General features: G+C 26.5%; 1 long non-coding RNA gene across 3 annotated transcripts; it reads right to left on the bottom strand.

Moving 5' to 3' along the window:
* Positions 1–42,488: 42,488 nt before the first annotated feature.
* Positions 42,489–58,392, bottom strand: LOC127112949 (uncharacterized). 3 transcript variants are annotated; one of them, XR_007799129.1, is made up of 3 exons: positions 57,420–58,392; positions 43,296–43,995; positions 42,489–42,591 (listed from the first exon to the last, which is right to left on the bottom strand). It is a non-coding gene; the product is annotated as an uncharacterized LOC127112949 (long non-coding RNA). The 3 variants fall into 3 exon arrangements; XR_007799130.1 differs by lacking the exon at positions 57,420–58,392 and adding an exon at positions 56,718–56,837; XR_007799128.1 differs by lacking the exon at positions 57,420–58,392 and adding an exon at positions 54,611–54,777.
* Between the last annotated feature and the right edge of the window lie 13,697 nt (positions 58,393–72,089).

The following is a 72,089-nucleotide window of genomic DNA, read 5'->3' as shown; positions in this document are numbered from 1 at the left end:
TTATAATTATTCTGTTTTCTTTTTTTCTTTTTCATTTTCTACTTATAATTAGTATTTTAGCATATTTTTTAATCTGTATAACTTATGTTAATTGTTTAATTATCAGAATATAGAAGATGACATTGTATGTTCTTTAGGATATAAGTATATATTTAATTAATTTTGATGTTCAATACATATCTTTCTAAACTATTTAATGTCAAGGTTTGTTAATCATTACATGTTCGATTGATTTATATAAGTGAGGATGTACTTAATAGAAATATTTAGCTTACACTATTTAATAGAAATCTCTTGTTCATGATCACTTTATGATTGTATAAACAAAATACAAAGGGTAAAAAAATACGTACACTTGATAAATTGTCATATTTTCCTTTTTTTTCTTTCTTTTATGAGTCATTTTCTTTCTTATCTATCAAATGTACAGATCAAGTGATTTCTGATATAGGTTGATCTTTTGAAGGTTACACATCTCTAACTTGTTTATTTTGTCACTCTATTCATCTGTGTTTCCTCTTATTTTCAATTTTATTCTTGCCTCACCAATGATTATGATCGGGTTTTTTGTATTGTTTTGATGAGATTGAGATGTTTGTTAGGATTATGAGGATCTCACAATAATAAAGGTGATGCTAATGTAACACTGGAAAAATGATTGAGTTGGTTTCCTTTATACCACACGATCTCATTTTCATTTTCTTATAATTATTCTGTTTTCTTTTTTTCTTTTTCATTTTCTACTTATAATTAGTATTTTAGCATATTTTTTAATCTGTATAACTTATGTTAATTGTTTAATTATCAGAATATAGAAGATGACATTGTATGTTCTTTAGGATATAAGTATATATTTAATTAATTTTGATGTTCAATACATATCTTTCTAAACTATTTAATGTCAAGGTTTGTTAATCATTACATGTTCGATTGATTTATATAAGTGAGGATGTACTTAATAGAAATATTTAGCTTACACTATTTAATAGAAATCTCTTGTTCATGATCACTTTATGATTGTATAAACAAAATACAAAGGGTAAAAAAATACGTACACTTGATAAATTGTCATATTTTCCTTTTTTTTTTCTTTTATGAGTCATTTTCTTTCTTATCTATCAAATGTACAGATCAAGTGATTTCTGATATAGGTTGATCTTTTGAAGGTTACACATCTCTAACTTGTTTATTTTGTCACTCTATTCATCTGTGTTTCCTCTTATTTTCAATTTTATTCTTGCCTCACCAATGATTATGATCGGGTTTTTTGTATTGTTTTGATGAGATTGAGATGTTTGTTAGGATTATGAGGATCTCACAATAATAAAGGTGATGCTAATGTAACACTGGAAAAATGATTGAGTTGGTTTCCTTTATACCACACGATCTCATTTTCATTTTCTTATAATTATTCTGTTTTCTTTTTTTCTTTTTCATTTTCTACTTATAATTAGTATTTTAGCATATTTTTTAATCTGTATAACTTATGTTAATTGTTTAATTATCAGAATATAGAAGATGACATTGTATGTTCTTTAGGATATAAGTATATATTTAATTAATTTTGATGTTCAATACATATCTTTCTAAACTATTTAATGTCAAGGTTTGTTAATCATTACATGTTCGATTGATTTATATAAGTGAGGATGTACTTAATAGAAATATTTAGCTTACACTATTTAATAGAAATCTCTTGTTCATGATCACTTTATGATTGTATAAACAAAATACAAAGGGTAAAAAAATACGTACACTTGATAAATTGTCATATTTTCCTTTTTTTTCTTTCTTTTATGAGTCATTTTCTTTCTTATCTATCAAATGTACAGATCAAGTGATTTCTGATATAGGTTGATCTTTTGAAGGTTACACATCTCTAACTTGTTTATTTTGTCACTCTATTCATCTGTGTTTCCTCTTATTTTCAATTTTATTCTTGCCTCACCAATGATTATGATCGGGTTTTTTGTATTGTTTTGATGAGATTGAGATGTTTGTTAGGATTATGAGGATCTCACAATAATAAAGGTGATGCTAATGTAACACTGGAAAAATGATTGAGTTGGTTTCCTTTATACCACACGATCTCATTTTCATTTTCTTATAATTATTCTGTTTTCTTTTTTTCTTTTTCATTTTCTACTTATAATTAGTATTTTAGCATATTTTTTAATCTGTATAACTTATGTTAATTGTTTAATTATCAGAATATAGAAGATGACATTGTATGTTCTTTAGGATATAAGTATATATTTAATTAATTTTGATGTTCAATACATATCTTTCTAAACTATTTAATGTCAAGGTTTGTTAATCATTACATGTTCGATTGATTTATATAAGTGAGGATGTACTTAATAGAAATATTTAGCTTACACTATTTAATAGAAATCTCTTGTTCATGATCACTTTATGATTGTATAAACAAAATACAAAGGGTAAAAAAATACGTACACTTGATAAATTGTCATATTTTCCTTTTTTTTTTTCTTTTATGAGTCATTTTCTTTCTTATCTATCAAATGTACAGATCAAGTGATTTCTGATATAGGTTGATCTTTTGAAGGTTACACATCTCTAACTTGTTTATTTTGTCACTCTATTCATCTGTGTTTCCTCTTATTTTCAATTTTATTCTTGCCTCACCAATGATTATGATCGGGTTTTTTGTATTGTTTTGATGAGATTGAGATGTTTGTTAGGATTATGAGGATCTCACAATAATAAAGGTGATGCTAATGTAACACTGGAAAAATGATTGAGTTGGTTTCCTTTATACCACACGATCTCATTTTCATTTTCTTATAATTATTCTGTTTTCTTTTTTTCTTTTTCATTTTCTACTTATAATTAGTATTTTAGCATATTTTTTAATCTGTATAACTTATGTTAATTGTTTAATTATCAGAATATAGAAGATGACATTGTATGTTCTTTAGGATATAAGTATATATTTAATTAATTTTGATGTTCAATACATATCTTTCTAAACTATTTAATGTCAAGGTTTGTTAATCATTACATGTTCGATTGATTTATATAAGTGAGGATGTACTTAATAGAAATATTTAGCTTACACTATTTAATAGAAATCTCTTGTTCATGATCACTTTATGATTGTATAAACAAAATACAAAGGGTAAAAAAATACGTACACTTGATAAATTGTCATATTTTCCTTTTTTTCTTTCTTTTATGAGTCATTTTCTTTCTTATCTATCAAATGTACAGATCAAGTGATTTCTGATATAGGTTGATCTTTTGAAGGTTACACATCTCTAACTTGTTTATTTTGTCACTCTATTCATCTGTGTTTCCTCTTATTTTCAATTTTATTCTTGCCTCACCAATGATTATGATCGGGTTTTTTGTATTGTTTTGATGAGATTGAGATGTTTGTTAGGATTATGAGGATCTCACAATAATAAAGGTGATGCTAATGTAACACTGGAAAAATGATTGAGTTGGTTTCCTTTATACCACACGATCTCATTTTCATTTTCTTATAATTATTCTGTTTTCTTTTTTTCTTTTTCATTTTCTACTTATAATTAGTATTTTAGCATATTTTTTAATCTGTATAACTTATGTTAATTGTTTAATTATCAGAATATAGAAGATGACATTGTATGTTCTTTAGGATATAAGTATATATTTAATTAATTTTGATGTTCAATACATATCTTTCTAAACTATTTAATGTCAAGGTTTGTTAATCATTACATGTTCGATTGATTTATATAAGTGAGGATGTACTTAATAGAAATATTTAGCTTACACTATTTAATAGAAATCTCTTGTTCATGATCACTTTATGATTGTATAAACAAAATACAAAGGGTAAAAAAATACGTACACTTGATAAATTGTCATATTTTCCTTTTTTTTTTTCTTTTATGAGTCATTTTCTTTCTTATCTATCAAATGTACAGATCAAGTGATTTCTGATATAGGTTGATCTTTTGAAGGTTACACATCTCTAACTTGTTTATTTTGTCACTCTATTCATCTGTGTTTCCTCTTATTTTCAATTTTATTCTTGCCTCACCAATGATTATGATCGGGTTTTTTGTATTGTTTTGATGAGATTGAGATGTTTGTTAGGATTATGAGGATCTCACAATAATAAAGGTGATGCTAATGTAACACTGGAAAAATGATTGAGTTGGTTTCCTTTATACCACACGATCTCATTTTCATTTTCTTATAATTATTCTGTTTTCTTTTTTTCTTTTTCATTTTCTACTTATAATTAGTATTTTAGCATATTTTTTAATCTGTATAACTTATGTTAATTGTTTAATTATCAGAATATAGAAGATGACATTGTATGTTCTTTAGGATATAAGTATATATTTAATTAATTTTGATGTTCAATACATATCTTTCTAAACTATTTAATGTCAAGGTTTGTTAATCATTACATGTTCGATTGATTTATATAAGTGAGGATGTACTTAATAGAAATATTTAACTTACACTATTTAATAGAAATCTCTTGTTCATGATCACTTTATGATTGTATAAACAAAATACAAAGGGTAAAAAAATACGTACACTTGATAAATTTTCATATTTTCCTTTTTTTCTTTCTTTTATGAGTAATTTTCTTTCTTATCTATCAAATGTACAGATCAAGTGATTTCTGATTTAGGTTGATCTTTTGAAGGTTACACATCTCTAAATTTTTTATTTTGTCAATCTATTCATCTTTGTTTCCTCTTATTTTCAATTTTATTCTTGCCTCACCAATGATTATGATCGGGTTTTTTGTATTGTTTTGATGAGATTGAGATGTTTGTTAGGATTATGAGGATCTCACAATAATAAAGGTGATGCTAATGTAACCCTGGAAAAATGATTGAGTTGGTTTCCTTTATACCACATGATCTCATTTTCATTTTCTTATAATTATTCTTTTTTCTTTTTTCTTTTTCATTTTCTACTTATAATTAGTATTTTAGCATATTTTTTAATCTGTATAACTTATGTTAATTGTTTAATTATCAGAATATAGAAGATGACATTGTATGTTCTTTAGGATATAAGTATATATTTAATTAATTTTGATGTTCAATACATATCTTTCTAAACTATTTAATGTCAAGGTTTGTTAATCATTACATGTTCGATTGATTTATATAAGTGAGGATGTACTTAATAGAAATATTTAGCTTACACTATTTAATAGAAATCTCTTGTTCATGATCACTTTATGATTGTATAAACAAAATACAAAGGGTAAAAAAATACGTACACTTGATAAATTGTCATATTTTCCTTTTTTTCTTTCTTTTATGAGTCATTTTCTTTCTTATCTATCAAATGTACAGATCAAGTGATTTCTGATATAGGTTGATCTTTTGAAGGTTACACATCTCTAACTTGTTTATTTTGTCACTCTATTCATCTGTGTTTCCTCTTATTTTCAATTTTATTCTTGCCTCACCAATGATTATGATCGGGTTTTTTGTATTGTTTTGATGAGATTGAGATGTTTGTTAGGATTATGAGGATCTCACAATAATAAAGGTGATGCTAATGTAACACTGGAAAAATGATTGAGTTGGTTTCCTTTATACCACACGATCTCATTTTCATTTTCTTATAATTATTCTGTTTTCTTTTTTTCTTTTTCATTTTCTACTTATAATTAGTATTTTAGCATATTTTTTAATCTGTATAACTTATGTTAATTGTTTAATTATCAGAATATAGAAGATGACATTGTATGTTCTTTAGGATATAAGTATATATTTAATTAATTTTGATGTTCAATACATATCTTTCTAAACTATTTAATGTCAAGGTTTGTTAATCATTACATGTTCGATTGATTGATATAATTGAGGATGTACTTAATAGAAATATTTAGCTTACACTATTTAATAGAAATCTCTTGTTCATGATCACTTTATGATTGTATAAACAAAATACAAAGGGTAAAAAATACGTACACTGAAAATTGTCATATTTTCCTTTTTTTTTTTCTTTTATGAGTCATTTTCTTTCTTATCTATCAAATGTACAGATCAAGTGATTTCTGATATAGGTTGATCTTTTGAAGGTTACACATCTCTAACTTGTTTATTTTGTCACTCTATTCATCTGTGTTTCCTCTTATTTTCAATTTTATTCTTGCCTCACCAATGATTATGATCGGGTTTTTTGTATTGTTTTGATGAGATTGAGATGTTTGTTAGGATTATGAGGATCTCACAATAATAAAGGTGATGCTAATGTAACACTGGAAAAATGATTGAGTTGGTTTCCTTTATACCACACGATCTCATTTTCATTTTCTTATAATTATTCTGTTTTCTTTTTTTCTTTTTCATTTTCTACTTATAATTAGTATTTTAGCATATTTTTTAATCTGTATAACTTATGTTAATTGTTTAATTATCAGAATATAGAAGATGACATTGTATGTTCTTTAGGATATAAGTATATATTTAATTAATTTTGATGTTCAATACATATCTTTCTAAACTATTTAATGTCAAGGTTTGTTAATCATTACATGTTCGATTGATTTATATAAGTGAGGATGTACTTAATAGAAATATTTAGCTTACACTATTTAATAGAAATCTCTTGTTCATGATCACTTTATGATTGTATAAACAAAATACAAAGGGTAAAAAAATACGTACACTTGATAAATTGTCATATTTTCCTTTTTTTTCTTTCTTTTATGAGTCATTTTCTTTCTTATCTATCAAATGTACAGATCAAGTGATTTCTGATATAGGTTGATCTTTTGAAGGTTACACATCTCTAACTTGTTTATTTTGTCACTCTATTCATCTGTGTTTCCTCTTATTTTCAATTTTATTCTTGCCTCACCAATGATTATGATCGGGTTTTTTGTATTGTTTTGATGAGATTGAGATGTTTGTTAGGATTATGAGGATCTCACAATAATAAAGGTGATGCTAATGTAACACTGGAAAAATGATTGAGTTGGTTTCCTTTATACCACACGATCTCATTTTCATTTTCTTATAATTATTCTGTTTTCTTTTTTTCTTTTTCATTTTCTACTTATAATTAGTATTTTAGCATATTTTTTAATCTGTATAACTTATGTTAATTGTTTAATTATCAGAATATAGAAGATGACATTGTATGTTCTTTAGGATATAAGTATATATTTAATTAATTTTGATGTTCAATACATATCTTTCTAAACTATTTAATGTCAAGGTTTGTTAATCATTACATGTTCGATTGATTTATATAAGTGAGGATGTACTTAATAGAAATATTTAGCTTACACTATTTAATAGAAATCTCTTGTTCATGATCACTTTATGATTGTATAAACAAAATACAAAGGGTAAAAAAATACGTACACTTGATAAATTGTCATATTTTCCTTTTTTTTCTTTCTTTTATGAGTCATTTTCTTTCTTATCTATCAAATGTACAGATCAAGTGATTTCTGATATAGGTTGATCTTTTGAAGGTTACACATCTCTAACTTGTTTATTTTGTCACTCTATTCATCTGTGTTTCCTCTTATTTTCAATTTTATTCTTGCCTCACCAATGATTATGATCGGGTTTTTTGTATTGTTTTGATGAGATTGAGATGTTTGTTAGGATTATGAGGATCTCACAATAATAAAGGTGATGCTAATGTAACACTGGAAAAATGATTGAGTTGGTTTCCTTTATTTTCTTTTTCTTTTTTTCTTTTTCATTTTATACTTATAATTAGTATTTTAGCATATTTTTTAATCTGTATAACTTATGTTAATTGTTTAATTATCAGAATATAGAAGATGACATTGTATGTTCTTTAGGATATAAGTATATATTTAATTAATTTTGATGTTCAATACATATCTTTCTAAACTATTTAATGTCAAGGTTTGTTAATCATTACATGTTCGATTGATTTATATAAGTGAGGATGTACTTAATAGAAATATTTAGCTTACACTATTTAATAGAAATCTCTTGTTCATGATCACTTTATGATTGTATAAACAAAATACAAAGGGTAAAAAAATACGTACACTTGATAAATTGTCATATTTTCCTTTTTTTTTTCTTTTATGAGTCATTTTCTTTCTTATCTATCAAATGTACAGATCAAGTGATTTCTGATATAGGTTGATCTTTTGACGGTTACACATCTCTAACTTGTTTATTTTGTCACTCTATTCATCTGTGTTTCCTCTTATTTTCAATTTATTCTTGCCTCACCAATGATTATGATCGGGTTTTTTGTATTGTTTTGATGAGATTGAGATGTTTGTTAGGATTATGAGGATCTCACAATAATAAAGGTGATGCTAATGTAACACTGGAAAAATGATTGAGTTGGTTTCCTTTATACCACACGATCTCATTTTCATTTTCTTATAATTATTCTGTTTTCTTTTTTTCTTTTTCATTTTCTACTTATAATTAGTATTTTAGCATATTTTTTAATCTGTATAACTTATGTTAATTGTTTAATTATCAGAATATAGAAGATGACATTGTATGTTCTTTAGGATATAAGTATATATTTAATTAATTTTGATGTTCAATACATATCTTTCTAAACTATTTAATGTCAAGGTTTGTTAATCATTACATGTTCGATTGATTGATATAATTGAGGATGTACTTAATAGAAATATTTAGCTTACACTATTTAATAGAAATCTCTTGTTCATGATCACTTTATGATTGTATAAACAAAATACAAAGGGTAAAAAACACGTACTGCTGAAATATTGTCATATTTTCCTTTTTTTTTCTTTTATGAGTCATTTTCTTTCTTATCTATCAAATGTACAGATCAAGTGATTTCTGATATAGGTTGATCTTTTGAAGGTTACACATCTCTAACTTGTTTATTTTGTCACTCTATTCATCTGTGTTTCCTCTTATTTTCAATTTTATTCTTGCCTCACCAATGATTATGATCGGGTTTTTTGTATTGTTTTGATGAGATTGAGATGTTTGTTAGGATTATGAGGATCTCACAATAATAAAGGTGATGCTAATGTAACACTGGAAAAATGATTGAGTTGGTTTCCTTTATACCACACGATCTCATTTTCATTTTCTTATAATTATTCTGTTTTCTTTTTTTCTTTTTCATTTTCTACTTATAATTAGTATTTTAGCATATTTTTTAATCTGTATAACTTATGTTAATTGTTTAATTATCAGAATATAGAAGATGACATTGTATGTTCTTTAGGATATAAGTATATATTTAATTAATTTTGATGTTCAATACATATCTTTCTAAACTATTTAATGTCAAGGTTTGTTAATCATTACATGTTCGATTGATTTATATAAGTGAGGATGTACTTAATAGAAATATTTAGCTTACACTATTTAATAGAAATCTCTTGTTCATGATCACTTTATGATTGTATAAACAAAATACAAAGGGTAAAAAAATACGTACACTTGATAAATTGTCATATTTTCCTTTTTTTTCTTTCTTTTATGAGTCATTTTCTTTCTTATCTATCAAATGTACAGATCAAGTGATTTCTGATATAGGTTGATCTTTTGAAGGTTACACATCTCTAACTTGTTTATTTTGTCACTCTATTCATCTGTGTTTCCTCTTATTTTCAATTTTATTCTTGCCTCACCAATGATTATGATCGGGTTTTTTGTATTGTTTTGATGAGATTGAGATGTTTGTTAGGATTATGAGGATCTCACAATAATAAAGGTGATGCTAATGTAACACTGGAAAAATGATTGAGTTGGTTTCCTTTATACCACACGATCTCATTTTCATTTTCTTATAATTATTCTGTTTTCTTTTTTTCTTTTTCATTTTCTACTTATAATTAGTATTTTAGCATATTTTTTAATCTGTATAACTTATGTTAATTGTTTAATTATCAGAATATAGAAGATGACATTGTATGTTCTTTAGGATATAAGTATATATTTAATTAATTTTGATGTTCAATACATATCTTTCTAAACTATTTAATGTCAAGGTTTGTTAATCATTACATGTTCGATTGATTTATATAAGTGAGGATGTACTTAATAGAAATATTTAGCTTACACTATTTAATAGAAATCTCTTGTTCATGATCACTTTATGATTGTATAAACAAAATACAAAGGGTAAAAAATACGTACACTTGATAAATTGTCATATTTTCCTTTTTTTTCTTTCTTTTATGAGTCAGTTTCTTTCTTATCTATCAAATGTACAGATCAAGTGATTTCTGATATAGGTTGATCTTTTGAATGTTACACATCTCTAACTTGTTTATTTTGTCACTCTATTCATCTGTGTTTCCTCTTATTTTCAATTTTATTCTTGCCTCACCAATGATTATGATCGGGTTTTTTGTATTGTTTTGATGAGATTGAGATGTTTGTTAGGATTATGAGGATCTCACAATAATAAAGGTGATGCTAATGTAACACTGGAAAAATGATTGAGTTGGTTTCCTTTATTCTGTTTTCTTTTTTTCTTTTTCATTTTATACTTATAATTAGTATTTTAGCATATTTTTTAATCTGTATAACTTATGTTAATTGTTTAATTATCAGAATATAGAAGATGACATTGTATGTTCTTTAGGATATAAGTATATATTTAATTAATTTTGATGTTCAATACATATCTTTCTAAACTATTTAATGTCAAGGTTTGTTAATCATTACATGTTCGATTGATTTATATAAGTGAGGATGTACTTAATAGAAATATTTAGCTTACACTATTTAATAGAAATCTCTTGTTCATGATCACTTTATGATTGTATAAACAAAATACAAAGGGTAAAAAAATACGTACACTTGATAAATTGTCATATTTTCCTTTTTTTTTCTTTTATGAGTCATTTTCTTTCTTATCTATCAAATGTACAGATCAAGTGATTTCTGATATAGGTTGATCTTTTGACGGTTACACATCTCTAACTTGTTTATTTTGTCACTCTATTCATCTGTGTTTCCTCTTATTTTCAATATTTTTCTTGCCTCACCAATGATTATGATCGGGTTTTTTGTATTGTTTTGATGAGATTGAGATGTTTGTTAGGATTATGAGGATCTCACAATAATAAAGGTGATGCTAATGTAACACTGGAAAAATGATTGAGTTGGTTTCCTTTATACCACACGATCTCATTTTCATTTTCTTATAATTATTCTGTTTTCTTTTTTTCTTTTTCATTTTATACTTATAATTAGTATTTTAGCATATTTTTTAATCTGTATAACTTATGTTAATTGTTTAATTATCAGAATATAGAAGATGACATTGTATGTTCTTTAGGATATAAGTATATATTTAATTAATTTTGATGTTCAATACATATTTCTAAACTATTTAATGTTAAGGTTTGTTAATCATTACATATTTGATTGATTGATATAATTGAGGATGTACTTAATAGAAATATTTAGTTTACATTATTTAATAGAAATCTCTTGTTCATAATCACTTTATGATTGTATAAACAAAATACAAAGGGTAAAAAACACGTACTGCTGAAATATTGTCATATTTTCCTTTTTTTTTTTCTTTTATGAGTCATTTTCTTTCTTATCTATCAAATGTACAGATCAAGTGATTTCTGATATAGGTTGATCTTTTGAAGGTTACACATCTCTAACTTTTTTATTTTGTCCCTCTATTCATCTGTGTCTCCTCTTATTTTCAATTTTATTCTTGCCTCACCAATGATTATGATCGGGTTTTTTGTATTGTTTTGATGAGATTGAGATGTTTGTTAGGATTATGAGGATCTCACAATAATAAAGGTGATGCTAATGTAACACTGGAAAAATGATTGAGTTGGTTTCCTTTATACCACACGATCTCATTTTCATTTTCTTATAATTATTCTGTTTTCTTTTTTTCTTTTTCATTTTCTACTTATAATTAGTATTTTAGCATATTTTTTAATCTGTATAACTTATGTTAATTATTTAATTATCAGAATATAGAAGATGACATTGTATGTTCTTTAGGATATAAGTATATATTTAATTAATTTTGATGTTCAATACATATCTTTCTAAACTATTTAATGTCAAGGTTTGTTAATCATTACATGTTCGATTGATTTATATAAGTGAGGATGTACTTAATAGAAATATTTAGCTTACACTATTTAATAGAAATCTCTTGTTCATAATCACTTTATGATTGTATAAACAAAATACAAAGGGTAAAAAAATACGTACACTTGATACATTGTCATATTTTCCTTTTTTTTCTTTCTTTTATGAGTCAGTTTCTTTCTTATCTATCAAATGTACAGATCAAGTGATTTCTGATATAGGTTGATCTTTTGAATGTTACACATCTCTAACTTGTTTATTTTGTCACTCTATTCATCTGTGTTTCCTCTTATTTTCAATTTTATTCTTGCCTCACCAATGATTATGATCGGGTTTTTTGTATTGTTTTGATGAGATTGAGATGTTTGTTAGGATTATGAGGATCTCACAATAATAAAGGTGATGCTAATGTAACACTGGAAAAATGATTGAGTTGGTTTCCTTTATACCACACGATCTCATTTTCATTTTCTTATAATTATTCTGTTTTCTTTTTTCTTTTTCATTTTCTACTTATAATTAGTATTTTAGCATATTTTTTAATCTGTATAACTTATGTTAATTGTTTAATTATCAGAATATAGAAGATGACATTGTATGTTCTTTAGGATATAAGTATATATTTAATTAATTTTGATGTTCAATACATATCTTTCTAAACTATTTAATGTCAAGGTTTGTTAATCATTACATGTTTGATTGATTTATATAAGTGAGGATGTACTTAATAGAAATATTTAGCTTACACTATTTAATAGAAATCTCTTGTTCATATCACTTTATGATTGTATAAACAAAATACAAAGGGTAAAAAAATACGTACTGCTGAAAAATTGTCATATTTTCCTTTTTTTCTATCTTTTATGAGTCATTTTCTTTCTTATCTATCAAATGTACAGATTAAGTGATTTCTGATATAGGTTGATCTTTTGAAGGTTACACATCTCTAACTTTTTTATTTTGTCACTCTATTCATCTGTGTTTCCTCTTATTTTCAATTTTATTCTTGCCTCACCAATGATTATGATCGGGTTTTTTGTATTTTTTTGATGAGATTGAGATGTTTGTTAGGATTATGAGGATCTCACAATAATAAAGGTGATGCTAATGTAACACTGGAAAAATGATTGAGTTGGTTTCCTTTATACCACACGATCTCATTTTCATTTTCTTATAATTATTCTTTTTTCTTTTTTCTTTTTCATTTTCTTGTAATTATTCTTTTTCTTTTTTTCCTTTTCATTTTCTACTTATAATTAGTATTTTAGCACATTTTTTAATCTATATGACTTATGTTAATTGTTTAATTATCAGAATATAAAAGACGACATTTTATGTTCTTCAGGATATAACTATATATTTAATTAATTTTGATGTTCAATACATATCTTTCTAAACTAATTAATGTCAAGGTTTGTTACTCATTACATGTTTGATTGATTTTTATAATTCAGGATGTACTTAATTGAAAAATTTAGCTTACATTATTTAATAGAAATCTATGGTTCATAATCACTTTATGATTGTATAAACAAAATACAAAGGGTAAAAAAATACGTACTGCTGGAAAATTGTCATATTTTCCTTTTTTTTCTATCTTTTATAAGTAATTTTCTTTCTTATCTATCAAATGTACAGATCAAGTGATTTCTGATATAGGTTGATCTTTTGAAGGTTACACATCTCTAACAATGGAAAAATGATTGAGTTGGTTTCCTTTATGCAACACGATCTCATTTTCATTTTCTTATAATTATTCTATTTTCTTTTTTTCTTTTTCATTTTCTACTTATAATTAGTATTTTAGCATATTTTTTAATCTATATAACTTATGTTAATTGTTTAATTATAAAAATATAGAAGATGACATTTTATGTTCTTTAGGATTTAAGTATATATTTAATTAATTTTGATGTTCAATATATATCTTCCTAAACTATTTAATGTCAAGGTTTGTTAATCATTACATGTTCGATTGATTTATATAATTGAGGATGTACTTAATAGAAATATTTAGCTTACATAATTTAATAGAAATCTCTTGTTCATGATCACTTTATGATTGTATAAACAAAATACAAAGGGTAAAAAAATACGTACACTTGATAAATTGTCATATTTTCCTTTTTTTTCTTTCTTTTATGAGTCATTTTCTTTCTTATCTATCAAATGTACAGATCAAGTGATTTCTGATATAGGTTGATCTTTTGAAGGTTACACATCTCTAACTTGTTTATTTTGTCACTCTATTCATCTGTGTTTCCTCTTATTTTCAATATTATTCTTGCCTCACCAATGATTATGATCGGGTTTTTTGTATTGTTTTGATGAGATTGAGATGTTTGTTAGGATTATGAGGATCTCACAATAATAAAGGTGATGCTAATGTAACACTGGAAAAATGATTGAGTTGGTTTCCTTTATACCACACGATCTCATTTTCATTTTCTTATAATTATTCTTTTTTTTTTTTTTTTTTTTCATTTTCTACTTATAATTAGTATTTTAGCATATTTTTTAATCTGTATAACTTATGTTAATTGTTTAATTATCAGAATATAGAAGATGACATTGTATGTTCTTTAGGATATAAGTATATATTTAATTAATTTTGATGTTCAATACATATCTTTCTAAACTATTTAATGTCAAGGTTTGTTAATCATTACATGTTCGATTGATTTATATAATTGAGGATGTACTTAATAGAAATATTTAGCTTACATTATTTAATAGAAATCTCTTGTTCATGATCACTTTATGATTGTATAAACAAAATACAAAGGGTAAAAAAATACGTACACTTGATAAATTGTCATATTTTCCTTTTTTTTCTTTCTTTTATGAGTCATTTTCTTTCTTATCTATCAAATGTACAGATCAAGTGATTTCTGATATAGGTTGATCTTTTGAAGGTTACACATCTCTAACTTGTTTATTTTGTCACTCTATTCATCTGTGTTTCCTCTTATTTTCAATTTTATTCTTGCCTCACCAATGATTATGATCGGGTTTTTTGTATTGTTTTGATGAGATTGAGATGTTTGTTAGGATTATGAGGATCTCACAATAATAAAGGTGATGCTAATGTAACACTGGAAAAATGATTGAGTTGGTTTCCTTTATACCACACGATCTCATTTTCATTTTCTTATAATTATTCTGTTTTCTTTTTTTCTTTTTCATTTTCTACTTATAATTAGTATTTTAGCATATTTTTTAATCTGTATAACTTATGTTAATTGTTTAATTATCAGAATATAGAAGATGACATTTTATGTTCTTTAGGATATAAGTATATATTTAATTAATTTTGATGTTCAATACATATCTTTCTAAACTATTTAATGTCAAGGTTTGTTAATCATTACATGTTTGATTGATTTTATAATTGAGGATGTACTTAATAGAAAAATTTAGCTTACATTATTTAATAGAAATCTCTGGTTCATAATCACTTTATGATTGTATAAACAAAATACAAAGGGTGAAAAATTCGTACTGCTGGAAAATTGTCATATTTTCCTTTTTTTTCTATCTTTTATGAGTAATTTTCTTTCTTATCTATCAAATGTACAGATCAAGTGATTTCTGATATAGGTTGATCTTTTGAAGGTTACACATCTCTAACTTTTTTATTTTGTCACTCTATTCATTTGTGATTCCTCTTATTTTTTATTTTATTCTTGCCTCACCAATGATTATGATCGGGTTTTTGGTATTGTTTTGATTAGATTGTGATTTTTGTTAGGATTATGAGGATCTCACAATAATAAAGGAGATGCTAAGGTAACAATGGAAAAATGATTGAGTTGGTTTACTTTATACCACACGATCTCATTTTCATTTTCTTATAATTATTCTATTTTCTTTTTTTCTTTTTCATTTTCTACTTATAATTAGTATTTTAGCATTTTTTTTAATCTATATAACTTATGTTAATTGTTTAATTATCAGAATATAGAAGATGACATTTTATGTTCTTTAGGATATAAGTATATATTTAATTAATTTTGATGTTCAATACATATCTTCCTAAACTATTTAATGTCAAGGTTTGTTAATCATTGCATGTTGGATTGATTTATATAATTGAGGATGTACTTAATAGAAATATTTAGCTTACATTATTTAATAGAAATCTCTTGCTCATGATCACTTTATGATTGTATAAAAAAAATACAAAGGATAAAAAAATACGTACTGCTGAAAAATTGTCATATTTTCCTTTTTTTTCTAGCTTTTATGAGTCATTTTCTATTTTATCTATCAAATGTACAGATCAAGTGATTTCTGATATAGGTTGATCTTTTGAAGGTTACACATCTCTAACTTGTTTATTTTGTCACTCTATTCATCTGTGTTTCCTCTTATTTTCAATTTTATTCTTGCGTCACCAATGATTATGATAGGGTTTTTCGTATTGTTTTGATGAGATTGAGATGTTTGTTAGGATTATGAGGATCTCACAATAATAAAGGTGATGCTAATGTAACACTGGATAAATGATTGAGTTGGTTTCCTTTATAGCATACGGTCTCATTTTCATTTTCTTGTAATTATTCTTTTTTCTTTTTTTCTTTTTCATTTACTTGTAATTATTCTTTTTCTTTTTTTCTTTTTCATTTTCTACTTATAATTAGTATTTTAGCATATTTTTTAATCTATATAACTTATGTTAATATTTATTTATCAGAATATAGAAGATGAATTTATGTTCTTTAGGATATAAGTATATATTTAATTAATTTTGATGTTCAATACATATCTTTCTAAACTAATTAATGTCAAGGTTTGTTACTCATTACATGTTTGATTGATTTTTATAATTGAGGATGTACTTAATAGAAATATTTAGTTTACATTATTTAATAGAGATCTCTGGTTCATCATCACTTTATGATTGTATAAACAAAATACAAAGTGTAAAAAAATACGAACTGCTGAAAAATTGTCATATTTTCCTTTTATTACTATCTTTTATGAGTAATTTTTTTATCTATCAAATTTACAAATCAAGTGATTTCTGATATAGGGTGATCTTTTGAAGGTTACACATCTCTAACTTTTTTATTTTGTCACTCTATTCATATGTGTTTACTCTTATTTTCAATTTTATTCTTGCGTCCCCAATGATTATGATAGGGTTTTTCGTATTGTTTTGATGAGATTGAGATGTTTGTTAGGATTATGAGGATCTCACAATAATAAAGGTGATGCTAATGTAACACTGGAAAAATGATTGAGTTGGTTTCCATTATACCACACGGTCTCATTTTCATTTTCTTATAATTATTCTGTTTTCTTTTTTTCTTTTTCATTTTCTACTTATAATTAGTATTTTAGCATATTTTTTAATCTGTATAAATTATGTTAATTGTTTAATTATCAGAATATAGAAGATGACATTGTATTTTTTTAGGATATAAGTATATATTTAATTAATTTTGATGTTCAATACATATCTTCCTAAACAATTTAATGTCAAGGTTTGTTAATCATTACATGTTCGATTGATTTATATAAGGGAGGATGTACTTAATAGAAATATTTAGCTTACACTATTTAATAGAAATCTCTTGTTCATAATCACTTTATGATTGTATAAACAAAATACAAAGGGTAAAAAAATACGTACACTTGATAAATTGTCATATTTTCCTTTTTTTTCTTTCTTTTATGAGTCAGTTTTTTTCTTATCTATCAAAAGTACAATCAAGTGATTTCTGATATAGGTTGATCTTTTGAAGGTTACACATCTCTAACTTGTTTATTTTGTCACTCTATTCATCTGTGTTTCCTCTTATTTTCAATTTTATTCTTGCCTCACCAATGATTATGATCGGGTTTTTTGTATTGTTTTGATGAGATTGAGATGTTTGTTAGGATTATGAGGATCTCACAATAATAAAGGTGATGCTAATGTAACACTGGAAAAATGATTAAGTTGGTTTCCTTTATAGCATACGGTCTCATTTTCATTTTCTTGTAATTATTCTTTTTTCTTTTTTTCTTTTTCATTTTCTACTTATAATTAGTATTTGAGCATATTTTTTAATCTGTCAAACTTATGTTAATTGTTTAATTAACAGAATATAAAAGATGACATTTTATGTTCTTAAGGATATAAGTATATATTTAGTTAATTTTGATGTTCAATACATATCTTTCTAAACTATTTAATGTCTAGGTTTGTTAATCATTACATGTTTGATTGATTTATATAAGTGAGGATGTACTTAATAGAAATATTTAGCTTACACTATTTAATAGAAATTTTTGGTTCATAATCACTTTATGATTGTAAAAACAAAATACAAAGGGTAAAAAAATACGTACTGCTGAAAAATTGTCATATTTTCCTTTTTTTTCTATCTTTTGATGAGTCATTTTCTTTCTTATCTATCAAATGTACAGATCAAGTGATTTCTGATATAGGTTGATCTTTTGGAGGTTACACATCTCTAACTTGTTTATTTTGTCACTCTATTCATCTGTGTTTCCTCTTATTTTCAATTTTATTCTTGCGTCACCAATGATTATGATAGGGTTTTTCGTATTGTTTTGATGAGATTGAGATGTTTGTTAGGATTATGAGGATCTCACAATAATAAAGGTGATGCTAATGTAACACTGGATAAATGATTGAGTTGGTTTCCTTTATAGCATACGGTCTCATTTTCATTTTCTTGTAATTATTCTTTTTTCTTTTTTTCTTTTTCATTTACTTGTAATTATTCTTTATCTTTTTTTCTTTTTCATTTTCTACTTATAATTAGTATTTTAGCATATTTTTTAATCTATATAACTTATGTTAATATTTTATTTATCAGAATATAGAAATTGAATTTATGTTCTTCAGGATATAAGTATATATTTAATTAATTTTGATGTTCAATACATATCTTTCTAAACTAATTAATGTCAAGGTTTGTTACTCATTACATGTTTGATTGATTTTATAATTGAGGATGTACTTAATAGAAATATTTAGTTTACATTATTTAATAGAAATCTCTGGTTCATCATCACTTTATGATTGTATAAACAAAATACAAAGGGTAAAAAAATACGAACTGCTGAAAAATTGTCATATTTTCCTTTTTTTCTATCTTTTATGAGTAATTTTTTTTCTTATCTATCAAATGTACAGATCAAGTGATTTCTGATATAGGTTGATCTTTTGAAGGTTACACATCTCTAACTTTTTTATTTTGTCACTCTATTCATCTGTGTTTCCTCTTATTTTCAATTTTATTCTTGCGTCACCAATGATTATGATAGGGTTTTTCGTATAGTTTTGATGAGATTGAGATGTTTGTTAGGATTATGAGGATCTCAAAATAATAAAGGTGATGCTAATGTAACACTGGAAAAATGATTGAGTTGGTTTCCTTTATACCTTATGATCTCTTTTCATTTTCTTGTAATTATTCTATTTTATTTTTTTTTATTTTTCATTTTCTACTTATATTTAGTATTTTAGCATATTTTTTAATCTGTATAACGTATGTTAATTGTTTAATTATCAGAATATAGAAGATGACATTTTATGTTCTTAAGGATATAAGTATGTATTTAATTAATTTTGATGTTCAATACATATCTTTCTAAACTAATTAATGTCAAGGTTTTTAACTCATTACATGTTTGATTGATTTATATAATTGAGGATGTACTTAATAAAATATTTAGCTTACATTATTTAATAGAAATCTCTGGTTCATAATCACTTTATGATTGTTTAAAAAAAATACAAAGGGTAAAAAAATACGTACTGCTGAAAATTGTCATATTTTCCTTTTTTTCTATCTTTTATGAGTAATTTTCTTTCTTATCTATCAAAAGTACAGATCAAGTGATTTTGATATAGGTTGATCTTATGGAGGTTACCCATCTCTAACTTGTTTATTTTGTCACTCTATTCATCTGTGTTTCCTCTTATTTTCAATATTATTCTTGCCTCACCAATGATTATGATCGGGTTTTTTGTATTGTTTTGATGAGATTGAGATGTTTGTTAGGATTATGAGGATCTCACAATAATAAAAGTTATGCTAATGTAACACTGAAAAATGATTGAGTTGGTTTCCTTTATACCACACGGTCTCATTTTCATTTTCTTATAATTATTCTGTTTTCTTTTTTTCTTTTTCATTTTCTACTTATAATTAGTATTTTAGCATATTTTTTAATCTGTATAAATTATGTTAATTGTTTAATTATCAGAATATAGAAGATGACATTGTATTTTTTTAGGATATAAGTATATATTTAATTAATTTTGATGTTCAATACATATCTTCCTAAACAATTTAATGTCAAGGTTTGTTAATCATTACATGTTCGATTGATTTATATAAGGGAGGATGTACTTAATAGAAATATTTAGCTTACACTATTTAATAGAAATCTCTTGTTCATAATCACTTTATGATTGTATAAACAAAATACAAAGGGTAAAAAAATACGTACACTTGATAAATTGTCATATTTTCCTTTTTTTTCTTTCTTTTATGAGTCAGTTTTTTTCTTATCTATCAAAAGTACAGATCAAGTGATTTCTGATATAGGTTGATCTTTTGAAGGTTACACATCTCTAACTTGTTTATTTTGTCACTCTATTCATCTGTGTTTCCTCTAATTTTCAATTTTATTCTTGCCTCGCCAATGATTATGATCGGGTTTTTTGTATTGTTTTGATGAGATTGAGATGTTTGTTAGGATTATGAGGATCTCACAATAATAAAGGTGATGCTAATGTAACACTGGAAAAATGATTTAGTTGGTTTCCTTTATACCACACGATATCATTTTCATTTTCTTATAATTATTCTGTTTTCTTTTTTCTTTTTCATTTTCTATTTATAATTAGTATTTTAGCGTATATTTTAATCTGTATAACTTATGTTAATTGTTTAATTAATAGAATATAGAAGATGACATTGTATGTTCTTTAGGATATAAGTATATATTTAATTAATTTTGATGTTCAATAAATATCTTTCTAAACTATTTAATGTCAAGGTATGTTAATCATTACATGTTTGATTGATTGATATAATTGAGGATGTACTTAATATAAATATTTAGTTATCATTATTTAATAGAAATCTCTGGTTCATAATCACTTTATGATTGTATAAACAAAATAGTAAGGGTAAAAAATACGTACTGCTGAAAAATTGTCATATTTTCCTTTTTTTCTATCTTTTATGAGTCATTTTCTTTCTTATCTATCTAATGTACAGATCAAGTGATTTCTGATATAGGTTGATCTTTTGAAGGTTACACATCTCTAACTTGTTTATTTTGTCACTCTATTCATCTGTGTTTCCTCTTATTTTCAATTTTATTCTTGCCTCACCAATGATTATGATCGGGTTTTTTGTATTGTTTTGATGAGATTGAGATGTTTGTTAGGATTATGAGGATCTCACAATAATAAAGGTGATGCTAATGTAACACTGAAAAATGCTTGAGTTGGTTTCCTTTATACGACACGGTCTCATTTTCATTTTCTTATAATTATTCTGTTTTCTTTTTTTCTTTTTCATTTTCTACTTATAATAAGTATTTTAGCATATTTTTTAATCTGTATAAATTATGTTAATTGTTTAATTATCAGAATATAGAAGATGACATTGTATGTTCTTTAGGATATAAGTATATATTTAATTAATTTTGATGTTCAATACATATCTTTCTAAACTATTTAATGTCAAGGTTTATTAATCATTACATGTTTTATTGATTTATATAAGTGAGGATGTACTTAATAGAAATATTTAGCTTACATTATTTAATAGAAATCTCTTGTTCATGATCACTTTATGATTGTATAAAAAAAATACAAAGGATAAAAAATTCGTACTGCTGAAAAATTGTCATATTTTACTTTTTTTCTATCTTTTATGAGTCATTTTCTATTTTATCTATCAAATGTACAGATCAAGTGATTTCTGATATAGGTTGATCTTTTGAAGGTTACACATCTCTAACTTGTTTATTTTGTCACTCTATTCATCTGTGTTTCGTCTTATTTTCAATTTTATTCTTGCGTCACCAATGATTATGATAGGGTTTTTCGTATTGTTTTGATAAGATTGAGATGTTTGTTAGGATTATGAGGATCTCACAATAATAAAGGTGATGCTAATGTAACACTCGATAAATGATTGAGTTGGTTTCCTTTATAGCATACGGTCTCATTTTCATTTTCTTGTAATTATTCTTTTTTCTTTTTTTCTTTTTCATTTTCTTGTAATTATTCTTTATCTTTTTTTCTTTTTCATTTTCTACTTATAATTAGTATTTTAGCATATTTTTTAATCTATATAACTTATGTTAATATTTTATTTATCAGAACATAGAAATTGAATTTATGTTCTTCAGGATATAAGTATATATTTAATTAATTTTGATGTTCAATACATATCTTTCTAAACTAATTAATGTCAAGGTTTGTTACTCATTACATGTTTGATTGATTTTTATATTTGAGAATGTACTTAATAGAAATATTTAGTTTAAATTATTTAATAGAGATCTCTGGTTCATCATCACTTTATGATTGTATAAAGAAAATACAAAGTGTAAAAAAATACGAACTGCTGAAAAATTGTCATATTTTCCTTTTTTTACTATCTTTTATGAGTAATTTTTTTATTCATCTATCAAATGTACAGATCAAGTGATTTATGATATAGGTTGATCTTTTGAAGGTTACACATCTCTAACTTTTTTATTTTGTCACTCTATTCATATGTGTTTACTCTTATTTTCAATTTTATTCTTGCGTCACCAATGATTATGATAGGGTTTTTCGTATAGTTTTGATGATATTGAGATGTTTGTTAGGATTATGAGGATCTCAAAATAATAAAGGTGATGCTAATGTAACACTGGAAAAATGATTGAGTTGGTTTCCTTTTTACCTTATGATCTCTTATTCATTTTCTTGTAATTATTCTATTTTATTTTTTTTTATTTTTCATTTTCTACTTTTATTTAGTATTTTAGCATATTTTTTAATCTGTATAACGTATGTTAATTGTTTAATTATCAGAATATAGAAGATGACATTTTATGTTCTTAAGGATATAAGTATGTATTTAATTAATTTTGATGTTCAATACATATCTTTCTAAACTAATTAATGTCAAGGTTTTTAACTCATTATATGTTTGATTGATTTATATAATTGAGGATGTACTTAATAAAAATATTTAGCTTACATTATTTAGTAGAAATCTCTGGTTCATAATCACTTTATGATTGTTTAAAAAAAATGGAAAGGGTAAAAAAATACGTACTACTGAAAAATTGTCATATTTTCCTTTTTTTCTATCTTTTATGAGTAATTTTCTTTCTTATCTATCAAAAGTACAGATCAAGTGATTTTTGATATAGGTTGATCTTATGGAGATTACCCATCTCTAACTTGTTTATTTTGTCACTCTATTCATCTGTGTTTACTCTTATTTTCAATTTAATTCTTGCGTCAACAATGATTCTGATAGGGTTTTTCGTATTGTTTTGATGAGATTGAGATGTTTGTTAGGATTATGAGGATCTCACAATAATAAAGTTATGCTAATGTAACACTGGAAAAATGATTGAGTTGGTTTCCTTTATACCACACGGTCTCATTTTCATTTTCTTATAATTATTCTGTTTTCTTTTTTTCTTTTTCATTTTCTACTTATAATTAGTATTTTAGCATATTTTTTAATCTGTATAAATTATGTTAATTGTTTAATTATCAGAATATAGAAGATGACATTGTATTTTTTTTAGGATATAAGTATATATTTAATTAATTTTGATGTTCAATACATATCTTCCTAAACTATTTAATGTCAACGTTTGTTAATCATTACATGTTTTATTGATTTATATAATTGAGGATGTCCTTAATAGAAATATTTAGCTTACATTATTTCATAGAAATCCCTTGTTCATGATCACTTTATGATTGTTTAAAAAAATACAAAGGGTAAAAAAATACGTACTGCTGAAAAATTGTCATATTTCCCTTTTTTTTCTATCTTTTATGAGTCATTTTCTTTTTTATCTATCAAATGTACAGATCAAGTGATTTTGTATATAGGTTGATCTTTTGAAGGTTACACATCTCTAACTTATTTATTTTGTCACTCTATTCATCTGTGTTTCCTCTTATTTTCAATTTTATTCTTGCGTCACCAATGATTATGATAGGGTTTTTCGTATTGTTTTGATCAGATTGAGATATTTGTTAAGATTATGAGGATCTCACAATAATAAAGGAGATGCTAATGTAACACTGGATAAATGATTGAGTTTGTTTCCTTTATAGCATACGGTCTCATTTTCATTTTCTTGTATTTATTTTTTTTTCTTTTTTTCCTTTTAATTTTCTTGTAATTATTCTTTTTCTTTTTTTATTTTTCATTTTCTACTTATAATTAGTATTTTAGCATATTTTTTAGTCTATATAACTTATGTTAATATTTTATTTATCAGAATATAGAAGATGATTTTATGTTCTTCAGGATATAAGTATATATTTAATTAATTTTGATGTTCAATACATATCTTTCTAAACTAATTAATGTCAAGGTTTGTTACTCATTACATGTTTGATTGATTTTTATAATTGAGGATGTACTTAATAGAAATATTTAGTTTAAATTTTTAATAGAGATCTCTGGTTCATCATCACTTTATGATTGTATAAACAAAATACAAAGTGTAAAAAAATACGAACTGCTGAAAAATTGTCATATTTTCCTTTTTTTACTATCTTTTATGAGTAATTTTTTTTCTTATCTATCAAATGTACAGATCAAGTGATTTCTGATATAGGTTGATCTTTTGAAGGTTACACATCTCTAACTTTTTTATTTTGTCACTCTATTCATATGTGTTTACTCTTATATTCAATTTTATTCTTGCGTCACCAATGATTATGATAGGGTTTTTTCGTATAGTTTTGATGATATTGAGATGTTTGTTAGGATTATGAGGATCTCAAAATAATAAAGGTGATGCTAATGTAACACTTGAAAAATGATTGAGTTGGTTTCCTTTATACCTTATGATCTCTTATTCATTTTCTTGTAATTATTCTATTTTCTTTTTTTTATTTTTCATTTTCTACTTATATTTAGTATTTTAGCATATTTTTAAACTGTATAACGTATGTTAATTGTTTAATAATCAGAATATAGAAGATGACATTTTATGTTCTTAAGGATATAAGTATATATTTAATTAATTTTGATGTTCAATACATATCTTTCTAAAGTATTTAATGTGAATGTTTGTTATTGATTACATGTTTGATTGATTTATATAATTGAGAATGTAATTAATAAAAATATTTAGCTTACATTATTTAGTAGAAATCTCTGGTTCATAATCACTTTATGATTGTTCAAAAAAAATGGAAAGGGTAAAAAAATACGTACTGCTGAAACATTGTCATATTTTCCTTTTTCTCTATCTTTTATGAGTAATTTTCTTTCTTATCTATCAAAAGTACAGATCAAGTGATTTTTGATATAGGTTGATCTTATGGAGATTACCCATCTCTAACTTGTTTATTTTGTCACTCTATTCATCTGTGTTTACTCTTATTTTCAATTTAATTCTTGCGTCAACAATGATTCTGATAGGGTTTTTCGTATTGTTTTGATGAGATTGAGATGTTTGTTAGGATTATGAGGATCTCACAATAATAAAAGTTATGCTAATGTAACACTGGAAAAATGATTGAGTTGGTTTCCTTTATACCACACGGTCTCATTTTCATTTTCTTATAATTATTCTGTTTTCTTTTTTTCTTTTTCATTTTCTACTTATAATTAGTATTTTAGCATATTTTTTAATCTGTATAAATTATGTTAATTGTTTAATTATCAGAATATAGAAGATGACATTGTATTTTCTTTAGGATATAAGTATATATTTAATTAATTTTGATGTTCAATACATATCTTCCTAAACTATTTAATGTCAACGTTTGTTAATCATTACATGTTTTATTGATTTATATAATTGAGGATGTACTTAATAGAAATATTTAGCTTACATTATTTCATAGAAATCCCTTGTTCATGATCACTTTATGATTGTATAAAAAAATACAAAGGGTAAAAAAATACGTACTGCTGAAAAATTGTCATATTTCCCTTTTTTTTTCTATCTTTTATGAGTCATTTTCTTTTTTATCTATCAAATGTACAGATCAAGTGATTTCGTATATAGGTTGATATTTTGAAGGTTACACATCTCTAACTTATTTATTTTGTCACCCTATTCATCTGTGTTTCCTCTTATTTTCAATTTTATTCTTGCGTCACGAATGATTATGATAGGGTTTTTCGTATTGTTTTGATCAGATTGAGATATTTTTTAAGATTATGAGGATCTCACAATAATAAAGGTGATGCTAATGTAACACTGGATAAATGATTGAGTTGGTTTCCTTTATAGCATACGGTCTCATTTTCATTTTCTTGTATTTATTTATTTTTCTTTTTTTCCTTTTCATTTTCTTGTAATTATTCTTTTTCTTTTTTTATTTTTCATTTTCTACTTATAATTCGTATTTTAGCATATTTTTTAGTCTATATAACTTATGTTAATATTTTATTTATCAGAATATAGAAGATGATTTTATGTTCTTCAGGATATAAGTATATATTTAATTAATTTTGATGTTCAATACATATCTTTCTAAACTAATTAATGTCAAGGTTTGTTACTCATTACATGTTTGATTGATTTTTATAATTGAGGATGTACTTAATAGAAATATTTAGTTTAAATTATTTAATAGAGATCTCTGGTTCATCATCACTTTATGATTGTATAAACAAAATACAAAGTGTAAAAAAATACGAACTGCTGAAAAATTGTCATATTTTCCTTTTTTTACTATCTTTTATGAGTAATTTTTTTTCTTATCTATCAAATGTACAGATCAAGTGATTTCTGATATAGGTTGATCTTTTGAAGGTTACACATCTCTAACTTTTTTATTTTGTCACTCTATTCATATGTGTTTACTCTTATATTCAATTTTATTCTTGCGTCACCAATGATTATGATAGGGTTTTTCTTATAGTTTTGATGATATTGAGATGTTTGTTAGGATTATGAGGATCTCAAAATAATAAAGGTGATGCTAATGTAACACTGGAAAAATGATTGAGTTGGTTTCCTTTATACCTTATGATCTCTTATTCATTTTCTTGTAATTATTCTATTTTCTTTTTTTTATTTTTCATTTTCTACTTATATTTAGTATTTTAGCATATTTTTTAATCTGTATAACGTATGTTAATTGTTTAATTATCAGAATATAGAAGATGACATTTTATGTTCTTAAGGATATAAGTATATATTTAATTAATTTTGATGTTCAATACATATCTTTCTAAAGTATTTAATGTGAATGTTTGTTATTGATTACATGTTTGATTGATTTATATAATTGAGAATGTAATTAATAAAAATATTTAGCTTACATTATTTAGTAGAAATCTCTGGTTCATAATCACTTTATGATTGTTTAAAAAAAATGGAAAGGGTAAAAAATACGTACTGCTGAAAAATTGTCATATTTTCCTTTTTTTCTATCTTTTATGAGTAATTTTCTTTCTTATCTATCAAAAGTACAGATCAAGTGATTTTTGATATAGGTTGATCTTATGGAGATTACCCATCTCTAACTTGTTTATTTTGTCACTCTATTCATCTGTGTTTACTCTTATTTTCAATTTAATTCTTGCGTCAACAATGATTCTTATAGGGTTTTTCGTATTGTTTTTTATGAGATTGAGATGTTTGTTAGGATTATGAGGATCTCACAATAATAAAAGTTATGCTAATGTAACACTGGAAAAATGATTGAGTTGGTTTCCTTTATACCACACAGTCTCATTTTCATTTTCTTATAATTATTCTGTTTTCTTTTTTTCTTTTTCATTTTCTACTTATAATTAGTATTTTAGCATATTTTTTAATCTGTATAAATTATGTTAATTGTTTAATTATCAGAATATAGAAGATGACATTGTATTTTCTTTAGGATATAAGTATATATTTAATTAATTTTGATGTTCAATACATATCTTCCTAAACTATTTAATGTCAACGTTTGTTAATCATTACATGTTTTATTGATTTATATAATTGAGGATGTACTTAATAGAAATATTTAGCTTACATTATTTCATAGAAATCCCTTGTTCATGATCACTTTATGATTGTATAAAAAAATACAAAGGGTAAAAAAATACGTACTGCTGAAAAATTGTCATATTTCCCTTTTTTTTCTATCTTTTATGAGTCATTTTCTTTTTTATCTATCAAATGTATAGATCAAGTGATTTTGTATATAGGTTGATCTTTTGAAGGTTACACATCTCTAACTTATTTATTTTGTCACTCTATTCATCTGTGTTTCCACTTATTTTCAATTTTATTCTTGCGTCACCAATGATTATGATAGGGTTTTTCGTATTGTTTTGATCAGATTGAGATATTTGTTAAGATTATGAGGATCTCACAATAATAAAGGTGATGCTAATGTAACACTGGATAAATGATTGAGTTGGTTTCCTTTATAGCATACCGTCTCATTTTCATTTTCTTGTATTTCTTTTTTTTTCTTTTTTTCCTTTTCATTTTCTTGTAATTATTCTTTTTCTTTTTTTAATTTTCATTTTCTACTTATAATTAGTATTTTAGCATATTTTTTAGTCTATATAACTTATGTTAATATTTATTTATCAGAATATAGAAGATGATTTTATGTTCTTCAGGATATAAGTATATATTTAATTAATTTTGATGTTCAATACATATCTTTCTAAACTAATTAATGTCAAGGTTTGTTACTCATTACATGTTTGATTGATTTTTATAATTGAGGATGTACTTAATAGAAATATTTAGTTTAAATTATTTAATAGAGATCTCTGGTTCATCATCACTTTATGATTGTATAAACAAAATACAAAGTGTAAAAAAATACGAACTGCTGAAAAATTGTCATATTTTCCTTTTTTTACTATCTTTTATGAGTAATTTTTTTTCTTATCTATCAAATGTACAGATCAAGTGATTTCTGATATAGGTTGATCTTTTGAAGGTTACACATCTCTAACTTTTTTATTTTGTCACTCTATTCATATGTGTTTACTCTTATATTCAATTTTATTCTTGCGTCACCAATGATTATGATAGGGTTTTTCTTATAGTTTTGATGATATTGAGATGTTTGTTAGGACTATGAGGATCTCAAAATAATAAAGGTGATGCTAATGTAACACTGGAAAAATGATTGAGTTGGTTTCCTTTATACCTTATGATCTCTTATTCATTTTCTTGTAATTATTCTATTTTCTTTTTTTTATTTTTCATTTTCTACTTATATTTAGTATTTTAGCATATTTTTTAATCTGTATAACGTATGTTAATTGTTTAATTATCAGAATATAGAAGATGACATTTTATGTTCTTAAGGATATAAGTATATATTTAATTAATTTTGATGTTCAATACATATCTTTCTAAAGTATTTAATGTGAATGTTTGTTATTGATTACATGTTTGATTGATTTATATAATTGAGAATGTAATTAATAAAAATATTTAGCTTACATTATTTAGTAGAAATCTCTGGTTCATAATCACTTTATGATTGTTTAAAAAAAATGGAAAGGGTAAAAAAATACGTACTGCTGAAAAATTGTCATATTTTCCTTTTTTTCTATCTTTTATGAGTAATTTTCTTTCTTATCTATCAAAAGTACAGATCAAGTGATTTTTGATATAGGTTGATCTTATGGAGATTACCCATCTCTAACTTGTTTATTTTGTCACTCTATTCATCTGTGTTTACTCTTATTTTCAATTTAATTCTTGCGTCAACAATGATTCTTATAGGGTTTTTCGTATTGTTTTTTATGAGATTGAGATGTTTGTTAGGATTATGAGGATCTCACAATAATAAAAGTTATGCTAATGTAACACTGGAAAAATGATTGAGTTGGTTTCCTTTATACCACACGGTCTCATTTTCATTTTCTTATAATTATTCTGTTTTCTTTTTTTCTTTTTCATTTTCTACTTATAATTAGTATTTTAGCATATTTTTTAATCTGTATAAATTATGTTAATTTTTTAATTATCAGAATATAGAAGATGACATTGTATTTTCTTTAGGATATAAGTATATATTTAATTAATTTTGATGTTCAATACATATCTTCCTAAACTATTTAATGTCAACGTTTGTTAATCATTACATGTTTTATTGATTTATATAATTGAGGATGTACTTAATAGAAATATTTAGCTTACATTATTTCATAGAAATCCCTTGTTCATGATCACTTTATGATTGTATAAAAAAATACAAAGGGTAAAAAAATACGTACTGCTGAAAAATTGTCATATTTCCCTTTTTTTTCTATCTTTTATGAGTCATTTTCTTTTTTATCTATCAAATGTATAGATCAAGTGATTTTGTATATAGGTTGATCTTTTGAAGGTTACACATCTCTAACTTATTTATTTTGCCACTCTATTCATCTGTGTTTCCACTTATTTTCAATTTTATTCTTGCGTCACCAATGATTATGATAGGGTTTTTCGTATTGTTTTGATCAGATTGAGATATTTGTTAAGATTATGAGGATCTCACAATAATAAAGGTGATGCTAATGTAACACTGGATAAATGATTGAGTTGGTTTCCTTTATAGCATACCGTCTCATTTTCATTTTGTTTTCTTTTTTTTTTTTTTCTTTTTTTCCTTTTCATTTTCTTGTAATTATTCTTTTTCTTTTTTTAATTTTCATTTTCTACTTATAATTAGTATTTTAGCATATTTTTTAGTCTATATAACTTATGTTAATATTTTATTTATCAGAATATAGAAGATGATTTTATGTTCTTCAGGATATAAGTATATATTTAATTAATTTTGATGTTCAATACATATCTTTCTAAACTAATTAATGTCAAGGTTTGTTACTCATTACATGTTTGATTGATTTTTATAATTGAGGATGTACTTAATAGAAATATTTAGTTTAAATTATTTAATAGAGATCTCTGGTTCATCATCACTTTATGATTGTATAAACAAAATACAAAGTGTAAAAAAATACGAACTGCTGAAAAATTGTCATATTTTCCTTTTTTTACTATCTTTTATGAGTAATTTTTTTTCTTATCTATCAAATGTACAGATCAAGTGATTTCTGATATAGGTTGATCTTTTGAAGGTTACACATCTCTAACTTTTTTATTTTGTCACTCTATTCATATGTGTTTACTCTTATATTCAATTTTATTCTTGCGTCACCAATGATTATGATAGGGTTTTTCGTATAGCTTTGATGATATTGAGATGTTTGTTAGGATTATAAGGATCTTAAAATAATAAAGGTGATGCTAATGTAACACTGGAAAAATGATTGAGTTGGTTTCCTTTATACCTTATGATCTCTTATTCATTTTCTTGTAATTATTCTATTTTCTTTTTTTTCTTTTTCATTTTCTACTTATATTTAGTATTTTAGCATATTTTTTAATCTTTATAACGTATGTTAATTGTTTAATTATCAGAATATAGAAGATAACATTTTATGTTCTTAAGGATATAAGTATATATTTAATTAATTTTGATGTTCAATACATATCTTTCTAAAGTATTTAATGTGAATGTTTGTTATTGATTACATGTTTGATTGATTTATATAATTGAGAATGTAATTAATAAAAATATTTAGCTTACATTATTTAGTAGAAATCTCTTGTTCATAATCACTTTATGATTGTTTAAAAAAAATGGAAAGGGTAAAAAAATACGTACTGCTGAAAAATTGTCATATTTTCCTTTTTTTCTATCTTTTATCAGTAATTTTCTTTCTTATCTATCAAAAGTACAGATCAAGTGATTTTTGATATAGGTTGATCTTATGGAGATTACCCATCTCTAACTTGTTTATTTTGTCACTCTATTCATCTGTGTTTACTCTTATTTTCAATTTAATTCTTGCATCAACAATGATTCTTATAGGGTTTTTCGTATTGTTTTGATGAGATTGAGATGTTTGTTAGGATTATGAGGATCTCACAATAATAAAAGTTATGCTAATGTAACACTGGAAAAATGATTGAGTTGGTTTCCTTTATACCACACGGTCTCATTTTCATTTTCTTATAATTATTCTGTTTTCTTTTTTTCTTTTTCATTTTCTACTTATAATTAGTATTTTAGCATATTTTTTAATCTGTATAAATTATGTTAATTGTTTAATTATCAGAATATAGAAGATGACATTGTATTTTCTTTAGGATATAAGTATATATTTAATTAATTTTGATGTTCAATACATATCTTCCTAAACTATTTAATGTCAACGTTTGTTAATCATTACATGTTTTATTGATTTATATAATTGAGGATGTACTTAATAGAAATATTTAGCTTACATTATTTCATAGAAATCCCTTGTTCATGATCACTTTATGATTGTATAAAAAAATACAAAGGGTAAAAAAATACGTACTGCTGAAAAATTGTCATATTTCCCTTTTTTTTCTATCTTTTATGAGTCATTTTCTTTTTTATCTATCAAATGTACAGATCAAGTGATTTTGTATATAGGTTGATCTTTTGAAGGTTACACATCTCTAACTTATTTATTTTGTCACTCTATTCATCTGTGTTTCCTCTTATTTTCAATTTTATTCTTGCGTCACCAATGATTATGATAGGGTTTTTCGTATTGTTTTGATCAGATTGAGATATTTGTTAAGATTATGAGGATCTCGCAATAATAAAGGTGATGCTAATGTAACACTGGATAAATGATTGAGTTGGTTTTCTTTATAGCATACGGTCTCATTTTCATTTTCTTGTATTTCTTTTTTTTTCTTTTTTTCCTTTTCATTTTCTTGTAATTATTCTTTTTTTTTTTTAATTTTCATTTTCTACTTATAATTAGTATTTTAGCATATTTTTTAGTCTATATAACTTATGTTAATATTTTATTTATCAGAATATAGAAGATGATTTTATGTTCTTCAGGATATAAGTATATATTTAATTAATTTTGATGTTCAATACATATCTTTCTAAACTAATTAATGTCAAGGTTTGTTACTCACTACATGTTTGATTGATTTTTATAATTGACGATGTACTTAATAGAAATATTTAGTTTAAATTATTTAATAGAGATCTCTGGTTCATCATCACTTTATGATTGTATAAACAAAATACAAAGTGTAAAAAAATACGAACTGCTGAAAAATTGTCATATTTTCCTTTTTTTACTATCTTTTATGAGTAATTTTTTTTCTTATCTATCAAATGTACAGATCAAGTGATTTATGATATAGGTTGATCTTTTAAAGGTTACACATCTCTAACTTATTTATTTTGTCACTCTATTCATATGTGTTTACTCTTATATTCAATTTTAGTCTTGCGTCACCAATGATTATGATAGGGTTTTTCGTATTGTTTTGATCAGATTGAGATATTTGTTAGGATTATGAGGATCTCCAAATAATAAAAGTGATGCTAATGTAACACTGGAAAATTAATTGAGTTGGTTTCCTTTATAGCATACGGTCTCATTTTCATTTTCTTGTAATTACTCTTTTTTCTTTTTTTTATTTTTCATTTTCTACTTATATTTAGTATTTTAGCATATTTTTTAATCTTTATAACGTATGTTAATTGTTTAATTATCAGAATATAGAAGATGACATTTTATGTTCTTAAGGATATAAGTATATATTTAATTAATTTTGATGTTCAATACATATCTTTCTAAAGTATTTAATGCGAATGTTTGTTATTGATTACATGCTTGATTGATTTTTATAATTGAGAATGTAATTAATAAAAATATTTATCTTACATTATTTAGTAGAAATCTCTGGTTCATAATCACTTTATGATTGTTTAAAAAAAATGGAAAGGGTAAAAATATACGTACTGCTGAAAAATTGTCATATTTTCCTTTTTTTCTATCTTTTATGAGTAATTTTCTTTCTTATCTATCAAAAGTACAGATCAAGTGATTTTTGATATAGGTTGATCTTATGGAGATTACCCATCTCTAACTTGTTTATTTTGTCACTCTATTCATCTGTGTTTACTCTTATTTTCAATTTAATTCTTGCGTCAACAATGATTCTGATAGGGTTTTTCGTATTGTTTTGATGAGATTGAGATGTTTGTTAGGATTATGAGGATCTCACAATAATAAAAGTTATGCTAATGTAACACTGGAAAAATGATTGAGTTGGTTTCCTTTATACCACACGGTCTCATTTTCATTTTCTTATAATTATTCTGTTTTCTTTGTTTCTTTTTCATTTTCTACTTATAATTAGTATTTTAGCATATTTTTTAATCTGTATAAATTATGTTAATTGTTTAATTATCAGAATATAGAAGATGACATTGTATTTTCTTTAGGATATAAGTATATATTTAATTAATTTTGATGTTCAATACATATCTTCCTAAAATATTTAATGTCAAAGTTTGTTAATCATTACATGTTTTATTGATTTATATAATTGAGGATGTACTTAATAGAAATTTTTAGCTTACATTATTTCATAGAAATCGCTTGTTCATGATCACTTTATGATTGTATAAAAAAATACAAAGGGTAAAAAAATACGTACTGCTGAAAAATTGTCATATTTCCCTTTTTTTTCTATCTTTTATGAGTCATTTTCTTTTTTATCTATCAAATGTACAGATCAAGTGATTTTGTATATAGGTTGATCTTTTGAAGGTTACACATCTCTAACTTATTTATTTTGTCACTCTATTCATCTGTGTTTCCTCTTATTTTCAATTTTATTCTTGCGTCACCAATGATTATGATAGGGTTTTTCGTATTGTTTTGATCAGATTGAGATGTTTGTTAGCATTATGAGGATCTCACAATAATAAAGGTGATGCTAATGTAACACTGGATAAATGATTGAGTTGGTTTCCTTTATAGCATACGGTCTCATTTTCATTTTCTTGTAATTATTCTTTTTTCTTTTTTTCTTTTTCATTTTCTTGTAATTATTCTTTATCTTTTTTTCTTTTTCATTTTCTACTTATAATTAGTATTTTAGCATATTTTTTAATCTATATAACTTATGTTAATATTTTATTTATCAGAACATAGAATATGAATTTATGTTCTTTAGGATATAAGTATATATTTAATTAATTTTGATGTTCAATACATATCTTTCTAAACTAATTAATGTCAAGGTTTGTTACTCATTACATGTTTGATTGATTTTTATAATTAAGGATGTACTTAATAGAAATATTTAGTTTAAATTATTTAATAGAGATCTCTGGTTCATCATCACTTTATGATTGTATAAACAAAATACAAAGTGTATAAAAATACGAACTGCTGAAAAATTGTCATATTTTCCTTTTTTTACTATCTTTTATGAGTAATTTTTTTTCTTATCTATCAAATGTACAGATCAAGTGATTTATGATATAGGTTGATCTTTTAAAGGTTACACATCTCTAACTTATTTATTTTGTCACTCTATTCATCTGTGTTTACTCTTATTTTCAATTTTAGTCTTGCGTCACCAATGATTATGATAGGGTTTTTCGTATTGTTTTGATCAGATTGAGATATTTGATAAGATTATGAGGATCTCACAATAATAAAGGTGATGCTAATGTAACACTGGATAAATGATTGAGTTGGTTTCCTTTATAGCATACGGTCTCATTTTCATTTTCTTGTAATTACTCTTTTTTCTTTTTTTTCTTTTTCATTTTCTACTTATATTTAGTATTTTAGCATATTTTTTAATCTTTATAACGTATGTTAATTGTTTAATTATCAGAATATAGAAGATGACATTTTATGTTCTTAAGGATATAAGTATATATTTAATTAATTTTGATGTTCAATACATATCTTTCTAAAGTATTTAATGTGAATGTTTGTTATTGATTACATGCTTGATTGATTTTTATAATTGAGAATGTAATTAATAAAAATATTTATCTTACATTATTTAGTAGAAATCTCTGGTTCATAATCACTTTATGATTGTTTAAAAAAAATGGAAAGGGTAAAAAAATACGTACTGCTGAAAAATTGTCATATTTTCCTTTTTTTCTATCTTTTATGAGTAATTTTCTTTCTTATCTATCAAAAGTACAGATCACGTGATTTTTGATATAGGTTGATCTTATGGAGATTACCCATCTCTAACTTGTTTATTTTGTCACTCTATTCATCTGTGTTTACTCTTATTTTCAATTTAATTCTTGCGTCAACAATGATTCTGATAGGGTTTTTCGTATTGTTTTGATGAGATTGAGATGTTTGTTAGGATTATGAGGATCTCACAATAATAAAAGTTATGCTAATGTAACACTGGAAAATGATTGAGTTGGTTTCCTTTATACCACACGGTCTCATTTTCACTTTCTTATAATTATTCTGTTTTCTTTGTTTCTTTTTCATTTTCTACTTATAATTAGTATTTTAGCATATTTTTTAATCTGTATAAATTATGTTAATTGTTTAATTATCAGAATATAGAAGATGACATTGTATTTTCTTTAGGATATAAGTATATATTTAATTAATTTTGATGTTCAATACATATCTTCCTAAACTATTTAATGTCAACGTTTGTTAATCATTACATGTTTTATTGATTTATATAATTGAGGATGTACTTAATAGAAATTTTTAGCTTACATTATTTCATAGAAATCCCTTGTTCATGATCACTTTATGATTGTATAAAAAAATACAAAGGGTAAAAAAATACGTACTGCTGAAAAATTGTCATATTTCCCTTTTTTTCTATCTTTTATGAGTCATTTTCTTTTTTATCTATCAAATGTACAGATCAAGTGATTTTGTATATAGGTTGATCTTTTGAAGGTTACACATCTCTAACTTATTTATTTTGTCACTCTATTCATCTGTGTTTCCTCTTATTTTCAATTTTATTCTTGCGTCACCAATGATTATGATAGGGTTTTTCGTATTGTTTTGATCAGATTGAGATGTTTGTTAGCATTATGAGGATCTCACAATAATAAAGGTGATGCTAATGTAACACTGGATAAATGATTGAGTTGGTTTCCTTTATAGCATACGGTCTCATTTTCATTTTCTTGTAATTATTCTTTTTTCTTTTTTTCTTTTTCATTTTCTTGTAATTATTCTTTATCTTTTTTTCTTTTTCATTTTCTACTTATAATTAGTATTTTAGCATATTTTTTAATCTATATAACTTATGTTAATATTTTATTTATCAGAACATAGAATATGAATTTATGTTCTTTAGGATATAAGTATATTATTTAATTAATTTTGATGTTCAATACATATCTTTCTAAACTAATTAATGTCAAGGTTTGTTACTCATTACATGTTTGATTGATTTTTATAATTGAGGATGTACTTAATAGAAATATTTAGTTTAAATTATTTAATAGAGATCTCTGGTTCATCATCACTTTATGATTGTCATATTTTCCTTTTTTTACTATGTTTTATGAGTAATTTTTTTTCTTATCTATCAAATGTACAGATCACGTGATTTATGATATAGGTTGATCTTTTAAAGGTTACACATCTCTAACTTATTTATTTTGTCACTCTATTCATCTGTGTTTACTCTTATTTTCAATTTTAGTCTTGCGTCACCAATGATTATGATAGGGTTTTTCGTATTGTTTTGATCAGATTGAGATATTTGATAAGATTATGAGGATCTCACAATAATAAAGGTGATGCTAATGTAACACTGGATAAATGATTGAGTTGGTTTCCTTTATAGCATACGGTCTCATTTTCATTTTCTTGTAATTACTCTTTTTTCTTTTTTTTCTTTTTCATTTTCTACTTATATTTAGTATTTTAGCATATTTTTTAATCTTTATAACGTATGTTAATTGTTTAATTATCAGAATATAGAAGATGACATTTTATGTTCTTAAGGATATAAGTATATATTTAATTAATTTTGATGTTCAATACATATCTTTCTAAAGTATTTAATGTGAATGTTTGTTATTGATTACATGCTTGATTGATTTTTATAATTGAGAATGTAATTAATAAAAATATTTATCTTACATTATTTAGTAGAAATCTCTGGTTCATAATCACTTTATGATTGTTTAAAAAAAATGGAAAGGGTAAAAAAATACGTACTGCTGAAAAATTGTCATATTTTCCTTTTTTTCTATCTTTTATGAGTAATTTTCTTTCTTATCTATCAAAAGTACAGATCACGTGATTTTTGATATAGGTTGATCTTATGGAGATTACCCATCTCTAACTTGTTTATTTTGTCACTCTATTCATCTGTGTTTACTCTTATTTTCAATTTAATTCTTGCGTCAACAATGATTCTGATAGGGTTTTTCGTATTGTTTTGATGAGATTGAGATGTTTGTTAGGATTATGAGGATCTCACAATAATAAAAGTTATGCTAATGTAACACTGGAAAAATGATTGAGTTGGTTTCCTTTATACCACACGGTCTCATTTTCATTTTCTTATAATTATTCTGTTTTCTTTGTTTCTTTTTCATTTTCTACTTATAATTAGTATTTTAGCATATTTTTTAATCTGTATAAATTATGTTAATTGTTTAATTATCAGAATATAGAAGATGACATTGTATTTTCTTTAGGATATAAGTATATATTTAATTAATTTTGATGTTCAATACATATCTTCCTAAACTATTTAATGTCAACGTTTGTTAATCATTACATGTTTTATTGATTTATATAATTGAGGATGTACTTAATAGAAATTTTTAGCTTACATTATTTCATAGAAATCCCTTGTTCATGATCACTTTATGATTGTATAAAAAAATACAAAGGGTAAAAAAATACGTACTGCTGAAAAATTGTCATATTTCCCTTTTTTTTCTATCTTTTATGAGTCATTTTCTTTTTTATCTATCAAATGTACAGATCAAGTGATTTTGTATATAGGTTGATCTTTTGAAGGTTACACATCTCTAACTTATTTATTTTGTCACTCTATTCATCTGTGTTTCCTCTTATTTTCAATTTTATTCTTGCGTCACCAATGATTATGATAGGGTTTTTCATATTGTTTTGATCAGATTGAGATGTTTGTTAGCATTATGAGGATCTCACAATAATAAAGGTGATGCTAATGTAACACTGGATAAATGATTGACTTGGTTTCCTTTATAGCATACGGTCTCATTTTCATTTTCTTGTAATTATTCTTTTTTCTTTTTTTCTTTTTCATTTTCTTGTAATTATTCTTTATCTTTTTTTCTTTTTCATTTTCTACTTATAATTAGTATTTTAGCATATTTTTTAATCTATATAACTTATGTTAATATTTTATTTATCAGAACATAGAATATGAATTTATGTTCTTTAGGATATAAGTATATTATTTAATTAATTTTGATGTTCAATACATATCTTTCTAAACTAATTAATGTCAAGGTTTGTTACTCATTACATGTTTGATTGATTTTTATAATTGAGGATGTACTTAATAGAAATATTTAGTTTAAATTATTTAATAGAGATCTCTGGTTCATCATCACTTTATGATTGTCATATTTTCCTTTTTTTACTATCTTTTATGAGTAATTTTTTTTCTTATCTATCAAATGTACAGATCACGTGATTTATGATATAGGTTGATCTTTTAAAGGTTACACATCTCTAACTTATTTATTTTGTCACTCTATTCATCTGTGTTTACTCTTATTTTCAATTTTAGTCTTGCGTCACCAATGATTATGATAGGGTTTTTCGTATTGTTTTGATCAGATTGAGATATTTGATAAGATTATGAGGATCTCACAATAATAAAGGTGATGCTAATGTAACACTGGATAAATGATTGAGTTGGTTTCCTTTATAGCATACGGTCTCATTTTCATTTTCTTGTAATTACTCTTTTTTCTTTTTTTTCTTTTTCATTTTCTACTTATATTTAGTATTTTAGCATATTTTTTAATCTTTATAACGTATGTTAATTGTTTAATTATCAGAATATAGAAGATGACATTTTATGTTCTTAAGGATATAAGTATATATTTAATTAATTTTGATGTTCAATACATATCTTTCTAAAGTATTTAATGTGAATGTTTGTTATTGATTACATGCTTGATTGATTTTTATAATTGAGAATGTAATTAATAAAAATATTTATCTTACATTATTTAGTAGAAATCTCTGGTTCATAATCACTTTATGATTGTTTAAAAAAAATGGAAAGGGTAAAAAAATACGTACTGCTGAAAAATTGTCATATTTTCCTTTTTTTCTATCTTTTATGAGTAATTTTCTTTCTTATCTATCAAAAGTACAGATCACGTGATTTTTGATATAGGTTGATCTTATGGAGATTACCCATCTCTAACTTGTTTATTTTGTCACTCTATTCATCTGTGTTTACTCTTATTTTCAATTTAATTCTTGCGTCAACAATGATTCTGATAGGGTTTTTCGTATTGTTTTGATGAGATTGAGATGTTTGTTAGGATTATGAGGATCTCACAATAATAAAAGTTATGCTAATGTAACACTGGAAAAATGATTGAGTTGGTTTCCTTTATACCACACGGTCTCATTTTCATTTTCTTATAATTATTCTGTTTTCTTTGTTTCTTTTTCATTTTCTACTTATAATTAGTATTTTAGCATATTTTTTAATCTGTATAAATTATGTTAATTGTTTAATTATCAGAATATAGAAGATGACATTGTATTTTCTTTAGGATATAAGTATATATTTAATTAATTTTGATGTTCAATACATATCTTCCTAAACTATTTAATGTCAACGTTTGTTAATCATTACATGTTTTATTGATTTATATAATTGAGGATGTACTTAATAGAAATTTTTAGCTTACATTATTTCATAGAAATCCCTTTTCATGATCACTTTATGATTGTATAAAAAAATACAAAGGGTAAAAAAATACGTACTGCTGAAAAATTGTCATATTTCCCTTTTTTTTCTATCTTTTATGAGTCATTTTCTTTTTTATCTATCAAATGTACAGATCAAGTGATTTTGTATGTAGGTTGATCTTTTGAAGGTTACACATCTCTAACTTATTTATTTTGTCACTCTATTCATCTGTGTTTCCTCTTATTTTCAATTTTATTCTTGCGTCACCAATGATTATGATAGGGTTTTTCGTATTGTTTTGATCAGATTGAGATGTTTGTTAGCATTATGAGGATCTCACAATAATAAAGGTGATGCTAATGTAACACTGGATAAATGATTGAGTTGGTTTCCTTTATAGCATACGGTCTCATTTTCATTTTCTTGTAATTATTCTTTTTTCTTTTTTTCTTTTTCATTTTCTTGTAATTATTCTTTATCTTTTTTTCTTTTTCATTTTCTACTTATAATTAGTATTTTAGCATATTTTTTAATCTATATAACTTATGTTAATATTTTATTTATCAGAACATAGAATATGAATTTATGTTCTTTAGGATATAAGTATATTATTTAATTAATTTTGATGTTCAATACATATCTTTCTAAACTAATTAATGTCAAGGTTTGTTACTCATTACATGTTTGATTGATTTTTATAATTGAGGATGTACTTAATAGAAATATTTAGTTTAAATTATTTAATAGAGATCTCTGGTTCATCATCACTTTATGATTGTCATATTTTCCTTTTTTTACTATCTTTTATGAGTAATTTTTTTTCTTATCTATCAAATGTACAGATCACGTGATTTATGATATAGGTTGATCTTTTAAAGGTTACACATCTCTAACTTATTTATTTTGTCACTCTATTCATCTGTGTTTACTCTTATTTTCAATTTTAGTCTTGCGTCACCAATGATTATGATAGGGTTTTTCGTATTGTTTTGATCAGATTGAGATATTTGTTAAGATTATGAGGATCTCACAATAATAAAGGTGATGCTAATGTAACACTGGATAAATGATTGAGTTGGTTTCCTTTATAGCATACGGTCTCATTTTCATTTTCTTGTAATTACTCTTTTTTCTTTTTTTCTTTTTCATTTTCTTGTAATTATTCTTTATCTTTTTTTCTTTTTCATTTTCTACTTATAATTAGTATTTTAGCATATTTTTTAATCTATATAACTTATGTTAATATTTTATTTATCAGAACATAGAATATGAATTTATGTTCTTCAGGATATAAGTATATATTTAATTAATTTTGATGTTCAATACATATCTTTCTAAACTAATTAATGTCAAGGTTTGTTACTCATTACATGTTTGATTGATTTTTATAATTGAGGATGTACTTAATAGAAATATTTAGTTTAAATTATTTAATAGAGATCTCTTGTTCATCATTGGTGAGGCAAGAATAAAATTGAAAATAAGAGGAGACACAGATGAATAGAGTGACAAAATAAAAAAGTTAGAGATGTGTAACCTTCAAAAGATCAACCTATATCAGAAATCACTTGATCTGTACATTTGATAGATAAGAAAGAAAATGACTCATAAAAGAAAGAAAAAAAAAGGAAAATATGACAATTTATCAGGTGTACGTATTTTTTTACCCTTTGTATTTTGTTTATACAATCATAAAGTGATCATGAACAAGAGATTTCTATTAAATAGTGTAAGCTAAATATTTCTATTAAATACATCCTCACTTATATAAATCAATCGAACATGTAATGATTAACAAACCTTGACATTAAATAGTTTAGAAAGATATGTATTGAACATCAAAATTAATTAAATATATACTTATATCCTAAAGAACATACAATGTCATCTTCTATATTCTGATAATTAAACAATTAACATAAGTTATACAGATTAAAAAATATGCTAAAATACTAATTATAAGTAGAAAATGAAAAAGAAAAAAAGAAAACAGAATAATTATAAGAAAATGAAAATGAGATCGTGTGGTATAAAGGAAACCAACTCAATCATTTTTCCAGTGTTACATTAGCATCACCTTTATTATTGTGAGATCCTCATAATCCTAACAAACAACTTTAATCTCATCAAAACAATACAAAAAACCCGATCGTAATCATTGGTGAGGAGAGAATAAAATTGAAAATAAGAGGAAACACAGATGAATAGAGTGACAAAATAAACAAGTTAGAGATGTGTAACCTTCAAAAGATCAACCTATATCAGAAATCACTTGATCTGTACATTTGGTAGATAAGAATAAAAATTACTCATAAAAGATAGAAAAAAAAAGGAAAATATGACAATTTTTCAGTAGTACGTATTTTTTACCCTTTGTATTTTGTTTATACAATCATAAAGTGATCATGAACAAGAGATTTCTATTAAATAGTGTAAGCTAAATATTTCTATTAAGTACATCCTCAATTATATCAATCAATCGAACATGTAATGATTAACAAACCTTGACATTAAATAGTTTAGAAAGATATGTATTGAACATCAAAATTAATTAAATATATACTTATATCCTAAAGAACATACAATGTCATCTTCTATATTCTGATAATTAAACAATTAACATAAGTTATACAGATTAAAAAAATGCTAAAATACTAATTATAAGTAGAAAATGAAAAGAAAAAAAGAAAACAGAATAATTATAAGAAAATGAAAATGAGATCGTGTGGTATAAAGGAAACCAACTCAATCATTTTTCCAGTGTTACATTAGCATCACCTTTATTATTGTGAGATCCTCATAATCCTAACAAACATCTCAATCTCATCAAAACAATACAAAAAACCCGATCATAATCATTGGTGAGGCAAGAATAAAATTGAAAATAAGAGGAGACACTGATGAATAGAGTGACAAAATAAAAAAGTTAGAGATGTGTAACCTTCAAAAGATCAACCTATATCACAAATCACTTGATCTGTACATTTGGTAGATAAGAATAAAAATTACTCATAAAAGATAGAAAAAAAAAGGAAAATATGACAATTTTTCAGTAGTACGTATTTTTTACCCTTTGTATTTTGTTTATACAATCATAAAGTGATCATGAACAAGAGATTTCTATTAAATAGTGTAAGCTAAATATTTCTATTAAGTACATCCTCAATTATATCAATCAATCGAACATGTAATGATTAACAAACCTTGACATTAAATAGTTTAGAAAGATATGTATTGAACATCAAAATTAATTAAATATATACTTATATCCTAAAGAACATACAATGTCATCTTCTATATTCTGATAATTAAACAATTAACATAAGTTATACAGATTAAAAAATATGCTAAAATACTAATTATAAGTAGAAAATGAAAAAGAAAAAAAGAAAACAGAATAATTATAAGAAAATGAAAATGAGATCGTGTGGTAGAAAGGAAACCAACTCAATCATTTTTCCAGTGTTACATTAGCATCACCTTTATTATTGTGAGATCCTCATAATCCTAACAAACATCTCAATCTCATCAAAACAATACAAAAAACCCGATCATAATCATTGGTGAGGCAAGAATAAAATTGATAATAAGAGGAGACATAGATGAATAGAGTGACAAAATAAAAAAGTTAGAGATGTGTAACCTTCAAAAGATCAACCTATATCAGAAATCACTTGATCTGTACATCTGGTAGATAAGAATAAAAATTACTCATAAAAGATAGAAAAAAAAAGGAAAATATGACAATTTTTCAGTAGTACGTATTTTTTACCCTTTGTATTTTGTTTATACAATCATAAAGTGATCATGAACAAGAGATTTCTATTAAATAGTGTAAGCTAAATATTTCTATTAAGTACATCCTCAATTATATCAATCAATCGAACATGTAATGATTAACAAACCTTGACATTAAATAGTTTAGAAAGATATGTATTGAACATCAAAATTAATTAAATATATACTTATATCCTAAAGAACATACAATGTCATCTTCTATATTCTGATAATTAAACAATTAACATAAGTTATACAGATTAAAAAATATGCTAAAATACTAATTATAAGTAGAAAATGAAAAAGAAAAAAAGAAAACAGAATAATTATAAGAAAATGAAAATGAGATCGTGTGGTATAAAGGAAACCAACTCAATCATTTTTCCAGTGTTACATTAGCATCACCTTTATTATTGTGAGATCCTCATAATCCTAACAAACAGCTTTAATCTCATCAAAACAATACAAAAAACCCGATCATAATCATTGGTGAGGAGAGAATAAAATTGAAAATAAGAGGAAACACAGATGAATAGAGTGACAAAATAAACAAGTTAGAGATGTGTAACCTTCAAAAGATCAACCTATATCAGAAATCACTTGATCTGTACATTTGATAGATAAGAAAGAAAATGACTCATAAAAGAAAGAAAAAAAAGGAAAATATGACAATTTATCAAGTGTACGTATTTTTTTACCCTTTGTTTTTTGTTTATACAATCTTAAAGTGATCATGAACAAGAGATTTCTATTAAATAGTGTAAGCTAAATATTTCTATTAAATACATCCTCACTTATATAAATCAATCGAACATGTAATGATTAACAAACCTTGACATTAAATAGTTTAGAAAGATATGTATTGAACATCAAAATTAATTAAATGTATACTTATATCTTAAAGAACATACAATGTCATCTTCTATATTCTGATAATTAAACAATTAACATAAGTTATATAGATTAAAAAATATGCTAAAATACTAATTATAAGTAGAAAATGAAAAAGAAAAAAAGAAAACAGAATAATTATAAGAAAATGAAAATGAGATTGTAACACCCTGCTAAAATACCCCAAATATTTAATTAAAATAGCAATATATCAATCAGAGTAATTATGCAATTAAGGGTGTCACACAATCATTTCACACCATTCACCATAATAACTGTCATGCTCTTTTATTAATTCAAAACATAAAGCATTTGCACAATACGCAGCGGATAGAAATCAAATCAATCATTGCAAGACATGTAACACATTACATGTAAAATTATTCAACAAGGTAAAACATCCCGTCCCGATGTTACATCTATCAGAGCATGACCCACTAAGGAAACTACACTAGACTCCAAGCACTAGCTTCTACTCAATCACTGCTCGTTACCTGAAAAATAGTTGTAAGGGTGAGTTCCTCAATCGATATAATAAGCATTATAAAATATCATGTAATGCTAAGTAAATAACACATTAATCACCCTAATCATATCACACATTCAGTAACGGCACATCAACTCAAATATCATACTCAATACCAACACAAACACACGTATAATATTGGAATACATCCATCCATATTATACGTCATACATACATTATGCAATGAGACTCCATGCATGCGGTACCGACTATTCGTGAACATATAGTTCACCTCACCGATCAAATCCAGATACGGCTACCAAGCCCACTAGTCCCACTCATTTGAGACCTAGTGACTCACTCACTAATTCCTCACCATGGGAATTAGCTACCACCCCAAGGGCTATGCTATGCACGCTAATCACCTAGCATGCAAACATTAACAACAATCTACAATGATTTACTCACTAATTCCTCACCATGGGAATTAGCTACCACCATAAAGGCCACAATATGCGTGCTAATTCACCTAGCAATGCAACATCATCAACAACAATCCACAATGGACATATGCTCACACTCTAAGCCATAAAACAGTCCATTCACCAACACATGCATAATATATACATTCACAACATTATGCATACTTTCACACATCATCAGCATATTTATCACATAATCATATCATGTCATGCCAATTAATCAATCACAGTATTAACACACTCTACTAATACATATACTACTCAAAACAACGGGAAATGATCCCTACTATATCACATACCGATATAGGCCAACCATCAAATATGTACACAACATTTAAATACCAATTTTCCCACTTTTCAACAGTGTTAACCGGTTAACGCCCTGGGTTAACCGGTTAACGCAACACTGAACACGCTTCCTGGCAATTCACAACAGTGTTAACCGGTTAACGCCCTGGGTTAACCGGTTAACGCAAACAGAACAGCAATTTTCACAAATCACAACAGTGTTAACCGGTTAACGCCCTGGGTTAACCGGTTAACGCAAGCAAAACAGCAACACTTCATAATTCACAACAGTGTTAACCGGTTAACACCCTAGGTTAACCGGTTAACGCAAGACAGAAAGCTGTTCCTGCGCTAACACGAAGCAGAATGCAGAATTCTCCGCATTTTCCGCCGTTGGAGGACTTCCGGACCTCCGATTCCGATTCCGTAAAAAGCTATACGTTCGGAAAATCACTACCCATCCAATTACAGATTCAATTACGGCTTAACACAGTTTATTCATCACAATTTTCCAGCATCTAACATCCCAATTAGGGTCAATTCAACGGTTTATCACTACCCATTACATGTTAACCCATAATACCCATTAAACGACGATAAACCCCCCTTACCTGAGTTAATCCGGCAATCCTTTAGCCTCAAGCTCTTCTCTTCTCCAACCTTCTTCCTCTTGCTCTGCCTCTTTGCCCTTTTTCCTCTTTTTGAGCCGCTTCTCTGTTTTCACGTGAAAACTCTTTTTACCAAAAAATGGAACTCTTTTTCCTTATTTCCAACTTATATATTTTCCAATAATTATTATTCCAATAATAATAATAATAATCCAATAATTCCAATTATTTAATTAAATTAATAAATATAATATTAACTTAAATTAAATAATTATCTTATTTTTATCGGGGTGTTACAACTCTCCCCACTAAAAGAGTTTTCGTCCTCGAAAACATACCTCAAGCGAATAACTCCGGATAAGACTCATTCATCTGACTCTCAAGTTCCCAAGTCACATTGCCACCTGCTGGTCCTCCCCAAGCTACCTTTACCAAAGCAATCTCTTTACCCCGCAACTGCTTCAACTCTCGATCCTCGATCCTCATAGGTGATGTTTCAACAGTCAGGTTATCTCTCACCTGTACATCATCTACTTGGACCACATGCGATGGATCAGGAATGTACCTCCTCAACTGAGACACATGAAAAACCTCATGCAAATTCGCAAGTGACGGCGGTAAAGCGATACGATAGGCTACCTCTCCTATCCTCTCCAAAATCTGATAAGGACCAATAAATCGAGGTGTCAACTTCTTCGACTTCAAAGCTCGACCAACCCCAGTTATCGGAGTAACCCGAAGAAACACATGATCTCCCTCTTGGAACTCAAGTGACTTCCTCCTCTTGTCGTGATAACTCTTCTGACGACTCTGAGCAATCCTCATCTTCTCCTGAATCATCTTAATCTTTTCCGTAGTTTGTTGAACAATCTCCGGTCCAACCACAGCACTCTCACCGGACTCATACCAACATAAAGGCGTCCGACATCTCCTACCATACAAAGCTTCAAACGGTGCCATACCAATGCTCGAATGAAAACTATTGTTGTAGGTAAACTCAATCAAAGGTAAGTAACAATCCCAAGCACCTCCCTTTTCCAAAACACAAGCCCTCAAAAGATCCTCTAGTGACTGAATCGTCCTCTCAGTCTGACCATCAGTCTGCGGATGATATGCAGAACTCAATCTCAGCTTAGTTCCCAAAGCCTTCTGCAAACCTTCCCAAAACTTCGATGTAAATCTAGGATCTCTGTCCGAAACAATACTCGACGGAATACCATGCAAACTTACAATTTTCTCAATATACAACTCAGCTAATCTCTCTAACGGATAATCCATTCTAATCGAAATGAAATGAGCCGATTTCGTCAATCTGTCGACAATCACCCAAATAGCTTCAAAATTCTTACTTGTCCTCGGTAAACCAGAAACAAAATCCATACTGATACTATCCCACTTCCACTCTGGAATAGCCAACGGTTGCATTAGCCCAGACGGCTTCTGATGCTCAATCTTCGACTTCTGACAAGTCAAACAAGAATAAACAAAACTCGCAATTTCTCTTTTCATTCCCGGCCACCAAAATAACTTTTTCAAATCATGATACATCTTCGTAGCTCCAGGATGAATACTCAGGCCACTACGATGTCCTTCCTCAAGAATACTCTTCTTAAGTTCGGTAACATCCGGAATACACACCCGATTACCAAATTTCAAAACACCATTCTCATCAACTCTGAATTCACCACCTTGACCTTGATTCACTAGAGTCAACTTATCAACCAAAAGCACATCGGATTTCTGACCCTCTCTAATCTCATCCAGAATACCACTCGTTAACTTCAACATTCCCAATTTAACACTATTGTGAGTACTCTCACACACCAAACTCAAGTCTCTAAACTGCTCAATTAAATCCAATTCTTTAACCATTAACATAGACATATGCAATGATTTCCGACTCAATGCATCAGCCACTACGTTTGCTTTACCCGGATGGTAATTCAAACCAAAGTCATAATCCTTCAGAAACTCTAACCATCTCCTCTGTCTCATATTCAGCTCTTTTTGATCAAACAAATACTTTAAACTTTTATGGTCACTGAAAACCTCAAATCTTGACCCGTACAAGTAATGCCTCCATAACTTCAGAACAAATACCACAACTGCCAACTCTAAATCGTGTGTCAGATAGTTCCTCTCATGAACCCTCAGTTGTCTCGAAGCATAAGCTATAACCTGCTTATTCTGCATCAACACACCACCCAAACCCAACAATGAAGCATCACAGTAAACCTCAAATGATTCCGACGAACTCGGTAATATCAGAATAGAAGCAGTAGTCAACCTTCTCTTTAACTCTTGGAAACCTTCTTCACATTTTGAGTCCCAAACAAACGCTTGCCCCTTTCTAGTCAACATCGTCAACGGTAACGCCAACTTAGAAAATCCCTCAATGAACTTCCTATAATAACCAGCCAAACCAAGAAAACTCCTTATCTCCGAAACTGACTTCGGAGCTTCCCACTTAGATACCGCTTCTATCTTAGAAGGATCAACAGCAACACCATCTCTTGAAATCACATGACCAAGAAAACTAACCTCTTCTAACCAAAATTCACACTTTGACAGTTTAGCAAATAACTTCTTTTCTCGTAGAACTCCTAAAACCACTCTCAAATGTTCAGCATGCTCTTCTTCAGATTTCGAATACACCAAAATATCATCAATAAACACCACAACAAACTTGTCTAGGTACGGATGGAAAATCCTATTCATATACTCCATAAATACTCCAGGCGCATTAGTCACACCAAAAGGCATTACAGAATACTCATAATGTCCATACCTTGTTCTGAAAGCAGTCTTCTGAATATCCTCAGTTTTCACACGTATCTGATGATACCCAGATCTCAAATCTATTTTGCTGAACACACTCGCACCAACCAACTGATCCATCAAATCATCAATCCTCGGCAAAGGATACCGATTCTTGATCGTCACTTTATTCAGTTGCCTGTAGTCCACACACAACCTCATAGTACCTTCTTTCTTCTTAACCAATAACACTGGTGCACCCCACGGCGACACACTCGGACGAATAAATTTCTTATCCAACAGATCTTCCAACTGACTCTTCAATTCAGTTAACTCAACAGCAGACATACGGTACGGAGCCATCGATATCGGCCTAGTACCAGGTACCAATTCAATTGAGAACTCAACTTTACGCTCTGGCGGTAATTCATTCACTTCTTCCGGAAACACATTAGGAAAATCACACACCACAGCTAAATCGCAAATCACCAGTTTATCCTTAGCCTCCAAAGTCGCTAACAGCATAAACAACTCTGCCCCATCTGCTATTGCCTCATTCACCTGCCTTGCTGATAGAAACAAACTCTTTCCTTCCTCAATCTCAGGAAAGATCACAGTCTTATCAAAACAGTTGATATAAACTCGGTTAAACACCAACCAGTTCATACCCAAGATAACATCAATCTACACTAGTGGAAGACACACAAGGTCCATCCCAAAGTCTCTACCAAAAATACTCAAAGGACAATTCAAACAAACTGAAGTAGTAGTCACTGAACCCTTCGCAGGAGTATCAATCACCATACTTCCATGCATCTCAGATATCTCTAACTTAAGTTTCACAGCACAATCCAAAGATATAAAGGAATGAGTAGCACCGGTGTCAATAATAGCTACAAGAGGAAAGCCATTAATATAACACGTACCTCGAATCAAACGATCATCTGCAGAAGTCTCAGAACCCGATAAAGCAAAGACCTTGCCTCCCGACTGGTTCTCTCTCTTCAGTTTAGGACACTGTGGGCTAATATGACCCAACTCTCCACAGTTGAAACAAGTCACAGTCTTCGACCGGCACTCTGCAGCCAAATGACCACCTTTTCCACACTTGAAACACTTCCTCTCAGCACTGGTACATTCATGGACACGATGTCCAGCCTGACCACATCTGTAACACTTAGCAGGGGCACTGGAGTCTCCCCCACTAGGCCTCTTCATCCCACTCTGTCTCTGGAAACCTTTGCCAGCTGCATACGGTTTCCCACGATCATTCTGATTCTTGCCTTTCCTATCAACCCTTTGCTGATAGCTCTCCGCTCTGGCCTTGGTATCCTGTTCAAAAATCCTGCAACAGTCAACCAAATCAGAAAAAACTCTAATCCGCTGATATCTAATAGCCTGCTTGATCTCGGGACGCAACCCGTTCTCAAACTTCACACATTTTGAAAATTCCCCAGTAGCCTCATCATAGGGAGTGTAATACTTCGACAGCTCTGTGAACTTAGCAGCATACTCAGTAACAGACCGATTGCCCTGCTTCAATTCCAAGAACTCTATCTCTTTCTTTCCTCTGACATCCTCTGGAAAATACTTCCTCAGGAATCTCTCTCTGAACACAGCCCAAGTGATCTCAGCATTCCCAGCAGCTTCCAACTCAGTGCGGGTAGCAACCCACCAATCATCTGCTTCTGCATACAGCATATGCGTACCGAACCTGACCTTCTGGTTATCGGCACACTCAGTCACTCGGAAGATCCTCTCGATCTCCTTCAACCACTTCTGAGCGCCATCTGGATCGTATGCTCCCTTGAACATTGGAGGATTGTTCTTCTGGAACTCACTCAGTTGACGAGCAGCTCCCATTCCCACAACATTCGGATTTCCCCCAAGTACTCCAGCCAGCATACCCAGAGCCTCAGCAATCGCAGCATCGTCTCTACCTCTTCCAGCCATCTCTATTCTGAAAACCCAACAAGCTAAAACAATAAGTACTGGTAGGGTTACACAACACCTATCACGTACAGGGGAAAACAGAATAATTACGACTCGACTCGACCGACTATGCTCTGATACCACTAATGTAACACCCTGCTAAAATACCCCAAATATTTAATTAAAATAGCAATATATCAATCAGAGTAATTATGCAATTAAGGGTGTCACACAATCATTTCACACCATTCACCATAATAACTGTCATGCTCTTTTATTAATTCAAAACATAAAGCATTTGCACAATACGCAGCGGATAGAAATCAAATCAATCATTGCAAGACATGTAACACATTACATGTAAAATTATTCAACAAGGTAAAACATCCCGTCCCGATGTTACATCTATCAGAGCATGACCCACTAAGGAAACTACACTAGACTCCAAGCACTAGCTTCTACTCAATCACTGCTCGTTACCTGAAAAATAGTTGTAAGGGTGAGTTCCTCAATCGATATAATAAGCATTATAAAATATCATGTAATGCTAAGTAAATAACACATTAATCACCCTAATCATATCACACATTCAGTAACGGCACATCAACTCAAATATCATACTCAATACCAACACAAACACACGTATAATATTGGAATACATCCATCCATATTATACGTCATACATACATTATGCAATGAGACTCCATGCATGCGGTACCGACTATTCGTGAACATATAGTTCACCTCACCGATCAAATCCAGATACGGCTACCAAGCCCACTAGTCCCACTCATTTGATACCTAGTGACTCACTCACTAATTCCTCACCATGGGAATTAGCTACCACCCCAAGGGCTATGCTATGCACGCTAATCACCTAGCATGCAAACATCAACAACAATCTACAATGATTTACTCACTAATTCCTCACCATGGGAATTAGCTACAACCATAAAGGCCACAATATGCATGCTAATTCACCTAGCAATGCAACATCATTAACAACAATCCACAATTGACATATGCTCACACTCTAAGCCATAAAACAGTCCATTCACCAACACATGCATAATATATACATTCACAACATTATGCATACTTTCACACATCATCAGCATATTTATCACATAATCATATCATGTCATGCCAATTAATCAATCACAGTATTAGCACACTCTACTAATACCTATACTACTCAAAACAACGGGAAATGATCCCTACTATATCACATACAGATATAGGCCAACCATCAAATATGTACACAACATTTAAATACCAATTTTCCCACTTTTCAACAGTGTTAACCGGTTAACGCCCTGGGTTAACCGGTTAACGCAACACTGAACACGCTTCCTGGCAATTCACAACAGTGTTAACCGGTTAACGCCCTGGGTTAACCGGTTAACGCAAACAGAACAGCAATTTTCACAAATCACAACAGGGTTAACCGGTTAACGCCCTGGGTTAACCGGTTAACGCAAGCAAAACAGCAACACTTCATAATTCACAACAGTGTTAACCGGTTAACACCCTAGGTTAACCGGTTAACGCAAGACAGAAAGCTATTCCTGCGCTAACACGAAGCAGAATGCAGAATTCTCCGCATTTTCCGCCGTTGGAGGACTTCCGGACCTCCGATTCCGATTCCGTAAAAAGCTATACGTTCAGAAAATCACTACCCATCCAATTACAGATTCAATTACGGCTTAACACAGTTTATTCATCACAATTTTTCAGCATCTAACATCCCAATTAGGGTCAACTCAACGGTTTATCACTACCCATTACATGTTAACCCATAATACCCATTAAACGACGATAAACCCCCCTTACCTGAGTTAATCCGGCAATCCTTTAGCCTCAAGCTCTTCTCTTCTCCAACCTTCTTCCTCTTGCTCTGCCTCTTTGCCCTTTTTCCTCTTTTTGAGCCGCTTCTCTGTTTTCACGTGAAAACTCTTTTTACCAAAAAATGGAACTCTTTTTCCTTATTTCCAACTTATATATTTTCCAATAATTATTATTCCAATAATAATAATAATAATAATCCAATTATTCCAATTATTTAATTAAATTAATAAATATAATATTAACTTAAATTAAATAATTATCTTATTTTTATCGGGGTGTTACAGAGATCGTGTGGTATAAAGGAAACCAACTCAATCATTTTTCCAGTGTTACATTAGCATCACCTTTATTATTGTGAGATCCTCATAATCCTAACAAACATCTCAATCTCATCAAAACAATACAAAAATCCCGATCATAATCATTGGTGAGGCAAGAATAAAATTGAAAATAAGAGGAGACACAGATGAATAGAGTGACAAAATAAAAAAGTAAGAGATGTGTAACCTTCAAAAGATCAACCTATATCAGAAATCACTTGATCTGTACATTTGGTAGATAAGAATAAAAATTACTCATAAAAGATAGAAAAAAAAAGGAAAATATGACAATTTTTCAGTAGTACGTATTTTTTAGCCTTTGAATTTTGTTTATACAATCATAAAGTGATCATGAACAAGAGATTTCTATTAAATAGTGTAAGCTAAATAATTCTATTAAGTACATCCTCAATTATATCAATCAATCGAACATGTAATGATTAACAAACCTTGACATTAAATAGTTTAGAAAGATATGTATTGAACATCAAAATTAATTAAATATATACTTATATCCTAAAGAACATACAATGTCATCTTCTATATTCTGATAACTAAACAATTAACATAAGTTATACAGATTAAAAAATATGCTAAAATACTAATTATAAGTAGAAAATGAAAAAGAAAAAAAGAAAACAGAATAATTATAAGAAAATGAAAATGAGATCGTGTGGTATAAAGGAAACCAACTCAATCATTTTTCCAGTGTTACATTAGCATCACCTTTATTATTGTGAGATCCTCATAATCCTAACAAACATCTCAATCTCATCAAAACAATACAAAAAATCCGATCATAATCATTGGTGAGGCAAGAATAAAATTGAAAATAAGAGGAGACACAGATGAATAGAGTGACAAAATAAACAAGTTAGAGATGTGTAACCTTCAAAAGATCAACCTATATCAGAAATCACATGATCTGTACATTTGATAGATAAGAAAGAAAATGACTCATAAAAGAAAGAAAAAAAAAGGAAAATATGACAATTTTTCAGTAGTACGTATTTTTTACCCTTTGTATTTTGTTTATACAATCATAAAGTGATCATGAACAAGAGATTTCTATTAAATAGTGTAAGCTAAATATTTCTATTAAGTACATCCTCAATTACATCAATCAATCGAACATGTAATGATTAACAAACCTTGACATTAAATAGTTTAGAAAGATATGTATTGAACATCAAAATTAATTAAATATATACTTATATCCTAAAGAACATACAATGCCATCTTCTATATTCTGATAACTAAACAATTAACATAAGTTATACAGATTAAAAAAATATGCTAAAATACTAATTATAAGTAGAAAATGAAAAAGAAAAAAAGAAAACAGAATAATTATAAGAAAATGAAAATGAGATCGTGTGGTATAAAGGAAACCAACTCAATCATTTTTCCAGTGTTACATTAGCATCACCTTTATTATTGTGAGATCCTCATAATCCTAACAAACATCTCAATCTCATCAAAACAATACAAAAAACCCGATCATAATCATTGGTGAGGAGAGAATAAAATTGAAAATAAGAGGAAACACAGATGAATAGAGTGACAAAATAAAAAAGTTAGAGATGTGTAACCTTCAAAAGATCAACCTATATCAGAAATCACTTGATCTGTACATTTGATAGATAAGAAAGAAAATGACTCATAAAAGAAAGAAAAAAAAGGAAAATATGAGAATTTATCAAGTGTACGTATTTTTTTACCCTTTGTATTTTGTTTATACAATCATAAAGTGATCATGAACAAGAGATTTCTATTAAATAATGTAAGCTAAATATTTCTATTAAATACATCCTCACTTATATATATCAATCGAACTTGTAATGATTAACAAACCTTGACATTAAATAGTTTAGAAAGATATGTATTGAACATCGAAATTAATTAAATATATACTTATATCCTAAAGAACATACAATGTCATCTTCTATATTCTGATAATTAAACAATTAACATAAGTTATACAGATTAAAAAATATGCTAAAATACTAATTATAAGTAGAAAATGAAAAAGAAAAACAGAAAACAGAATAATTATAAGAAAATGAAAATGAGATCGTGTGGTATAAAGGAAACCAACTCAATCATTTTTCCAGTGTTACATTAGCATCACCTTTATTATTGTGAGATCCTCATAATCCTAACAAACATCTCAATCTCATCAAAACAATACAAAAATCCCGATCATAATCATTGGTGAGGCAAGAATAAAATTGAAAATAAGAGGAGACACAGATGAATAGAGTGACAAAATAAAAAAGTAGGAGATGTGTAACCTTCAAAAGATCAACCTATATCAGAAATCACTTGATCTGTACATTTGGTAGATAAGAATAAAAATTACTCATAAAAGATAGAAAAAAAAAGGAAAATATGACAATTTTTCAGTAGTACGTATTTTTTACCCTTTGTATTTTGTTTATACAATCATAATGTGATCATGAACAAGAGATTTCTATTAAATAGTGTAAGCTAAATAATTCTATTAAGTACATCCTCAATTATATCAATCAATCGAACATGTAATGATTAACAAACCTTGACATTAAATAGTTTAGAAAGATATGTATTGAACATCAAAATTAATTAAATATATACTTATATCCTAAAGAACATACAATGTCATCTTCTATATTCTGATAACTAAACAATTAACATAAGTTATACAGATTAAAAAATATGCTAAAATACTAATTATAAGTAGAAAATGAAAAAGAAAAAAAGAAAACAGAATAATTATAAGAAAATGAAAATGAGATCGTGTGGTATAAAGGAAACCAACTCAATCATTTTTCCAGTGTTACATTAGCATCACCTTTATTATTGTGAGATCCTCATAATCCTAACAAACATCTCAATCTCATCAAAACAATACAAAAAATCCGATCATAATCATTGGTGAGGCAAGAATAAAATGGAAAATAAGAGGAGACACAGATGAATAGAGTGACAAAATAAACAAGTAAGAGATGTGTAACCTTCAAAAGATCAACCTATATCAGAAATCACTTGATCTGTACATTTGGTAGATAAGAATAAAAATTACTCATAAAAGATAGAAAAATAAAGGAAAATATGACAATTTTTCAGTAGTACGTATTTTTTACCCTTTGTATTTTGTTTATACAATCATAAAGTGATCATGAACAAGAGATTTCTATTAAATAGTGTAAGCTAAATATTTCTATTAAGTACATCCTCAATTACATCAATCAATCGAACATGTAATGATTAACAAACCTTGACATTAAATAGTTTAGAAAGATATGTATTGAACATCAAAATTAATTAAATATATACTTATATCCTAAAGAACATACAATGTCATCTTCTATATTCTGATAACTAAACAATTAACATAAGTTATACAGATTAAAAAATATGCTAAAATACTAATTATAAGTAGAAAATGAAAAAGAAAAAAAGAAAACAGAATAATTATAAGAAAATGAAAATGAGATCGTGTGGTATAAAGGAAACCAACTCAATCATTTTTCCAGTGTTACATTAGCATCACCTTTATTATTGTGAGATCCTCATAATCCTAACAAACATCTCAATCTCATCAAAACAATACAAAAAACCCGATCATAATCATTGGTGAGGAGAGAATAAAATTGAAAATAAGAGGAAACACAGATGAATAGAGTGACAAAATAAAAAAGTTAGAGATGTGTAACCTTCAAAAGATCAACCTATATCAGAAATCACTTGATCTGTACATTTGATAGATAAGAAAGAAAATGACTCATAAAAGAAAGAAAAAAAAGGAAAATATGAGAATTTATCAAGTGTACGTATTTTTTTACCCTTTGTATTTTGTTTATACAATCATAAAGTGATCATGAACAAGAGATTTCTATTAAATAATGTAAGCTAAATATTTCTATTAAATACATCCTCACTTATATAAATCAATCGAACATGTAATGATTAACAAACCTTGACATTAAATAGTTTAGAAAGATATGTATTGAACATCAAAATTAATTAAATATATACTAATATCCTAAAGAACATACAATGTCATCTTCTATATTCTGATAATTAAACAATTAACATAAGTTATACAGATTAAAAAATATGCTAAAATACTAATTATAAGTAGAAAATGAAAAAGAAAAACAGAAAACAGAATAATTATAAGAAATCGAAAATGAGATCGTGTGGTATAAAGGAAACCAACTCAATCATTTTTCCAGTGTTACATTAGCATCACCTTTATTACTGTGAGATCCTCATAATCCTAACAAACAACTTTAATCTCATCAAAACAATACAAAAAACCCGATCATAATCATTGGTGAGGAGAGAATAAAATTGAAAATAAGAGGAAACACAGATGAATAGAGTGACAAAATAAACAAGTTAGAGATGTGTAACCTTCAAAAGATCAACCTATATCAGAAATCACTTGATCTGTACATTTGATAGATAAGAAAGAAAATGACTCATAAAAGAAAGAAAAAAAAGGAAAATATGACAATTTATCAAGTGTACGTATTTTTTTACCCTTTGTATTTTGTTTATACAATCTTAAAGTGATCATGAACAAGAGATTTCTATTAAATAGTGTAAGCTAAACATTTCTATTAAATACATCCTCACTTATATAAATCAATCGAACATGTAATGATTAACAAACCTTGACATTAAATAGTTTAGAAAGATATGTATTGAACATCAAAATTAATTAAATATATACTTATATCCTAAAGAACATACAATGTCATCTTCTATATTCTGATAATTAAACAATTAACATAAGTTATATAGATTAAAAAATATGCTAAAATACTAATTATAAGTAGAAAATGAACAAGAAAAAAAGAAAACAGAATAATTATAAGAAAATGAAAATGAGATCGTGTGGTATAAAGGAAACCAACTCAATCATTTTTCCAGTGTTACATTAGCATCACCTTTATTATTGTGAGATCCTCATAATCCTAACAAACATCTCAATCTCATCAAAACAATACAAAAAACCCGATCATAATCATTGGTGAGGCAAGAATAAAATTGAAAATAAGAGGAGACACAGATGAATAGAGTGACAAAATAAAAAAGTAAGAGATGTGTAACCTTCAAAAGATCAACCTATATCAGAAATCACTTGATCTGTACATTTGGTAGATAAGAATAAAAATTACTCATAAAAGATAGAAAAAAAAGGAAAATATGACAATTTTTCAGTAGTACGTATTTTTTACCCTTTGTATTTTGTTTATACAATCATAAAGTGATCATGAACAAGAGATTTCTATTAAATAGTGTAAGCTAAATAATTCTATTAAGTACATCCTCAATTATATCAATCAATCGAACATGTAATGATTAACAAACCTTGACATTAAATAGTTTAGAAAGATATGTATTGAACATCAAAATTAATTAAATATATACTTATATCCTAAAGAACATACAATGTCATCTTCTATATTCTGATAACTAAACAATTAACATAAGTTATACAGATTAAAAAATATGCTAAAATACTAATTATAAGTAGAAAATGAAAAAGAAAAAAAGAAAACATAATAATTATAAGAAAATGAAAATGAGATCGTGTGGTATAAAGGAAACCAACTCAATCATTTTTCCAGTGTTACATTAGCATCACCTTTATTATTGTGAGATCCTCATAATCCTAACAAACATCTCAATCTCATCAAAACAATACAAAAAACCCGATCATAATCATTGGTGAGGAGAGAATAAAATTGAAAATAAGAGGAAACACAGATGAATAGAGTGACAAAATAAAAAAGTTAGAGATGTGTAACCTTCAAAAGATCAACCTATATCAGAAATCACTTGATCTGTACATTTGATAGATAAGAAAGAAAATGACTCATAAAAGAAAGAAAAAAAAGGAAAATATGAGAATTTATCAAGTGTACGTATTTTTTTACCCTTTGTATTTTGTTTATACAATCATAAAGTGATCATGAACAAGAGATTTCTATTAAATAATGTAAGCTAAATATTTCTATTAAATACATCCTCACTTATATATATCAATCGAACATGTAATGATTAACAAACCTTGACATTAAATAGTTTAGAAAGATATGTATTGAACATCAAAATTAATTAAATATATACTTATATCCTAAAGAACATACAATGTCATCTTCTATATTCTGATAATTAAACAATTAACATAAGTTATACAGATTAAAAAATATGCTAAAATACTAATTATAAGTAGAAAATGAATATGAAAAACAGAAAACAGAATAATTATAAGAAAATGAAATGAGATCGTGTGGTATAAAGGAAACCAACTCAATCATTTTTCCAGTGTTACATTAGCTTCACCTTTATTACTGTGAGATCCTCATAATCCTAACAAACAGCTTTAATCTCATCAAAACAATACAAAAAACCCGATCATAATCATTGGTGAGGAGAGAATAAAATTGAAAATAAGAGGAAACACAGATGAATAGAGTGACAAAATAAACAAGTTAGAGATGTGTAACCTTCAAAAGATCAACCTATATCAGAAATCACTTGATCTGTACATTTGATAGATAAGAAAGAAAATGACTCATAAAAGAAAGAAAAAAAAGGAAAATATGACAATTTATCAAGTGTACGTATTTTTTTACCCTTTGTATTTTGTTTATACAATCTTAAAGTGATCATGAACAAGAGATTTCTATTAAATAGTGTAAGCTAAACATTTCTATTAAATACATCCTCACTTATATAAATCAATCGAACATGTAATGATTAACAAACCTTGACATTAAATAGTTTAGAAAGATATGTATTGAACATCAAAATTAATTAAATATATACTTATATCCTAAAGAACATACAATGTCATCTTCTATATTCTGATAATTAAACAATTAACATAAGTTATATAGATTAAAAAATATGCTAAAATACTAATTATAAGTAGAAAATGAACAAGAAAAAAAGAAAACAGAATAATTATAAGAAAATGAAAATGAGATCGTGTGGTATAAAGGAAACCCACTCAATCATTTTTCCAGTGTTACATTAGCATCACCTTTATTATTGTGAGATCCTCATAATCCTAACAAACATCTCAATCTCATCAAAACAATACAAAAATCCCGATCATAATCATTGGTGAGGCAAGAATAAAATTGAAAATAAGAGGAGACACAGATGAATAGAGTGACAAAATAAAAAAGTTAGAGATGTGTAACCTTCAAAAGATCAACCTATATCAGAAATCACTTGATCTGTACATTTGATAGATAAGAAAGAAAATGACTCATAAAAGAAAGAAAAAAAAGGAAAATATGAGAATTTATCAAGTGTACGTATTTTTTTACCCTTTGTATTTTGTTTATACAATCATAAAGTGATCATGAACAAGAGATTTCTATTAAATAATGTAAGCTAAATATTTCTATTAAATACATCCTCACTTATATATATCAATCGAACATGTAATGATTAACAAACCTTGACATTAAATTGTTTAGAAAGATATGTATTGAACATCAAAATTAATTAAATATATACTTATATCCTAAAGAACATACAATGTCATCTTCTATATTCTGATAACTAAACAATTAACATAAGTTATACAGATTAAAAAATATGCTAAAATACTAGTTATAAGTAGAAAATGAAAAAGAAAAAAAGAAAACAGAATAATTATAAGAAAATGAAAATGAGATCGTGTGGTATAAAGGAAACCCACTCAATCATTTTTCCAGTGTTACATTAGCATCACCTTTATTATTGTGAGATCCTCATAATCCTAACAAACATCTCAATCTCATCAAAACAATACAAAAAATTCGATCATAATCATTGGTGAGGCAAGAATAAAATTGAAAATAAGAGGAGACACAGATGAATAGAGTGACAAAATAAACAAGTTCGAGATGTGTAACCTTCAAAAGATCAACCTATATCAGAAATCACATGATCTGTACATTTGATAGATAAGAAAGAAAATGACTCATAAAAGAAAGAAAAAAAAAAGGAAAATATGACAATTTTTCAGTAGTACGTATTTTTTACCCTTTTTATTTTGTTTATACAATCATAAAGTGATCATGAACAAGAGATTTCTATTAAATTGTGTAAGCTAAATATTTCTATTAAGTACATCCTCAATTACATCAATCAATCGAACATGTAATGATTAACAAACCTTGACATTAAATTGTTTAGAAAGATATGTATTGAACATCAAAATTAATTAAATATATACTTATATCCTAAAGAACATACAATGCCATCTTCTATATTCTGATAACTAAACAATTAACATAAGTTATACAGATTAAAAAATATGCTAAAATACTAATTATAAGTAGAAAATGAAAAAGAAAAAAAGAAAACAGAATAATTATAACAAAATGAAAATGAGATCGTGTGGTATAAAGGAAACCAACTCAATCATTTTTCCAGTGTTACATTAGCATCACCTTTATTATTCTGAGATCCTCATAATCCTAACAAACATCTCAATCTCATCAAAACAATACAAAAATCCCGATCATAATCATTGGTGAGGAGAGAATAAAATTGAAAATAAGAGGAAACACAGATGAATAGAGTGACAAAATAAAAAAGTTAGAGATGTGTAACCTTCAAAAGATCAACCTATATCAGAAATCACTTGATCTGTACATTTGATAGATAAGAAAGAAAATGACTCATAAAAGAAAGAAAAAAAAGGAAAATATGAGAATTTATCAAGTGTACGTATTTTTTTACCCTTTGTATTTTGTTTATACAATCATAAAGTGATCATGAACAAGAGATTTCTATTAAATAATGTAAGCTAAATATTTCTATTAAATACATCCTCACTTATATATATCAATCGAACATGTAATGATTAACAAACCTTGACATTAAATTGTTTAGAAAGATATGTATTGAACATCAAAATTAATTAAATATATACTTATATCCTAAAGAACATACAATGTCATCTTCTATATTCTGATAACTAAACAATTAACATAAGTTATACAGATTAAAAAATATGCTAAAATACTAGTTATAAGTAGAAAATGAAAAAGAAAAAAGAAAACAGAATAATTATAAGAAAATGAAAATGAGATCGTGTGGTATAAAGGAAACCCACTCAATCATTTTTCCAGTGTTACATTAGCATCACCTTTATTATTGTGAGATCCTCATAATCCTAACAAACATCTCAATCTCATCAAAACAATACAAAAAATTCGATCATAATCATTGGTGAGGCAAGAATAAAATTGAAAATAAGAGGAGACACAGATGAATAGAGTGACAAAATAAACAAGTTCGAGATGTGTAACCTTCAAAAGATCAACCTATATCAGAAATCACATGATCTGTACATTTGATAGATAAGAAAGAAAATGACTCATAAAAGAAAGAAAAAAAAAAGGAAAATATGACAATTTTTCAGTAGTACGTATTTTTTACCCTTTTATTTTGTTTATACAATCATAAAGTGATCATGAACAAGAGATTTCTATTAAATTGTGTAAGCTAAATATTTCTATTAAGTACATCCTCAATTACATCAATCAATCGAACATGTAATGATTAACAAACCTTGACATTAAATTGTTTAGAAAGATATGTATTGAACATCAAAATTAATTAAATATATACTTATATCCTAAAGAACATACAATGCCATCTTCTATATTCTGATAACTAAACAATTAACATAAGTTATACAGATTAAAAAATATGCTAAAATACTAATTATAAGTAGAAAATGAAAAGAAAAAAAGAAAACAGAATAATTATAACAAAATGAAAATGAGATCGTGTGGTATAAAGGAAACCAACTCAATCATTTTTCCAGTGTTACATTAGCATCACCTTTATTATTCTGAGATCCTCATAATCCTAACAAACATCTCAATCTCATCAAAACAATACAAAAATCCCGATCATAATCATTGGTGAGGAGAGAATAAAATTGAAAATAAGAGGAAACACAGATGAATAGAGTGACAAAATAAAAAAGTTAGAGATGTGTAACCTTCAAAAGATCAACCTATATCAGAAATCACTTGATCTGTACATTTGATAGATAAGAAAGAAAATGACTCATAAAAGAAAGAAAAAAAAGGAAAATATGAGAATTTATCAAGTGTACGTATTTTTTTACCCTTTGTATTTTGTTTATACAATCATAAAGTGATCATGAACAAGAGATTTCTATTAAATAATGTAAGCTAAATATTTCTATTAAATACATCCTCACTTATATATATGAATCGAACATGTAATGATTAACAAACCTTGACATTAAATAGTTTAGAAAGATATGTATTGAACATCAAAATTAATTAAATATATACTTATATCCTAAAGAACATACAATGTCATCTTCTATATTCTGATAATTAAACAATTAACATAAGTTATACAGATTAAAAAATATGCTAAAATACTAATTATAAGTAGAAAATGAAAAAGAAAAACAGAAAACAGAATAATTATAAGAAAATGAAAATGAGATCGTGTGGTATAAAGGAAACCAACTCAATCATTTTTCCAGTGTTACATTAGCATCACCTTTATTACTGTGAGATCCTCATAATCCTAACAAACAGCTTTAATCTCATCAAAACAATACAAAAAACCCGATCATAATCATTGGTGAGGAGAGAATAAAATTGAAAATAAGAGGAAACACAGATGAATAGAGTGACAAAATAAACAAGTTAGAGATGTGTAACCTTCAAAAGATCAACCTATATCAGAAATCACTTGATCTGTACATTTGATAGATAAGAAAGAAAATGACTCATAAAAGAAAGAAAAAAAAGGAAAATATGACAATTTATCAAGTGTACGTATTTTTTTACCCTTTCTATTTTGTTTATACAATCTTAAAGTGATCATGAACAAGAGATTTCTATTAAATAGTGTAAGCTAAACATTTCTATTAAATACATCCTCACTTATATAAATCAATCGAACATGTAATGATTAACAAACCTTGACATTAAATAGTTTAGAAAGATATGTATTGAACATCAAATTAATTAAATATATACTTATATCCTAAAGAACATACAATGTCATCTTCTATATTCTGATAATTAAACAATTAACATAAGTTATATAGATTAAAAAATATGCTAAAATACTAATTATAAGTAGAAAATGAACAAGAAAAAAAGAAAACAGAATAATTATAAGAAAATGAAAATGAGATCGTGTGGTATAAAGGAAACCAACTCAATCATTTTTCCAGTGTTACATTAGCATCACCTTTATTATTGTGAGATCCTCATAATCCTAACAAACATCTCAATCTCATCAAAACAATACAAAAAACCCGATCATAATCATTGGTGAGGAGAGAATAAAATTGAAAATAAGAGGAAACACAGATGAATAGAGTGACAAAATTAACAAGTTAGAGATGTGTAACCTTCAAAAGATCAACCTATATCAGAAATCACTTGATCTGTACATTTGGTAGATAAGAATAAAAATTACTCATAAAAGATAGAAAAAAAAAAAATATGACAATTTTTCAGTAGTACGTATTTTTTACCCTTTGTATTTTGTTTATACAATCATAAAGTGATCATGAACAAGAGATTTCTATTAAATAGTGTAAGCTAAATAATTCTATTAAGTACATCCTCAATTATATCAATCAATCGAACATGTAATGATTAACAAACCTTGACATTAAATAGTTTAGAAAGATATGTATTGAACATCAAAATTAATTAAATATATACTTATATCCTAAAGAACATACAATGTCATCTTCTATATTCTGATAACTAAACAATTAACATAAGTTATACAGATTAAAAAATATGCTAAAATACTAATTATAAGTAGAAAATGAAAAAGAAAAACAGAAAACAGAATAATTATAAGAAAATGAAAATGAGATCGTGTGGTATAAAGGAAACCAACTCATCATTTTCCAGTGTTACATTAGCATCACCTTTATTACTGTGAGATCCTCATAATCCTAACAAACAGCTTTAATCTCATCAAAACAATACAAAAAACCCGATCATAATCATTGGTGAGGAGAGAATAAAATTGAAAATAAGAGGAAACACAGATGAATAGAGTGACAAAATAAACAAGTTAGAGATGTGTAACCTTCAAAAGATCAACCTATATCAGAAATCACTTGATCTGTACATTTGATAGATAAGAAAGAAAATGACTCATAAAAGAAAGAAAAAAAAGGAAAATATGACAATTTATCAAGTGTACGTATTTTTTTACCCTTTCTATTTTGTTTATACAATCTTAAAGTGATCATGAACAAGAGATTTCTATTAAATAGTGTAAGCTAAACATTTCTATTAAATACATCCTCACTTATATAAATCAATCGAACATGTAATGATTAACAAACCTTGACATTAAATAGTTTAGAAAGATATGTATTGAACATCAAAATTAATTAAATATATACTTATATCCTAAAGAACATACAATGTCATCTTCTATATTCTGATAATTAAACAATTAACATAAGTTATATAGATTAAAAAATATGCTAAAATACTAATTATAAGTAGAAAATGAACAAGAAAAAAGAAAACAGAATAATTATAAGAAAATGAAAATGAGATCGTGTGGTATAAAGGAAACCAACTCAATCATTTTTCCAGTGTTACATTAGCATCACCTTTATTATTGTGAGATCCTCATAATCCTAACAAACATCTCAATCTCATCAAAACAATACAAAAAACCCGATCATAATCATTGGTGAGGAGAGAATAAAATTGAAAATAAGAGGAAACACAGATGAATAGAGTGACAAAATTAACAAGTTAGAGATGTGTAACCTTCAAAAGATCAACCTATATCAGAAATCACTTGATCTGTACATTTGGTAGATAAGAATAAAAATTACTCATAAAAGATAGAAAAAAAAAAAATATGACAATTTTTCAGTAGTACGTATTTTTTACCCTTTGTATTTTGTTTATACAATCATAAAGTGATCATGAACAAGAGATTTCTATTAAATAGTGTAAGCTAAATAATTCTATTAAGTACATCCTCAATTATATCAATCAATCGAACATGTAATGATTAACAAACCTTGACATTAAATAGTTTAGAAAGATATGTATTGAACATCAAAATTAATTAAATATATACTTATATCCTAAAGAACATACAATGTCATCTTCTATATTCTGATAACTAAACAATTAACATAAGTTATACAGATTAAAAAATATGCTAAAATACTAATTATAAGTAGAAAATGAAAAAGAAAAAAAGAAAACAGAATAATTATAAGAAAATGAAAATGAGATCGTGTGGTATAAAGGAAACCAACTCAATCATTTTTCCAGTGTTACATTAGCATCACCTTTATTATTGTGAGATCCTCATAATCCTAACAAACATCTCAATCTCATCAAAACAATACAAAAAACCCGATCATAATCATTGGTGAGGAGAGAATAAAATTGAAAATAAGAGGAAACACAGATGAATAGAGTGACAAAATAAACAAGTTAGAGATGTGTAACCTTCAAAAGATCAACCTATATCAGAAATCACTTGATCTGTACATTTGATAGATAAGAAAGAAAATGACTCATAAAAGAAAGAAAAAAAAGGAAAATATGACAATTTATCAAGTGTACGTATTTTTTTACCCTTTGTATTTTGTTTATACAATCTTAAAGTGATCATGAACAAGAGATTTCTATTAAATAGTGTAAGCTAAACATTTCTATTAAATACATCCTCACTTATATAAATCAATCGAACATGTAATGATTAACAAACCTTGACATTAAATAGTTTAGAAAGATATGTATTGAACATCAAAATTAATTAAATATATACTTATATCCTAAAGAACATACAATGTCATCTTCTATATTCTGATAATTAAACAATTAACATAAGTTATATAGATTAAAAAATATGCTAAAATACTAATTATAAGTAGAAAATGAACAAGAAAAAAAGAAAACAGAATAATTATAAGAAAATGAAAATGAGATCGTGTGGTATAAAGGAAACCAACTCAATCATTTTTCCAGTGTTACATTAGCATCACCTTTATTATTGTGAGATCCTCATAATCCTAACAAACATCTCAATCTCATCAAAACAATACAAAAAACCCGATCATAATCATTGGTGAGGCAAGAATAAAATTGAAAATAAGAGGAGACACAGATGAATAGAGTGACAAAATAAAAAAGTAAGAGATGTGTAACCTTCAAAAGATCAACCTATATCAGAAATCACTTGATCTGTACATTTGGTAGATAAGAATAAAAATACTCATAAAGATAGAAAAAAAAAGGAAAATATGACAATTTTTCAGTAGTACGTATTTTTTACCCTTTGTATTTTGTTTATACAATCATAAAGTGATCATGAACAAGAGATTTCTATTAAATAGTGTAAGCTAAATAATTCTATTAAGTACATCCTCAATTATATCAATCAATCGAACATGTAATGATTAACAAACCTTGACATTAATAGTTTAGAAAGATATGTATTGAACATCAAAATTAATTAAATATATACTTATATCCTAAAGAACATACAATGTCATCTTCTATATTCTGATAACTAAACAATTAACATAAGTTATACAGATTAAAAATATGCTAAAATACTAATTATAAGTAGAAAATGAAAAGAAAAAAAGAAAACAGAATAATTATAAGAAAATGAAAATGAGATCGTGTGGTATAAAGGAAACCAACTCAATCATTTTTCCAGTGTTACATTAGCATCACCTTTATTATTGTGAGATCCTCATAATCCTAACAAACATCTCAATCTCATCAAAACAATACAAAAAACCCGATCATAATCATTGGTGAGGAGAGAATAAAATTGAAAATAAGAGGAAACACAGATGAATAGAGTGACAAAATAAAAAAGTTAGAGATGTGTAACCTTCAAAAGATCAACCTATATCACAAATCACTTGATCTGTACATTGATAGATAAGAAAGAAAATGACTCATAAAAGAAAGAAAAAAAAGGAAAATATGAGAATTTATCAAGTGTACGTATTTTTTTACCCTTTGTATTTTGTTTATACAATCATAAAGTGATCATGAACAAGAGATTTCTATTAAATAATGTAAGCTAAATATTTCTATTAAATACATCCTCACTTATATATATCAATCGAACATGTAATGATTAACAAACCTTGACATAAATAGTTTAGAAAGATATGTATTGAACATCAAATTAATTAAATATATACTTATATCCTAAAGAACATACAATGTCATCTTCTATATTCTGATAACTAAACAATTAACATAAGTTATACAGATTAAAAAATATGCTAAAATACTAATTATAAGTAGAAAATGAAAAAGAAAAAAAGAAAACAGAATAATTATAAGAAAATGAAAATGAGATCGTGTGGTATAAAGGAAACCAACTCAATCATTTTTCCAGTGTTACATTAGCATCACCTTTATTATTGTGAGATCCTCATAATCCTAACAAACATCTCAATCTCATCAAAACAATACAAAAAACCCGATCATAATCATTGGTGAGGAGAGAATAAAATTGAAATAAGAGGAAACACAGATGAATAGAGTGACAAAATAAACAAGTTAGAGATGTGTAACCTTCAAAAGATCAACCTATATCAGAAATCACTTGATCTGTACATTTGGTAGATAAGAATAAAAATTGCTCATAAAAGATAGAAAAAAAAAATAAATATGACAATTTTTCAGTAGTACGTATTTTTTACCCTTTGTATTTTGTTTATACAATCATAAAGTGATCATGAACAAGAGATTTCTATTAAATAGTGTAAGCTAAATAATTCTATTAAGTACATCCTCAATTATATCAATCAATCGAACATGTAATGATTAACAAACCTTGACATTAAATAGTTTAGAAAGATATGTATTGAACATCAAAATTAATTAAATATATACTTATATCCTAAAGAACATACAATGTCATCTTCTATATTCTGATAACTAAACAATTAACATAAGTTATACAGATTAAAAAATATGCTAAAATACTAATTATAAGTAGAAAATGAAAAAGAAAAAAAGAAAACAGAATAATTATAAGAAAATGAAAATGAGATCGTGTGGTATAAAGGAAACCAACTCAATCATTTTTCCAGTGTTACATTAGCATCACCTTTATTATTGTGAGATCCTCATAATCCTAACAAACATCTCAATCTCATCAAAACAATACAAAAAACCCGATCATAATCATTGGTGAGGAGAGAATAAAATTGAAAATAAGAGGAAACACAGATGAATAGAGTGACAAAATAACAAGTAAGAGATGTGTAACCTTCAAAAGATCAACCTATATCAGAAATCACTTGATCTGTACATTTGATAGATAAGAAAGAAAATGACTCATAAAAGAAAAAAAAAAAAGGAAAATATGACAATTTATCAAGTGTACATATTTTTTTACCCTTTGTATTTTGTTTATACAATCTTAAAGTGATCATGAACAAGAGATTTCTATTAAATAGTGTAAGCTAAACATTTCTATTAAATACATCCTCACTTATATAAATCAATCGAACATGTAATGATTAACAAACCTTGACATTAAATAGTTTAGAAAGATATGTATTGAACATCAAAATTAATTAAATATATACTTATATCCTAAAGAACATACAATGTCATCTTCTATATTCTGATAATTAAACAATTAACATAAGTTATATAGATTAAAAAATATGCTAAAATACTAATTATAAGTAGAAAATGAACAAGAAAAAAAGAAAACAGAATAATTATAAGAAAATGAAAATGAGATCGTGTGGTATAAAGGAAACCAACTCAATCATTTTTCCAGTGTTACATTAGCATCACCTTTATTATTGTGAGATCCTCATAATCCTATAAAACATCTCAATCTCATCAAAACAATACAAAAAACCCGATCATAATCATTGGTGAGGCAAGAATAAAATTGAAAATAAGAGGAGACACAGATGAATAGAGTGACAAATAAAAAAGTAAGAGATGTGTAACCTTCAAAAGATCAACCTATATCAGAAATCACTTGATCTGTACATTTGGTAGATAAGAATAAAAATTACTCAAAAGATAGAAAAAAAAAGGAAAATATGACAATTTTTTCAGTAGTACGTATTTTTACCTTTGTATTTTGTTTATACAATCATAAGTGATCATGAACAAGAGATTCTATTAAATAGTGTAAGCTAAATTATTCTATTAAGTACATCCTCAATTATATCAATCAATCGAACATGTAATGATTAACAAACCTTGACATTAAATAGTTTAGAAAGATATGTATTGAACATCAAAATTAATTAAATATATACTTATATCCTAAAGAACATACAATGTCATCTTCTAGATTCTGATAACTAAACAATTAACATAAGTTATACAGATTAAAAATATGCTAAAATACTAATATAAGTAGAAAATGAAAAAGAAAAAAAGAAAACAGAATAATTATAAGAAAATGAAAATGAGATCGTGTGGTATAAAGGAACCAACTCAATCATTTTTCCAGTGTTACATAGCATCACCTTTATTATTGTGAGATCCTCATAATCCTAACAACAACTCCAATCGCATCAAAACAATACAAAAAAACCGATCATAATCATTGGTGAGGGAGAAGAAAAATTGAAAATAAGAGGAAACACAGATGAATAGAGTGAC

This window comes from Lathyrus oleraceus, unplaced genomic scaffold, assembly GCF_024323335.1.
Source record: "Lathyrus oleraceus cultivar Zhongwan6 unplaced genomic scaffold, CAAS_Psat_ZW6_1.0 chrUn0197, whole genome shotgun sequence".
In the NCBI taxonomy this organism is placed as follows: Eukaryota; Viridiplantae; Streptophyta; class Magnoliopsida; order Fabales; family Fabaceae; genus Lathyrus; species Lathyrus oleraceus.
Note: the sequence above shows the minus strand (reverse complement) of the source record. Positions and strands in the feature narration are given on the sequence as shown.